Source organism: Mercenaria mercenaria, unplaced genomic scaffold, assembly GCF_021730395.1.
Source record: "Mercenaria mercenaria strain notata unplaced genomic scaffold, MADL_Memer_1 contig_4754, whole genome shotgun sequence".
Lineage (NCBI taxonomy): Eukaryota > Metazoa > Mollusca > Bivalvia > Venerida > Veneridae > Mercenaria > Mercenaria mercenaria.
Genome location: NW_026463007.1, coordinates 104 through 72,192, shown reverse-complemented (window position 1 = coordinate 72,192; position 72,089 = coordinate 104). Strand labels below are relative to the sequence as shown.

The 72,089-nt window shown below is 33.4% G+C and overlaps 3 protein-coding genes across 4 annotated transcripts; 1 reads left to right on the top strand and 2 right to left on the bottom strand.

Moving 5' to 3' along the window:
- Nucleotides 1-21,564: 21,564 nt before the first annotated feature.
- On the bottom strand, nt 21,565-50,064 carry LOC128554148 (uncharacterized; the record flags this gene model as incomplete). The annotated part of the gene is made up of 7 exons (XM_053535396.1): nt 49,924-50,064; nt 49,501-49,602; nt 44,658-45,246; nt 43,632-43,787; nt 27,654-27,839; nt 24,893-25,006; nt 21,565-21,970 (listed from the first exon to the last, which is right to left on the bottom strand). Coding segments are annotated over exons 2-7 (1,474 nt in total), but the record flags the coding sequence as incomplete, so codon positions are not given.
- Nucleotides 50,065-50,130: 66 nt separating this feature from the next.
- On the top strand, nt 50,131-62,749 carry LOC128554147 (uncharacterized). 2 transcript variants are annotated; one of them, XM_053535395.1, is made up of 4 exons: nt 50,131-50,232; nt 56,291-56,847; nt 60,789-60,962; nt 62,029-62,749. In XM_053535395.1, exons 2-4 carry the CDS (start codon nt 56,302-56,304, stop codon nt 62,347-62,349), a joined length of 1,041 nt encoding a protein of 346 aa, XP_053391370.1. In that variant the 5' UTR covers nt 50,131-50,232; nt 56,291-56,301; the 3' UTR covers nt 62,350-62,749. The 2 variants fall into 2 exon arrangements, with proteins under 2 accessions (XP_053391370.1, XP_053391369.1); XM_053535394.1 differs by lacking the exon at nt 50,131-50,232 and adding an exon at nt 50,327-50,458.
- A 6,433-nt stretch (nt 62,750-69,182) lies between these two features.
- LOC128554146 (plasminogen-like) lies at nt 69,183-71,334 on the bottom strand (the record flags this gene model as incomplete). Its single annotated transcript, XM_053535393.1, has 3 exons — nt 69,183-69,358; nt 70,567-70,758; nt 71,173-71,334. Coding segments are annotated over 3 exons (530 nt in total), but the record flags the coding sequence as incomplete, so codon positions are not given.
- Between the last annotated feature and the right edge of the window lie 755 nt (nt 71,335-72,089).

Below are 72,089 nucleotides of genomic sequence, written 5' to 3'. Positions count from 1 at the left end.
GTTAGGTTAGGGTTAGGGTTAGCATATCTTCTACATGCATGGAGGGATTTTGATGAAAGTTGGCACAATTGTTCACCATCATGAGGCAGAGTGTCATGCGCAAGAACCAGGTCCCTAGGTCTAATGTCAAGGTCACACTTAGAGGTCAAAGGATACAAGAATGAAAACTTTGTCCGGAGCATATCTTCTTCATGCATAGAGGGATTTTGATGTAACTTGGAACAATTATACACCATCATGAGACGAAGTGTCTTGTGCAGTTCCCTTCTTTAGAATTACTTCCCTTTGTTGTTACTATAAATAGCTTATATTGTAACTTTTTCATTACTAGACGTAGGGAAAAATCGAGACCGCTTTTCTGTAGTACAACATGCATGTTACATCCAATTTTGAGGTGTATTTTGACCAATCTCTACCTGGTAAGGATTTCTGTGTGGACTTACAATTTTTTTTTTTTTGTATTTTTTTTTTTTTGTATTTTTTTTTAAGATTAATTTCCCTTAGTTGTTACTATAAATAACTTATATTGTAACTTTTTTATAATTGACCGTAGGGAAAAACCAAGACCACTTTTCTGTGGTACAACATAGTTGTTACTTTCTAATTTTAGGTGTATTTCAAGGTATCTCTACCTGGTAAGGAGTTTTTTGTGGACTTAGAAAAACAAAAGAATTACAATGATTACTAAACAACCACAAAATTAAAATTACATCTGCAAATACAGGTGCTAGAGTAAAGAAATTTGCTGTGACGGGCGTATATTGTGACATTCTGGCACTCTTGTTTATTCTTATGAAAAGTGTTGAAAACCTGGTTTCGTGGCATTGCCGCGTTTCTTGTTTTATTCTTTTTGTACAAACTAAAAGCTTTGTCTCTAGCATTGATACTTTGTAGAATGTCATCATTGATCCATGGCTCTGTTCGCTGTTTAATGCGAACTTCCTTTACAGGGGCATGCATGTCCAAAACAGACATAAAAATGTTTTTGAAATTACACCATGCTTCACTAACATTATCACTGAGTATAACAGTTGACCAGTCAGATGAAAGTAACGACTGTTGAAAATCTTCTCTATTATAGTTTTTCTGAGATCTGATTTTAACATTGTTGTGTTTACCAATTGAAGAACGAGTAATTTTCCTAGTACAAAATTTGTCTGAAACAAGTATGAGGTCAATTGTTGTAGATGATAATTGTGAGATTCTGGTAGGATCCTTTATTAACTGCTTGAAATTGAAAAGCTCACAAAAAGATGATAAGTTGGTAAGAAGTGAACATTTAATACCACTAACATTTGTGCTAAAATCTCCGAAAATTAAGATTTCACGTGTAATAAAATCATCACAAGGAAGTGATTGTTTGTTCATTTTGTTTTAGATTGTTAACTTTTAGTATTTTATACAATAAATCATAAATGTTTATACCATCTTGTAACATTTTCATGAAAAATAAACAATAATAACCACACAATACACTTGTTTTGTCTTGATATTGTATGTTGTTACACTTTTACTCAGGTATATATTTGAATATTTCCTTTGGTGGAGGAAGTCCGAATGGGTCAAAGTATATTTTCCCGACTTAACACACCAAATGTGTTCCAGGCCCGATAGAGTTATCTAAATTGATTATTCCACGTTCAGTTTTTTTCCGTTTTGTTTTCGGGAGATCGTTTCTACTAAATACACCCCTAAAGTTTTTAATTTTTAATTGTTTTACCCATTGTTCAATTTCAAAGTTAGAGATTGGCTTGATTATAATTTTTTTTATAATAGGAATTCGTCTGTAAGGTCTTCTTTGTGAATCTATCTGTATGCCCTGACCTTGCCCCTTACCACTTAACAAAGATGTAATCAAAGGTATCCCTAGACTAGCAGCTAACATACCTAAGAAGCCGCCATTTTGTTTCTGTTTTTGTGTTAATGTAATTACACCAGTTCCCCTTAATTTTTTTCTTTGATTAGGCGTAAGATATGGTGTTATTATATTTCTCTTATTATTAGCTACCGAAATCATTCCATTCCCAAGTAACTTACTGACACCAGTACTGGCAAGCCCAGACAAAGCACCAACGCCTAGAGGAGCTAATATTTTTGGAGCTATTTTTGCTGCCATTAGAACAATTGTTTTTCCTATTAATCCAGCCAAAGCTCCCAAGAATCCTCCATTTTGACCTTGACTGGACATTTGTTTTTTTGAAATTGTAATTTCTAATCCTTTTTTATTCCTAATAGAGTTGTTTATTTGATTAATCAGTGTTTTTGTTAAAAGTAAAGGAAAGTTTCCACGTAATTGTTCATATTTTAATCTAAAAGTACGTGAAAGTTTGTTGTTATAAGCTTTCGCTAAGTTTTTCTTTTGTCCATCTGTTAAGTTAATTTTATATCCAATATAATTTGATGTCATTATATATTTAAAATTTATTTTATTTAAACAATGACAAGTTCATTTCCAATAGTATTTTTTTCAACTGTTTCTTCATACAATACAATTGCGTAAGCACGGATATCAGCTGCTGGTGGAATATTTAATTTAGCTGTTAATGTAATATGCTTAGGATCTTCTGTTATTCCTTCCTTTTTAAATTCTAAGTTAAAATGAACAAACCCGAACAAACTTTTAAAATTTGACAAATTTAAGAGACTTCCAGTGGTTTTATTATTTTGTTTATAAGAATAATTAAGAACATCATCGTAAATTCTTGATATACTTGTATATTCCGTTTCGGGATAAAAAAAAACACAATTACCAACTTCAAGACGACAAGATTCCAATGTGCAATTATTATTTTAAATGTATCCAATAAATGTGGATTATGTTCTTGTGAATTACTTTTATCAAGTCGTTGTAAATAAACAAACACATGTTCGGGTTTTGTTACACCAGCTGTTATTCTAAAATTTATATTACTTTGTCTAGTAACTACATCTTACATAACCATTTCGTGCAAGTATTTCCACCTTGCTTTTGTATATCTTTCAGAAATTAAATTAAAAATTAAACGCGGAACCCACAAAATTAATTTAGTTACAATTACCTTACCTGGATCAGCAGCATTAGCTCTAAAAATTAATTCATCATCATTAGGTAATTGTAATGTTATTTGGATTTGGCTTGGAGGTAATATGTCTTGTTCCAAACCCTGAAAAAATGAATAATTATTTAACGGAATTTTAGCATTTACATTATTACCACCCTGGATTAATCCCTTTCGAATTTCAAAACCTTTATTATATCCAACTTTAATTTTTTCTGTAATTTTATCAGCAGCTAAATTCCCGACTTCCGTTCCAATCCTGCGGGTTCCACTTTCAAGTGCTGCTTTTCCTGCAGTTTCTGAAGCTTTTTTTTTTCCAGCAGATGCAACAGAAGATTGAATTAATTTTGTTAAAGTGTCAAAGATACCTGAAAGATACCTGCACCATGTATAATTTCTTCTCCAGTTTGAACATCAACATAAATAAATATTCCTTTATTTTTATCATAAACTTTTTTGCACATTATATATTAATTAATTTCTTTTAAAATTAGTGTCAAACTTGTTTCAACCTCGTTAAAATTAATTATTCTACCAAATACATCTGTAATATATATTCTAATTGAATTTATAACATTCTTATTAATTTCAGAATAGCCGACTCTGTTCAGTTCTTTTGTAAATGGATAAGCTCTTGTTAAATCTGCAGTACTTAAAGCATAGATAATATCACTAAAATTACCGTCAACAAGTGAATTATCAATAAGATCACAATGAATATAAATTGTATCTACAGAGTTAGTTATATTTGGTGTTGTAGCGTAATGGCCTCTAAAAGCCACATGGCACCAGTGCTATCAGACTTGTAAAACCTGTGGTAGAACTTTCACACACATACATAAGATCGAAGACACAATAGTTCGTTTCTGATGTTTATTTAATTTCAGGTAGTTCAAGAAAGTCTATTAATACAAGTAATTTTATTGTCTCAGTGTCCATCTTTCAAATAATATTTAGCTACTGTAAAATGTTAAGAACTAATTGTGTTTGAGTTGTCTTTCATGAAATCTACATATTTGGAAGGTAACCTAACGAGGCATAATAGTATTTTTGACTTACGTTGGCAGAACCACGGTTGGTGGCTCTACCGCCTCGCCTCCTCGAATGTCTAGTACATAAATCTTTTATATGCATCGGCCAGACTGTTGATTACCAAATTAAGATGTAGTTTTCCTGGTGTTATGTCTTAACCTGCCTAGAGCTACGATAACTTGTCAGTTTTATATTTCAACATTTTTAAAAGGTAAAGGGTATGAATATATTTTCTCCAAGACATTGAATAATCTAGTCTTTTAGAACAATAGTCTAGCACCCTTTTTTGAAATTACATTACAGTGTTTTAGTTCCCCATTCAGTATTTCTCAAAGCTTTTTTCTCAAATCCAAGCAATGTATGAAAATCTGTCATTCTTAAATCCAATATAAAATTATCATAAATTGAAATTAATATCTTAAAACTACTTAAATCAAATTCCAGACTTATAGGCGCAATGTTTGATTTATCAAATTCAAAATCACCATTGCTTATTAATGTTTCCCTGATATAATTATTAATGTCTGTATAACTGTAAGAACCATTTTGAAATATAATATCTTTCCAATCCTTACCATTATTATAACGAATTCTTTTATTATCATATTCATCACTAATATTATGCCAAGAGTAAGTCATAGTGTTACTACTATCCAAACCACCAACATACGTTTTATTTTTATCTAAAATTAAAGAACGACTAAATCTAACTGTAAAATCGCTTGGAGTATTTTTAGTGTGGTTTTTAACTGCTTCAGAACTTAATACTATTTTTTGTTCCATTTATATATTCAAGAAAAATATTTTTTATATAATATTTCATGTTGTTCTGGTAGCAATTTATTTATTTTTAATAGTTCATCAATTATGCTAATACCTTCATTTTTAAGTTCTTCATTATTATTTCCGGAATTAATTGAACCACAAATAAGTTCTAAGTTATTAACCAGTTCTTCTGGATTACATGGACAAACGCCATAACCTTGTCCTCTAATTACTTTTTTAAATTTCATAGATCTTTTATTGATAGGTAGTCCTTATTTTTCTGTTAACTCTTTAAATATTTTCCTAGAAATTATTGATTGTTTTTTATTACTATATCTTTTATTAATCAGATCAATCAAATCATCATCTACGTTAACGTTAATAACTTCTTTTCCAGTTATTTTATCTTTAGCAATTAATTTATTTTGACCATAAAGTTTATTTAAGTTAATAATTAAATTACCATATTGACCATTTGGTAAAACTTTATATGGATTATGATGTTTTATTCCTTTTCCTTTTTTCTTATACTTTTTTGATTTAATAATATCATCGAGTGAAGCCCGTCCGCTTAGCTCAGTAGGTAGAGCGTTGGTCTACGGATCGCGGGGTCGTGAGTTCGGTCCTCGGGCGGGGGCGTATGTTCTCCGTGACTATTTGATAAACGACATTGTGTCTGAAATCATTAGTCCCCCACCTCTGATAATTCATGTGGGGAAGTTGGCAGCTACTTGCGGAGAACAGGTTTGTACTGGTACAGAATCCAGGAACACTGGTTAGGTTAACTGCCCGCCGTTACATGACTAAAATACAGTTGAAAAACGGCGTTAAACCCAAAACAAACAAACAAATCATCGAGTGAACCTTTATAACTCGCCATATTTGTTGCTTCACCTCTTAAATCTTCTATTTCTTTCTCTTCGGCTTTTGTCTTATTTGTCTTATTTTCTTTTCCAGTAGCTTTACCGCTTAGTTTTCTTCTATCTTCTTCTACTTCTGCTTTAATGTCTTCTATATCTTTTTCAGTTATTTTTCCGCTATGAAATAAATTAGAAATTTCTTGCGGCGTGCGATATTTTTTTTTATCTAATAAACACCTTTATTTGGGTCCAATTCATATACCTCTTCTAATTCTTCAGGAAATTCTTTAGCTTCTAGTTTTTTAATTTCTTCTTTAGATAGGAATCTAATAGATCCGTCTTCATTTTATATTGGTATATAGTTTTCTTCTAATTCACTAATTTCTTCTTTTGACAATTTACTAATCTCTTCTTTTGTCATTATTATCTCTGGTGGTAACGGTTTTTCGGTTATGCTCTTTTTTTCTCTTTCATAACCTTCCTGTACTTTATCAATTTCTTCTTCAGTAGGTTCTTTGCTTATTTCCCTGTATTTTTGATATTCCCTCGCTAGTTCTTCAGGAGACCATGTAATTGGTTGCGGCCCTTGGAATAACTGTGGTAAACCTTGATATGTTTGTATGTCTTTTATTTCATCTCCGAATGATTCTAATTGTTTTTCAATTCCAGGTAATGCTTTTAACTGTCTTGATAATTTTTCTTTTTGACTTTCTATTCCTTCTGTAATTGGTTTATAATCTGTTGGCAGCCTTTTTTATTTTTTCTCTCATTATTTCATCTCTAAGAGGTCTTACCTTTTGTCCGACTAAGTTTTTTCTTTTTCTTTTTTCATTAAGTTTTGATTGCATTTATATAATAATGTAAGATAATGTTAGATAATGTAAGATCATGTAAGATCATGTAATATTATTATATAATGGAAATTCCAAATTATGATACAAAAAGTATGCCAAGCGCAAGTTTAAGCAATTTTATCCTTTTATGCTAGAAGAATGTTTTAGAATGTTAATATGTGGATCTTCTGGATCAGGAAAAACAAATACACTAATGCATGTGCTTCGTAAACCTCTTATATATTATGATAAATTATACCTATATGCTAAAAACCTAGAACAATCTAAATATCAAGATTTCAAAATGAAAATACAAAATACTTTATTCAAGGACGTCACAAAAACTGTTCTGTAAACCCAATGATGCAGTTTCAAAACGGTTTGTGTTTAAAAAAGTTCAAAGTGTAATAGAAGACTATAAACTTGAAGATATTAAAAGTATAAAACAGACATTAGAAGAAGAAATAAAGAATATTGAAGAATTAAAAAAAAGATTTTAAAAACAATTCATTATTAATAGTTCAATTACAAGGTAAACTTGAAGAAGAAGTGAAAGCTATGGTTGATTCTATGAAAGAACTTGAAGAAAAATCTGATTTGACAGATATTCAGATGAAAGAAGTATTACGGGTTAATTTTGAAATGTTATTCAATCAAGTTCAGGAATTAAAAGACAGTATTATTAAACATGAAGAACTAAAAGACAAGATTACTGAAACCGAGAAAAAGTTACAAAATATTTATCAGTTAGAAACCAGGACAGAAGTAAATAAACTTAACAATGACTTTACAAAAAAGCATCAAGATTTGTTAGACACAGTTTCAAATAAATTTGCAGAATATAAATCTGAACTGGAAAAGGCAGCTTCACAAAGAGCTGATTACCATGATACAACATTAACTAACCTTAGATAAGAGCTTAATTCTAAAATAGAAAATTTTAAGAAACAACTTCGGATCTTGATTAGTACTGTCGACACACGTCACAATTTAAAGTACGCGGAATTAAGTACACTTACACAAATATTACAAAAAGATATAGTGCAACTTAATGATAAAATTAAAGAAATTGAAAATAATCTGGACTTTGTAGTTGAAAAATTAGTTAAACAAGGAGAATCAATTACTGCTAATGTTAAAACAATTAACATAATTAATGACCGGCTAGATGCATATGATAATCAAGACCTTGTTTTTGAAAAAAGAATAGACAATATATATAATGAAATTAAAAGCTCTGATCAAATACAACAAAACGATTTGATGATTTAGCTGAAGTAATTCTTAAACATGAAAATAAATATAAAGCAATAGAAGAAGAACTAGAAAAAGTAAGACGTGAAGTATTTCTTTTTGAACATTACAACAACAAACAACTACATGTAACGGTTGTTTCTTCAGATGTATATAATATTGAAGATAAACAGTTACAACAAAAAGTGACAAATACTCGAGATATTTTTACATTATTTGGAATACGAGTTAATAAGATTATTGATTATAAAAGTTCAATTAAAAAAGAAAGGGGCAGATTTGAAATTCAACAAGATGGGGATTATATAACTGAAATAAATATTATCATTGAATACTCTAGTACAAGTTTTGATTTTATTTTTAGCTGGCGGGATGATCATACAAATGGAATAGAATATATAACACCTGAGGTTAAAAACACAACAATGGTTTTTAAGAAAAAAATTGAAATTAATTTAAAACAAGAGGGTCATGATGACCCTGGATCGCTCACCTGAGAAATATGAGCTACATGTTTCAAATGTCAAACGGATGATTTTTAGAAATTTTTTTGAAAGATTTTCCGATGTACAATCAAGTAACCCCTGGGGCGGGGCTAATTTTACCCCGGGGGTCATGATTTCAACAAAGTTTTAAGAAGTCTACTAGGCATTGTTACATATCAAATATCTAAGATCTAGGCCTTCTGGTTTATTTTTAGCAAATTTATGAAGTTTTCCCTATGTACAATCAAGTAACCCCTGGGGCTGAGTCAGTTTGACCCTGGGGGGTCAAATTTGAACAAATTTTGTAGAGGTCCACTAGGCAATGCTACATGTCAAATATCTAAGCTCTAGGCCTTCTGGTTTATTTTTAGAAAAATTTTGAAGATTTTTCTATGTACAATCAAGTAACCCAATGGGGGTGTCAATTTGACCCTGGGGGTCATGATTTGAACAAATTTTGTAGAGGTCTACTAGGCAATGCTACAAGTGAAATATCTAAGCTCTAGGCTTTCTGGTTTATTTTAAGAAAATTTTGAAGATTTTCCTATGTAAAATCAAGTGAACCCATGGGGCGGGGTCAATTTTACCCCGGGGGTCATGATTTGAACAAATTTTGTAGAGGTCCACTAGGCAATGCTAACTGTCAAATATCTAAGCTCTAGGCCTTCTGGTTTATCTTAAGAAAAATTTTGAAGATTTTTCTATGTACAATCAAGTAACCCCATGGGGCGGGGTCAATTTGACCCTGGGGGTCATGATTTGAAATTTAATTGTAGAGGTCCACTAGGCAATGCTACATGTCAAATATCTGAGCTCTAGGCCTTCTGGTTTATTTTTAGATTTTTTTTGAAGATTTTCCTATGTAAAATCAAGTGACCCCTGGTGTGGGGTCAATTTGACCCTGGTGGTCATGATTTGAACAATTTTGTAGAGGTCCACTAGGCAATGCTACATGTCAAATATCTAAGCTCTAGGCCTTCTGGTTTATTTTTTAAAAAAATTGAAGATTTTCCTATAGAAATCTATGCAAAATCAAGTGACCCTGGGGCGGGGTCAGTTTTGACCCTGGGGTCATGATTTGAACAACTTTAGTAGAGGTCCACTAGGCAATGCTACATGTCAAATATCTAAGCTCTAGGGCTTCTAAGAAGAAGATGTTTTAATATTTTCCTATGTAAAATCAATTGACCTCTGGGGCGGGGTCAGTTTTGACCCCGGGGTCATGATTTGAACAAACTTGGTAGAGGTCCACTAAGCAATCCTTCACACCAAATATCTAAGCTCTAGGGCTTCTGGTTTTTGAGAAGAAGATTTTTAAAGATTTTCCTTCCGGTTGCCATGGAAACCAGAGTTCAGTATGGAATTCAATTCTTTGAATAATTTTTAAAGAGGACCATCCCTGGAACATCCCTGTGAAATTTCATCAAAATTGACCTGGTGGTTTAGGAGGATATGTTGTTTAAAGGAAAGTGTGGACGGACGCCGGACGGACGGACGGACGCCGGACGGTGAGCGATCACAATAGCTCACCACGAGCACTTTGTGCTCAGGTGAGCTAAAAAGGAACATGGTTTACCATTTTACCGCTAAATCCAGTCATACTGTTACTACCTGGATTTAGTGATAAATTTACTATAGAACCAGAAAGTTATGCCAGATTCTGTCTAGTTAGTTAATTACTGTGTTTTTTATATAATGGGAATATTCAATAATATAAATGAAAAAGTAAGTAAAATAGAAAGACAAATAATAAGAAAAACTCCTTTGTTCTTAACATCTGCAACAGAAGATACCGATAGTGGATTATTTCAATGGAAAGTTGGTAATGCTAGTCCTGGTTTAGTTCAAAATGGTAATAATGTAACAATTAAACAAAATTGCATCTTAATTATTCTAATAGATGCAATTAAAATAAATAAAGGAGAAGTTAAATTAGAATTAAAAAACAAAGAAAATAAAACTCTTTAAAGCTACAATGCAAAAAATAACAGAAACAAGAGCTGTCTCCATAGGATGACACATGCCCCCGATGGCACTTTGAATGAATAGTTATGGCCGATGTTAGAGTTTAGGACCTTTGACCTACGGAGCTGGGTCTTGCGCGCGACACGTCGTCTAACTGTGTCACACATTCATGCGTAGTTATTTTAAAATCCATGCATGAATGACAATGATATGGACCGGACACGCCCATCAATGCACTATCATGACAAATGACCTTTAATGTCTAAGTGTGACCTTGACCTTTGAGCTATGGACCTGGGTCTTGCGTGTGACACGTCGTCTTACTGTGGTACACATTCATGCCAAGTTATTTGAAAATCCATCCATCAATGACAAAGATATGGACCGGACACGCCCATCAATGCACTATCCTTTAACGTCTAAGTGTGACCTTGACCTTTGAGCTACGGACCTGGGTCTTGCGCGCGACACGTCGTCTTACTGTGGTTCACATTCATGCCAAGTTATTTGAAAATCCATCCATCGATGACAAAGATATGGACCGGACACGCCCATCAATGCACTATCTTTTAACGTCTAAGTGTGACCTTGACCTTTGAGCTACGGACCTGGGTCTTGCGCGCGACACATCGTATTACTGTGGTACACATTCATGCCAAGTTATTTGAAAATCCATCCATCGATGACAAAGATATGGACCGGACACGCCCATCAATGCACTATCCTTTAACGTCTAAGTGTGACCTTGACCTTTGAGCTACGGACCTGGGTCTTGCGCGCGACACGTCGTATTACTGTGGTACACATTCATGCCAAGTTATTTGAAAATCAATCCATCGATGACAAAGATATGGACCGGACACGCCCATCAATGCACTATCCTTTAATGTCTAAGTGTGACCTTGACCTTTGAGCTACGGGCCTGGGTCTTGCGCGCGACACGTCGTCTTACTGTGGTACACATTCATGCCAAGTTATTTGAAAATCCATCCATCGATGACAAAGATATGGACCGGACACGAAAATTGCGGACAGACTGACAGACCGACAGACAGACTGACAGACCGACAGACCGACAGAAACTATATGCCTCCCTTCGGGGGCATAAAAATGAATCAATCTCAATTAATTATGCTGATCAATTTAAAACGGGTGGTGCGATTTTTATAGATGGTTTAAACGTTAAGAATATTCAATTAACAATTTATGGTTCTAGAACATAACCTAACAATTTATGATTCTAGGACATAACCTAACAATTTATGGTTTTATGTCCGTAAGCTAATGTATTGATACCATTAGGTTTAATATATCTTTTATCGTCATAACATGATAAAGATGTTTTATTAATAACATAACTAGAAAGATTGTGTTTATCTGAACGAATAACTTCAATTTAATTTATTCCGGTCATTTTTAACATTGCACCCCAAGCTAAACCAGGACTACTAAAGTAATGACAAGGGTCAAGTTTATAATATTCCAAACACAGCCTTCTAAAATTTTCGAATGTATCAGCTAAAAGTAATACGTCAGTTTTTAAATATAAATCATGATATTCTCCCATTGTTTTAATTTCAAATTTATTCCAAACATTTTTAGCATGTTCATATTCATCGTCAGATATATGTGTTTCGTTTAAAATTGAATAAAACTCTTCTTTAGGAGGTAACTTCTCTTCTTTGAATTTTTCAAATGAATCCATGTAATCATATGGATAAATACCTTTTGTTTTTAATAATTCAAGTGCAACCGAATGTTCCAGCTTCGCAACTTTACTTTTACTAAATTCTTGAGATGTGTACTTAAATTCTAGAATACTTTTTACTAAGTTATCCAATGATTGAGACATAAATTGAAAACTATCTATAAAAACCAAATCACTTACCATGAATGCCATGTATCTTTCCATATTGTTAGGAATAAAATTAATTTCTTTTTTGAATTTTCCTATTTGTTGCATAATAAAATGACAATCATAACCTCTTAAATTATGAAAAATAACAGGAATTTTGTGTGTTAGTCTAAAATTAATATTACAGTCTTGATGAGCACTTCCTCTAAATTTTCCTGTTATATAACAATGGTCTCTTACTCTAGTTTCATTTTCCTTATATTCTTTTTCACAGATATGGCAAAATGTTTGTTTTTTAAATTCGGCTTCATCTTTTTAGACATTCTCAAATCTTTGTTAAAGTTTTCACTAAATATTTCCTTACAATATTCTTCTTCCTCGAGCATTTTTTCTATAAACTTATAAACTGCATTAGGGCCTCTTTAGGTTAGTGTTGGTTTAGTATATTTATCGTCATAACAACAAACAACTTTATAACCATAACCGCAATCTATATGTTTTTGATATGGTTCAGTAAATGAAGATTTAGACGAAGGTAAAGCAGTTGATATTTTTCTAGTTATTGACTCAAAATCAGCATAAATTACAAAAGGTACTTCTAATTGATTGTGATAATTTTTAAAATAAATCTTACTTCCCTCTTTTGGCATTTTTACAGCTTGAACCCCTTTAATTGCTAAACAATTTGGAATATGTTCATTTAATATTCATTCTTGAGAGAAACATTGTAAACATGATTTACAAAAATGTTTTTTATGTTGATATTTTTTTCTAAACATTAATCTATTAAAATCTTTAATCCAAACATAATGTGTTTTGTTTTATTATTACTTATTAATAACATGTCACAGTGTTCTTCATATTGATATTTTGATACGTACAATGGATAAACATTATTATCTTCATAACCAAATATATTAAATTTAATTTTATTCTGAGTTTCTATTTTAGGTATTTGATTTAATGTTACAGGAAATTTTATTCCTTTATAATTAACTTTTTCTATATGTTTTTTTATATTTTGAAACTTTTTGAGGATCTTTTTTAACAGGAAATTTGTAAGCCAAATGGCACCATCTAAAACATTCATTATCATGCTCATTCTTTATATTTATTAATCCTTTCATTGGATGTTGTAACGGTTTTGGTAATTCTAAACTAGAGCTATCACTAAAGGTGATGAATGTACCCCCCGCATGGCACTGACACAGTACATTGCAATTTGACGCACACAAGATTGCATAATTATGTGGACTGTATGTATATAGACTGTATGTATACAGTATAGTAACAAAAAACAAAGTCCCATAACTATGCAGAATATTTATCTAAAAGAATGTAACATGCACCATGCACAACTAGGGTTGGTACTGATCACTTGTGTGAAGTTTCATTAAATTGTGTGCAAGGGTTTGGTAGATTAGGCACGCACAAGATTGCATATGCAGACTGTATGTACATAGAATGTTAACAAGAAACAAAGTCCCATAACTCTGCAATTTTTGTCGCTGAAAGAACCTAACATGCCCCATGCACAAATACTGTCGGTACTGATCACTTCTGTGAAGTTTCATTAAATTGTGTCAAGGGGATGAGGAGATGGTGCGCACAATTGAAAAGGAAATAAATATTTGGAAGGTTCTTGGGAAGCAAGTTCAAATAGGTTATATGAATTATAGCTTGGATCCATAACATTTTGTCATTCATGAATTGGTTCTGGAATTATATTAAAATTAGGATTATATTCTTTAATAATATCTAAAAACGTACTTTTTCCTGATGCAACATTACCTTCAACTGATATAATTTTTCTCATTTTATATATAATATACTTATAGAATATTTTTTCTTTTATATCCGTTAAGATTAAATTCCTTCATATACGTTTCAAGAGGCATTAAATAGTTTTTTTTCTTTCTGCATTTCTAACAATATTGTAAAAATATCTTGAATAACTTTATTTGAATCTTCTTTATTTACTTTTCCGATTCTTGCTTTTGTTATTAGTTGTTTTATTTTGTGATGATGTAACTTTAAAATAGTTTTTTTGTCTCCAATTTTTTAGTTTATTAATAAATATAGTAATTATTGATGGAACAGCGCCAGCAACTGCTACACATATAGGAATAGCTAGAACAAGTGCTAAAGCAGCTGAACAACCAAAAATACCTGCTGTTATTTGTAATCCTTTATTTACTCTTCCACAAAACTTATAACTTTTTCTATAAGCAGCAGCAAGTTTAGTCAAGTGAATAATTAATTGATCTATTGTTTCTATTTTAGGAAACCCGTGATTTCCGAAGACTTTGTCTTCATTAGAAATTAGATTTTTATTACTCATTTATATAATATATTTTTTAAATTTAAATTTCTTCCAGTTCACTAAATGGTAGCCAACAATTAAGTTTTTCATTATAATCTTTCCATTTTACTAAAGCTTGTTTTTTTCTTATAGTCTCGTCTAATAACTTTTTCTATTCTAAAAACCTCTTGTTTAGTAGGTAAAAGTTCTTGCTTATAAAATGAACCCTGAATTATTTCATTATTTAAATCTTAATAGTATATGTTCTGGGCTTTGTATTATAAATTCCATAAATTATGAATATTTCCTCTGTCCAGTTTGGTGTATATCCTTTTTCAAAATGTCGTTTAAGTTTGCTTAAGCGAACTCGATCACCAATTTTAAACTTTGGTTTACTCTTTGATATCTTTAAATTACCGTATAAATTAAAGTAAACAGTACCTTTATTTAAGTTTTTACTGGCTTCAGTCGGTGTCATTTTTATACTAGAATGTTTTGTTTTGTTATATTTATCAACCATTTCCTGCAAATTATCTAAATAAGTGTAAGTATTATTTGCTGTAAACTATTTCCACATTATTCTTTTTAAACTTCTATTAAATCTTTCGATTACTACAGCTTTTCCTTCATTAAATGTATGATACATGTTAATCTTATTTTTATTCAAAAATGATTCAAACTTTTTGTTATAAAATTCTTTTCCTTCATCTACCCATAAATTTGTGGGTGTTCTACCTTCTGAAACTATTTTATTAAATGCTTCAGTAACAGATTCTCCGGTTTTATTCTTTAATGGAATAACCAAGGCATATTTACTGAATATATCAATAACGGTTAACAAGTACTTCATACCTTTACTATATTTTGAAAAAGCTTGCATATCAACTAAATAAGCAGACCAAGTATCATCAATATCATTAACTATCACTCTTCGTTTAATAAATTTTAGTTTAATTGGTTTATGTAATTCTTCTGCTAATTCATCGCTCCATGTTATTTCGGGGGTCTTTTAGAGTAAATACTCTACCCTCTTTTCCCGTTGTTTTGATTTTCATTTTTGTTCGAGACCAAGTTTGTATTTCGTTTTAATTGCAGGTTTTACAACTAAATGTTTTGCAATCTTTTCTCCAAATGTTTTTGATTTAGTGTTATTTAAGTTGGAAAGCATTTGCTCGTCACATGTACCTTTTTTACACCGCTGCCGTAGCAAAAGTCATGGTCCATACATACTGCGTCTAGTTCATTAACAGGGGGTCCATTATCTAAAGGATTTCCTGGCCCACAATAGTTATATCCTGGGACTGTTAAACCTTTCTTAGGTAACAAGCAAATTCGATGAATTGGTATCCCCCGCCGAATGGGTCTGTGGTGAGGAATGGCAAAAAATATATCCGGCAAAAAGTTAAGGACGTTAATAAGAAGCAAATAATTTCATTAGTCAAAATCAATTAAACAGAAAACAAATGTTTAATTAAAGAGTACATAATAAATGTATGATACTTTGATCCTGACTAAAGAATTTATTTTGAATGGGATATGCTTACTGTAATAAGCTTAACTTTTAAAATTAAATGCAGTTAATTGAAATGCGAGGTGGGGGAATGGTACAACTTGCATGTTGATAAGTATTCAAGGAAGGTTTGAAAAAAATCTAAAATAAGGCATGAAAAAAAAATAATTTTTTTTAGGGGGAGAGGGGGGTTGGGAGGGGGAGGGGGTGTGACCAAGGCAAGTTGGTGACCAGGTGTGGGTGAACAACTTCACATGTTAATAATAAATGTTCAGGAAAAGAAATGAAAGAAATTTAATGAAATTCTGCCAAACAGTAAGTTTGTTATGTACAAATATGTGGATTTTTAGACAATTAAAGGGCAATAAAGGGCCCCATAACCTCATAGTGGTGAACATGTACATGATGTTTGTTTGTAAAAGATCTAAAATAAGGATTTTTTTTTTTTGGGGGGGGGGGGGGGGGGTTGGGAGGGGGAGGGGGTGTGATCAAGGTAAGGGGGATGGCCAGGTGTGGGTACACAACTTCACATGCTTACAACAAATGTTCGGTAACGAAACGGTATTTATGTGACACCCCCATTGTTCTCTCTATTGTTCTAACAGTCACATAAAAAGAAAAAAGTCACATAAACAGAACGGAATGAATGACATCAAAGAGAAAGTACCGTTATGCAGTCACTTAACCATCATTTCGCGGGCACGGACGGACGGACAACGCCAAAACTATATCCCTCCGACTTTCGTCGGGGGATAATAAAGGTAACATTAATTTATGAATATCTAAATTACCCCCTGTACTTTTAACAAACTTTGATTTGATTCTTCCACAAGATGAACAGGTAGTTAGTATCATTTTTTCCCGTTTTTTTGCTGTAACATAACGAGGTTTTATATTATCAGTAAATTTTCTTTCTTTCAAACAATATATTTTATTCTGTAAACTCATCTATATCATATGTATTTAAAACTTTTTATTTTCACTGGATTCAAAACCTGTGGGTTTTTTTATTGTGTAAGTGAATCTTGTTCCCAGAGATTTACGTTCACCAAACCGGGGGTTTTTTGAATTGGTCAAACCGGATGTTTTATTAATTGGTCAGCATTGGTCAAAATGGGGTCAATTTGGGGCTCAAAACGCCAAAAACGCTATATATATAACTACTCTTGTCCAAACAAACCATAAAATGCATGTGGATTTTGTGGCGATGGACTTTTAGCTCACCTGAGCCAAAGGCTCACGGTGAGCTTTTGCGACCGCTCAACGTGCCGTGTGAGTCGTCCGTCTGTCAACAATTTCTAAAAAAATCTTCTAATCCACTGAGCAGAATTGCACCAAACGTCATAGGAATGATCATTGGGTGGCCTCCTTTCAAAATTGTTCAAAGAATTGAATTCCATACAGAACTCTGGTTACCATGGCAACCAAAAAGAAAAACTTGAAAATCTTCTTGTCCAAAACCACAGGTCATAGGGCTTTGATATTTGTCATGTAGCATCATCTATTGGTCCTCTATCAAGATTGTTCAAAGTATTCCCCTAGGATTTAATATGGCCCCGCCCTCGGGGTCACATGATTTACATGGACTTATATTGGGAAATTTTGAAAATCTTCTTGTCCAAAACCACAAGGCGTAGAGCCTTGATGTCTGGTATGTGACATCATCTAACGGTCCTCTATATAAATTGTTCAAATTATGCCCCTGGGATGAAAAGAAGCCTCCCCCCGGGGGCCCCAAGTTTTGCATAGACATATAGGGGAAAAATTAAAATAATATTATTTGAAAACACAAGACCTAGGCCTTTGATATTTGGTATGTAGCATTGCCTTGTGGTCCTCTACCAAAATTGTTCAAATTATGCCCCTTGGCCGAAAAGAGACCCTACCCGGGGGTCAAAAGTTTTGCATAGACTTATGTAGGAAAAGAAATCTTCTCGTCTGAAACCACAAGACCTTTGATATTTGGTATGTAGCATTGCCTAGTGGTTCTCTACCAAGAATTGTGCCCCTGGGGTGAAAAGAGGCCCTGCTGTTGAACAACATTTAATCACTGATCATATCACTTAAGTTTCTGATTAATTTGAAAGTTTGTACAGATGACCAGCAAATTAAACTTCCAACCATGTGGATTCCAAAACTACACAAACAATCTTATAAAGCTCGTTTCATCAAGTTCTTGTACCTCTACTAATATATGTAAGTTATTAACACCATGCCCTATTACTGCTGCAAAAGCTCACGTAAAAAGTTATTGTGACAAAGTATACGAAAACTCTGGTAAAACCTATTTTGGTCTGTAAACATTTCTGGCGAAATTCTGGTTAAATTTAGAATTAATAATCACTAGGTGTCTTCAGTCAGTACATATGATTTTTCTACTTTGTATACAATTTCCCAGAACTTAATAAATGAAAAACTAATTAACTGCCCTTATTCAAAAATCTTTTGCAAGGGAAAATGCAATTTTTCTCGCTTGCAATTTCGATAAAGCATTTTTACCAGTTGCATTGTAAAATACTATATTACCTGTGACGAAGTTTGTACAGCCCTTCCTTTTCATTGAACAATACTTCAGGTTTGAGAATGCAGTTTTCAGATAAGTAATTGGTATTCCCATGGGAACAAATTGTGCACCCCTTGACGCAGATTTATTTTTATATTGTTATAAAAGAGATTTTATGCTGGGCCTTTCTCAGGATACACAGACATACATTATAAATGCATTTAATAAAACATTAAGCTATTTAGACGATACCGGTATACTTAATACGGATAATCCGTTCTCAATTGGTGGGTACTATTTATCCGAGGGAGCTGCAGTTAAATAAAACTAACAACTCGGACACTGCTGTTTCATTTCTAGATTTACATCTCTCGATTTACGACAATTATATACATATCAAAATTTATGACAAGAGTAGTCATGCCAAGGGACAGCAATTATTGTATTCTTTATGTCTCGCCGACTTTAAATAAATCTTATGTTGCCTTACAACATTAGTACTCAGTTGCTCAAATCGTTTATCGACGCATAAGCTTACCAGTTTCAAGGTCATATTTTTGCATCCTGAATGATCACGTTTACCAAAGAAGAATAAAATACACAGAATGGCAACTGGCTGTAATCTCGCGTGATCTCGTGTCAGAGCGTAAATCAGCGTTATCTTAGTAAAAACAAACATCGGCGAGCATGGAGTTACAATTTATACCTTTAAAACTACAGAACTTTAAACTACTACTAAGATACATGTAAGCTTCTAAAACAACATAAGTTTAATGTAAAACAGTCTTAAGACACAAAGTACACGTTTCTTGCCATCAAAAGAAGCGTGGACATACGGTGATGATTAATTTATCGATGAATAATTGCTTTCGCATACAAAATGGCGCGTGGAGGATGCGTCACTTCCGGTAAACGAGTTCTCATTCAGTTGTCACGGGATGTTGGCGAGATTTGTTCTATATGGTCAGAGACCACCAATTCAAAAAAGTACAGGGAACTTACTGGGAATGAGGTAACTGTATATCTGGGAATAAGGTAACGTCTGTGCGTTCTGATTGGTCAGTCATGTAAACAAACCCAGGAAGTGATTATTTTTTAAAAATTGATATATTTTCACTGCATTTACAGTATTTTATTATACATTTTGACAAAATTTGCTACATTTTATGTGTATTGAAAAAAAGTTTTATCAGACGAATTTCTCCCACCATGTCAATGATGTAAACAGGGGGTCATCTCATTCACATGAAAATTACTTAAATAAAGTATCACTATTCATATGTTTTTCGTCCGATATTTTGGTAGAACTAAGGTAGTTCTTGAAAAACTTGTAATTAGATATACATGTTTCGATGTATGGAAGGCCGTACACGCCATAATGTTACAATGTAAGTCTATGGGAAAACAATTGGTGGTCACTTACCATATGCCTTTTAAGTTGCCGATCTATTTTTTTGTATAGCTCTTTGCGTTTGCTTAGTATTTTTGTGTTATCAAAGAGTATTTCTGTATCTATTCATGTCAAAATATAACACACATTTCTATTGAGCATCAGAGGGACTAGCGCTCTACCACTGAGCTAACCGGACCGATAACTGTAGCGTGTTATTTTTGGTAAAACATGCACTTGGATCATTTTCTGTTGCATATTTTATTTCTTCTCATGAACAGACTCGATCCAACCGAGTCTGCTATTATTCTACTTGGTTGCAGTCTTTTCTTCCAAATGATCTTTTTAAATTCGGCAAACGGCAAATAGAATATGGCAATTGGCAAATGACATATTGGCAAATAGCATGTAACAATTGGCAAATGGCATGTGGCAAATTGCTACTTGTATTGACAATTGGCATTTGTCATGTGGAAATTGCCAATTGGCAAATGGCATGTCGGTCAAGGAATTCCATAGTTCTGCACTTTTACAATGTCATTTTGATTATTCTTGTTCGTCCTGGTATGAAAGTCTGAATAAAGGTTAAAAACACAAATTACAGGTGATGCAAACAAAATTATTAAATTCATAAAGTGCTATTCTCCTAGGGATTCAGTTACTTGGCAAGATTATGTGCACCTAAATATGTTAAATGTAGAAAATAGAGTGAAGCAACTACGACTCCATCATATGCATAGTGTTTTATGGCAGTTGTCTTTCATACTTGAATGATGATTTTGTTAAAAGTTCCAGATGCACTCAGAAGAATTTTATGTTATCTAGTACTAATAATAACACTAGTAAACAGACATTTTGTTATACCGGATGTAATGAATGGAATTTTCTTCCTGAATACATAAAAAAAAATGTTAAGAATATTAAAACTTTCAAAAGGTTAGTTAAGAAATTTTTCTTGGACAAACAAACTTCAGAAAGTAAAAGTGATTTTGTATATTACTGATCTGTATGTGATATATGTATCTGTGATAAGTTTAACACAAATGTTATTATGTTGATAACAAAATAATGTATTGATTGTGATAAATTTTATGTAATGTGTTGTGTCAAAATCTGGGTATTTCGTATTTTATTTTTCCTTTATTACACTGTTTCTTTTAGTAGATTAGCATGGACCCCATTGGAAATAAGCTTTTAGCTTAATGGGTTATCCACAGGTCTCTAGCTTTCTCTAAAGTATAACACCTGGCTTAGAATTCTCAGTTTTATTAAAAGTATGCATCTTATCCTAGTCGTAAATACAGATTTGTTTTATAATCATGTAAAGAAATTGTTTTTATATGCTGTGATATTATATTTATTGCCTTGTGTTGTGTTTTATGCTATTGATCTTATATGTCAATAAATAAATAAATAGATAAATAAATAAAATTTAATATAAACTTTACATCATAAACATCACCCTATCACATAAGTAAGAAAAATGATTTACGCATAGTGAATTACCACATCGGTTTTAATCATTCTTGTGCTTCTTAAGCATAATTAATGGATTGCTGATCACTAATTTGTTCAAGCTGTATATATTTTGAAGAATGTAATTTAATATTCTTGCTTCTTTTTACTTCGTGAGAAAGCTTATTGATAAACTACATTTCTTCATGTAGATAATCACAATTTTGCAAGCCTCTACATTTTGTCTGAATCCGAAACCTGATCCTGAGTAAATGTATATTCATAGCAGTCAAAAATGAGTAAATATAAACACTTACCAGCACCAACAAGATATTTTATTATCTTTGTCTCGTCGTTCTGCATTATTTCAGTCAGTGGAAGTAAATATGTAGCCAAAGAAAAGTCTTCCAGTTTTTCAGCTTCTTCCACAAGGAGGGCAGCTTGCGAATGTAGCGTGACAATGGCATCACTTTCGGGACTGTATACATATTCTGCATCACGAACTATTTTAATGCGGAATATATATGTTGCACCAGGATTCAAGTTCGCCAAAACAGCTGTTGTACTTGTATGTTTTTCTGGGTGTATACTCCATTCGCAATCGGTCTCTTCTTTGTAGTGTATTTGATAGTAATCAGTGTCCCTTAAATCCGACGACTGGTCCCATGTCAACGTTACGGACTCCATCTCCACTTCTGTTGCCTCAGGTTTACCTGAACAACCCTGAAAGTGTAAGTTCAAAATTGTACATAGGGTCGTTACAACTTTAACGTAATATGTCTGTGGTTTTGCAGGTGAGTTTATTAGTTTACAGTCGTCAAAATATACAAAACAGCAACGTTTTTACATGTACAATCAAATACAAAAGATTAGTCGGTATAAAACACAAAACATGTTGTTGAATAATTTTTCCCATATCACGTGAATTTTTAAATGTTGCTACAACACCACAAATACCGAGTATAGTAGGAAACGCAATTATTTATTTGCAGCACAATATTTCTATTCACACAAAATATCACATATAAAGCTTGTCAAAGTCATTCAAACAGCAATCCACAACATCAAAAATTCTCAGAATACCAGATCAGAACATCAGTTTTCTCAAAGAATACGTACCCTAACAATTGCTCCAGAGGGTAGAGTGTAAACATTTTAAATGATTTGTGCAAAACAAGTAAGCATATTACTCTATGGCATATTATGTAGAAATACATAGAGGATATTTGTTTGTTTTGGGTGAATATGGAATATATCTCACTGAGAAGTGAGAAAATTTCAAATATTTTCACGAGCGCGTAGCGCGAGTGAAAATGTGGACATCTTCTCACTTAGAGGTGAGATATATTCCATATTCACGAAAAAACAAACCAATTTTCTTTTTATTTTTTTGCTCAATTACGTTGAGATGTGCATTTTGCAACAATTTTTAATCTCAGCGCGGGAAACAGACGCGCGTAAACAGACATGACGTCAGACGTGTTGTGACGTTAGAAAGACGCACACAACATAAAGTTCCATTTTATTTTATTTTTTGCTGCATAACGTTATGAAATTCTCATTAAGTAAATTGATTTGAATCCGGAAATATACTATAAAAAACAAAGAGCGACTATAACTGTCATCCTGTTTTAAGCAAATAATTTGAATTCATACACAATGTATGAGGGGGCGGAGCTATATCTCTCACAGTGTGAAAATATAAATTTCATATTTTCACACTGTGGGTGATGAGATATAAAAATATTTAACCGACAGAATACAGTATTTCATTAGTTAGCATAAAATAAAACTACAACTTCACGATTTTAATAATGATAAAGGCAGAATTAAATATATATCAAAGTAATATTTGTATTCGAGTGTATGAAAATATACCAGTTATAGTGTTATTATTAATAACTGGTATATTTTCATACACTCGAAAGTTTCATACACTCGAATACAAATCTTACTTTGAATAAAGAATCTATAATGAAACAACACATGAATCAAAAATATCAACTTTCTACTAAGTATGCAAAGGGCTAAACATAGACCAACTCCCAATAGAACCTAAGTAATCTATGTATAATATTTATAAACAATCTACAACAGATTACTATGGCACTACATTCATGAAATCTGATAGCTTATCTTAATTTTTGAAGAAACCGCAATGCTGGATGCTTGGAATTACAAATAGAACAAAGACCTCAAATGACCTGCGCGAAATAATCCTGCGCGAGTCCTTTCCAAATTTGCTTTAGCGAACAAAACAATATCTTGCACGACCATTCCCGCGCGACCTTTCCATATTTGCTTTTCTATATTTAGCATACAAAACAGTATCCTGCGCGATCCTTCCCTATTTGTGTGTCTTATTATTAGCATAGGAAAATAGCCTTTTTCTTCTCAAAAAACAACAAGTATAATTTTCGATCAACTATTAGCTATTTCCATTTCCTAAAAAGAGCTTTAACAAATTTTAGCTAAAACGTAACTCTATACATAGAGTTTTTAAATTTAGAAAAATATAAGTTAACAAAATAACAAACTATGTTTTTCGAAGATCTATTTAGATGGGAAAAAGTCTCAGACCAAACTTTACTGGTTAAAAACTCTCAGGTTTGTAGAGAATATCAGAATAGTAACAACATGTGAATTGGATAGTTGACTCACTGTATCAAATTTTTATTTTCAACTTCATTACATTATATTTGGTTGTGTTTCCTTAAAGGTGGCACGGGACCGTAAATTTAAAAAAAATCCACATATATGCGTTGATACCTGAGCGAGAAAAATCAAGAAAAGATAAAATTGAGAAATGTCAGCAGGTCGAAGAGCAGATGTACTGCAAATTCTTAGCACTTCATCAGCTGATTCAATTGTTTTTACGATAAAAAAGATTAAAACTTCAGTTTTAGGACGCTAAATTTTGTGATAAAAATGGCCAAAAAAATGCATACCATGTGCGACCTGTCCCGTATTTTCTGCATAAAAAGACCTAAAAGATATGTATATTTTCAAAGCATGTAACCTGACGAAAATATTTGTGGTAAGAAAAGTGTCCCATAATCGTTTACCTTTTTTCCAATGCAAAATTGATTTTAAGACATTGTTTGGAATTTCCCATCTGAATCTCGATGGGTGGATGATCGTTTCCGTTTCATCCGACTTCTGTTACCTCTGGTAAGATTTTAGACCCTACCGTCTACACGGAGCAAGGAAAACTGATTCAAGTATACATTTATTTTACACAACAATCACTCGTCTGCTGGAATACATCACAAAAAAGAAAACAGTTGAATGTATAGGCTACCAATTTCATTCGAAGAAAAGGTACCCGGGCCACAATACGAAACTGATCCCTGTCACATAAATGTACCCTTTTAAGTTCTTCTGTCACTGCGCAAGCACACTGACCCACAATCTGATCAAAATCTTTGTGAAAATTTTGAACTGCCTTAAAAGGTTTCAGTAATGTTAAATATTCTGGGCCATTCAGATCAGGTTTTTGAAAACTCGAACCCAGCTCCATAACAAACTTCAGTTTCGATTGTAAAGAAGATAGTGTATCATCTTGGCAAATAAATTATTCTTTAAAGCACTTATATGTGATACACGTGTTCGATATATTATCGCTTATTATTATATTATATTCACCTGTTTTTTCAGCAGTTCAGTTTCTCTCTGCAGACGCATCACTTCGCTTTTGAGACTTTCATTTTCAGACTTTAATGTGGTCACTTCATCTGACTCTTCTTCTGATATCAGTTCCTTTTCATAATAACATTGCAATGATTGTTTTATTACTTCAAATTTACATCAACACCATATCAACATTCAGTTTCTACTGTAAACTCTCTTCAGGATGTTTTTAAGACTGCCCTTCGTTTAACATCGTTAACTATAAATAGACTTGTTACACAGACGTTTCTTAATAATTTCAATTTTTATTTGTAATAATTTACAATGATGACATATACTAGTTGATGCGTATTTAACTACGTGCCTTTATGCATGTACACAGGTTCTAAAAATTTAAACTGTGGTCTATGCTTCTAAGGGATCGTGTTACATATTTAATTAGCTATCGCGGCAAGTCTTTACGAAATACGTGGCGGCTGTAACATGTTATTTTTATGGTCCCTTGAGATCATGGATTCCAATTCCGATGATATTTTAGCAGAATTCCGTTTAAGTCGATGCTAGGGGGTATGAGGGATGATGCACATTTCATTACCTCTGTTAATTTTTTCGGTCGCATTATTTGCTTCTAACGTTTTATCAACAGTTTCGGCAAAACGAAATAATTTTCAGTTAGGGTGTTTGATATTAAGAGAGCATGAAGTTACAATATTTCAATCAGGAAACGGACTTGTGCGTTCCTAATTATTACAACTCTAATAAAGTCACATCTATGCGAAATAGTAAGCGGAGTACCTGTACGGACATTAAACGATATTGCCGAAGCAATTGATGCTTCTATAAAGAAATTACTTAAGAAATAATAAGTTCCCAAGTGTGGTTTATCGTAGAATAACCCGTGTTTTGAGTTCTTATGCGTAAAAATATAACACGAAGGCCGTAGGCCTGAGTGATATATAGTTTCGCATAAGAACGAAAAACTCGGGTTAATCTACGATAAATCACACTTGGGAACTTGTTATTTCGATTCTAACACGACATACTAGTTTCAACAGCGTTGAAAAATTGTAACTACTTTTTACGACCGTGCTACGCACCTGGATCGGATGACGTCGTTTACTGCAGAATAAAGATAGATTTTGCTCAAAATGTATGTAGGTTATTCGGTGGTCGTGTTAGAATTAATCGTTTGACATTGCTTACTGAAATACAATGTATATTCTTACAAACGCACTATTTGTCTAGAAGTACCGGTCTCATAGTCATGAATCTTCGTAGTTAAACCTTAAGACAAATATTACATTCAATTCAGTACATCTTGTGGCCAGTATGATATGTGCACAGGTTAGTTACTTTATGAAAAAAAGCTGTGTGTATGGAGGTTGGGGATGTGGCAGTGTGGTAGGATGGTGACGGGATACTGAAGTACAAAAAATAATGAATAGAGGATGGATGAGGGAGTAATATGCCTTTGCACTCTGAATGTCGTCTCATCGCAACCTTCCCATTTTGCAACTTTCAAGTCAAAACCTTTAAGAAGTTTTGATACGGACATGAAATATGACGTATTTATCTTGGTCCTTAATTTGTGACTTTACCCTTTGACCTATTGATTCTGTTTATGCGCTCGGCACATCGTCTCACTGTCACCTACCTATGCGTTTGAAGTCAATACTTTGAATGGTTCTAAGCTATGTTTCAGTTATGATATATGACGGACTGACAGGCTGACAAACGCACCTGCCATCATTTACTATTTATGATGAAAGCAACAGCGAACAGGGAACTCGAATGGAAATTATGGGGATGTTTTTAAACTTCTTTTATGTTTTAAACAAGGCCAATATCAAAGTTCCTTCATTTTGTTCTTAATCCCTGTCGGAATTGGACAAGTATCTATCTCCTGGTTGGTACATCAACATTCCACTTTTTCCTTATGGACTAGATATATCACGTAGCCATATACTACTTCGAATGACTTGGCTCTTTCACATGCTAGAGTATGATATCGTCAAAATAGACACCATGATCGATGAGATCGAACACCTTTTTTACGGTCTGAAAGAACCCATTTTAAATATGTCCTGCGATCACGGAATGACAAGACAAATACTTTTTTGACAAAATAACAATTAAAATTCAGCGTGGCTAATTGATGGGACATGTGAAATTTCAGCCCACAGATAGACAGTAGAGACTCTTATGTACTATATAAACAGATCTTTGCAACAATGCTGGGCATGATAAAGCATATGGAAAGTGAGCTTCTATGCCACCAGGCCGAGGCAAAACAATTCTTGTTAAAGAAAAAAAAAGTTTTCTTTTCGGGAATAAAGTATGATACTACATCTATTTACACCAGGTACTGACCCCCATACACAACGACACAACTTGTTGCTAGGAAACAATGCTCGATAATACGCTATCGCAACAGGTGAACTAAAGTTATTCAAATCAATTGCAAGTATATGGTGGCATCCCTGACCGATACTACCTCTGTACTTTATTTGTTTGTCTTATATCACATAGCGACCGGCACGCTGACGCACTCATTATTTGACTTGATTGTCCCAGCTCAGGTAATTTACTTCCAACTGTTACGATAAGATTGAACGATCACTTTTAAAAATAGTATGTCCAGATTTCCCTTTTTTCACTACTAGTGAATTTTGTAATATTTCAGGTAGATTGGAAAATACAAAATTTAATATTTAGTGAAAATAACCTATTTTGTTACGAAGATATCCAGAAAAAAGAATTGGAATTCAGTATATACCTCAACAAGCTCTAGCAGATTCTTTGTGTCCTTCATCAATGTATCTAAACAGATATTCTCTGCGTCAGCAATTTTACCAATGGATATGTCAAAGGAAAGTGCGGTTACCTTCATTTCTAAGGTCATTTTTACCAAATCCATATATTCTGTCCCCTTGTATTCACAGCATAGGTCTGTGTTTACGAGCTAAACAAAAAAAAAATATACAGATGATATTCAACTGAGCCATTTACATTGCTATTCTGCTACGGAGTGATTCTGTTACTTGTCATAGAGAAAAGTGTTAAATTATCAAGCTGTTCTTTAGTTCATATACCATCCATTTACTTGATTGTATCACTTCGACATCTTCTGGAATATCCTATAATGACAATCACAGAGACTTGTAATTATTTCGGTAAAGAGCAACATGAGTGGTTATCTAAATATTATAACTTTTATATATATATATGTGTGCTACAATCAAAAAAGTAAGTATCATAGAAAATGTGCCGACACATTTTTTTCCATCATTTGATACTCATATTTATAACTTTTGAACATTTAAAAAAACAACAACAATAAACGATGACCATCTTATTAATATTTTCCAAATGGCACATTTCATATCTCGTTCCTTATGTTTGCTGGCATTGACAATATTTGTATTAGGTATCACCTAGCTTTAAATAAGAAAACTTAATTGAGTATATAAGTTAAGCTTTATAAATTATATGATTTTGATATGTGTATCAAAACCTACATAATACTTGAAGCAGTCAGTACATCATATCATCTTAACTGCTAATAGTTGCAAACAGTTTTTATATTTATATCTGTTTCGATCATTTTCCGGACATTTTCTTCAGTCATTTTTTTAATCACTCCCTATCTTTTGTAAGTAAATGTAGCAGACATTTAAAAAAAAAATAAAACATAAAACACATTCATCTATGCATATAATTGAATTAACATTTGAAATCAATATGCCAGTGTGATTTTTGCATTATCGAAGTCCTTTAAAGCTACGGATATTTCGTTCGTATAAGAATTTATGTTTGTCAATTTTCACAGTTCATTTATTGAAGAGAACAATTTTAACGCAAAAATTTTCTATACCACAAATGACAGAGAATTTAAAAAAGAAAAAAAAAACACTTCCTGTCAGCCATACTGAAAAGTTGAATAAAATAATCAGAAATATTGCAAGAATCATTGTGTTTGCGTGATAATTTTTGGTGAAGATCATTTGCATGGACGTTCCTAGTTGTAGATGCGGTACAATCAGCTTTATTTAAATAGGAACACAATTGTTATGTGGTCTTTTTGGTCAGCATTCCACCGAAACAACAGAAGAGTAAGGATGAAATTGCGCAGATTGCACAATCTATGGCGGCGGTGCTTGATTAATATTTACATGCATTAGAGGCAATGATTGAGAATAGCGACTTGCAAGAAGTAAAAAGTAATATTTTGTCAATGTATTATAAATTTGGATAACAGAGAGCAATATTCAAGAAGTATTCAAGAAGGGAGAACTTTAGAATTGGTAACTTTAATCCATCTGGAGATCTTGTGAATTTTGTTATTGACTTGCTTAACCATATGATGGATCTCAAATCTGCAAGCAATAAAATATCGCACTGATGAAACTACTAAGGTTGCAGTCCCAGTCAGGAAGGATGGCCAGCTATATATTACATCTCATGATGCTGGTGATGATGAGTTTGATAATGAGTTTGATAACACACGATCTCAATCCTTATTTGATAATCCAGTATCCCAGTCTGCTTCAGCTTTAGACGCATTCATTAGATCCGATATAAGTGCATGTCATTTTACAAAGCCAAAGAGTGGTAAAAAGAAGCAGATTATTGTTCGATTCGTTCCACGAGAGTGTCAGAACTATTTATGAAAATAAGAAATATTTGAATTTCTCGCGAAATACGTTGCACCAGGAGGTTTACATCACAGATGATCTCACTCTTATGCGACTCAAATTTAAATCTGTCGTTTCACAAATTCCAGGCGCGAAGAAAGTGTTTCTCCGTAATGGAAATGATCAGTACCCGTATAAAAACTCAAACTTATACTTTGTCACCCCAGACGACATATTTAAGCAGTTGTAGTTACACATCACAGAAGATATGTTGGGACGTTTGGGACTGGAATATTTATATAAGTATAGAAGGAGAATGAGTCGACTGAGACTGAGGAGAATGTTGTTGTTTGAAATGGAGAGACTTTACAGCATTCCGCTGATGTTGACACTAGTTCAGATATTAATGGTAGTGATATTTCTAGTAAAAATTTTAATTTTGCTCTTTTTGAGTATAGTTATTATTCTTTTGATAAGAAAAAATATTGAAGTTTGCTTATGTTAATATTTATGGGTTAAGTTCAAAAATTATTAATCCAGATTTTGTTTCATTTGTGAAAGAATATAATGTTGTCCATTTTGCTGAAACAAAATTGGACTCTTTTGAAAATCTATCATAAACGGTTATACTTTCGTTTGCAAAAACAAAGAAGTTTTTAAAAGTAAATCGGGTGGTGCGTGCATTTTTATAGAAAATGATTTGTTCAAACATTTTCAAGAACTCAGTATTAGTAGTGAACATTGTTTGTGGTAAAAGTTTAAGGACTCAAGTTGCAATTTTGCAATATATATATACCTCCTGAAGGTTCTCATTATGGCTCGTTAGATATTTTTGATAAAATAGAAAGCAACATTTTAGACATTGTGTCTCAATATAATGATGCATCTTTCGTTTTGTTCGGATATTTAATACTAAAACTGGTAAATTAAAATACTTTGTGGAATTTGATCGTTATATCGCTGAATCCAATCTTGATGATATTACTGACTACAATCTGTCTATTCCTAATCTGTCTAATCTTTGTATTCCATTAGAACGACATTCAGAAGAATGCAATCATGTAAATAATTATGGACACAGATTGCTTGATTTATGTAAGTCAACAGGTTTACTGATCAGAAATGGAGGTATTACTATTCTTAGTTGTCTGGGTAAATTGTTTACCAATGTGTTACATACAAGTCTTGATAATTTTCTTGAAATTCATAATTTACTAAATGAAGAACCGGCTGGTTTTCGAAAACAGTATAGCACAATTGACCATATTTTTCATTTACACTTTTGGTTGATTCTTATTTGAGTTTAAATAAGAAATTGTTTTGTGCCTTTGATGATTATAAAAAAAGCTTTTGACACTGTTAACCGATTGCATCTCTGGCAAAAGTTGTTAATGCATAATATTGATGGTAAATGTTTGAAAGTAATTTGTAATATGTATAGTAAAGCTAACTCCTGTGTTACGGTTAATAATGACTTGTCAAGTTTTTTTTCATTAGTCACACTGGAGTCCGTCACGGCGAATATTTGTCACCTGTGTTATTGTCGATATTTTTGAGTTGATTCAACTCAGTTTATATCTGCAAAATATGAAGGTTTAGTAAAAATGTCTATAGCAACTTTTGAAGACTATTTTTTTTTTGTTACAATACGCGGATGACACTGTTTTACTGGCAGAAAGTCAGACAGATTGGCAGAAAGCTTTAGAAGCTATGTTTGAATACTGTGAGTTATGCGATTTACATGTTAATGAAGCTAAAACTTAAATAGTTATATTTCGTAAGGCTAAACGTAACAAAGGGGCATTTAGATTAATGTATAATGGTAAACAGTATGTTGATGACTTTTCGAATTCGGGCATTCTTTCTAATTATGCCCCCCCCCCCCACCCCTCTTCGAAGAAGGAGTGGTATATTGTTTTACAGAGGTCGGTCGGTCGGTCTGTATGTAGACCAATCCGTTTCCGGATGATAACTCAAGAAGGCTTGGGCCTAGGATCATGAAAGTTCATAGGAAGGTTGATCATCACCTGCAGATGACCCTATTGATTTTGAGATCTGTATGTCAAAGGTCAAGGTCACAGTGACCCGGAACAGTTAAACGGTTTCCGGATGATACTTAAGATTGCTTGGGCCTAGGGTCGTGAAAGTTAATAGGGAGGTTGATCATGACCAGCAGATGACCCCTATTGATTTTGAGGTCAGTAGGTCAAAGTTCAAGGTCACAGTGACCAGGAACAGTAAAACGGTTTCTGGGCCATAACTCAAGAGCGCTTGGGTCTAGGATCATGAAAGTTCATAGGAAGGCTGATCATCACCTGCAGATAACCCCTATTGATTTTGAGATCTGTATGTCAAAGGTCAAGGTCACAGTGACCCTGAACACTTAAACGGTTTCTGGACGATAACTTGGGCCAAGGGTCATGAAAGATGATAGAGAGGTTCATCATTACCAGCAGATGAACGCTATTGATTTGAAGGTCAGTAGGTCAAAGGTCAAGGTTACAGTAATCCGGAACATTTTAACCATTTCCAGACAATAACTTGAGAACGCTTGGGCCTAGGATCATGAAACTTGATAGGGAGGTTGGTCTTGACCTGTAGATGACCCCTATTTATTTTCAGGTATGTAGGCTAAAGATCAAGGTCACATTGGCCCAGAACAGTTAAACCCTTTCTAGATGATACCTTGAGCACGCTTGGGCCTAGGATCACTAAACTTAATAGGGAGGTTGATCATGTCTCTCGTGGTTTTGAGGAGTATCTTGATATATTTCATTCAGATCTGAGTAACTCTATGTGTAAATTTAGAACTATGAACAATTTGTTGCCAAAAGAAAAAGGTAGACACTTGCATATAGAGCGCAGTCAAAGGGTCTACCACCTCTGTCCGAAGCATGTACTAGGTGATGAATTTCATTATCTTCTGGAATGTAGTAACTTCAAATCCATTAGAAAGAACAACTGATGATGTTGTTCCCATGCTCTGGATTTAACATTATGATGAAGAAATTCCATACTCCGAGCAAACTTTTACCTAGTGTAATTTTCGGCAGTGTCTCACTGCCTTCTTCAGCACTGACTGACCGGTGTTATGATAGGTCACGTGACGTCTACGGACCTCTCGTCCGATCACGTGACCTTCCTACGTCACGTGACCTAAAATAACACCGGTCAGTCAGTGCTGAAGAAGGCAGTGAGACACTGCCGAAAATTACACTAGGTAAAAGTTTGCTCTGAGTATGGAATTTCTTCATCATAACAATAGAAAGAAGTTTATTCCCAATACTTTTACTACTCGTTCTAATATTTATCAACTTGTTAAGGTACTTCCGCAAATTGAAATTAGAAATTCATGTAAAAAACAGAATCCTCAAAACAGCTTTCGAAATGCAAGGATACAAAAAATATATGATAAAAGTTGAAAAGATATATCTGTGGGTAAACTTGCGAGCATGGAAGCTACGCTGAACCCTATCTCCACAGGGCTTTGGAAGAAAATGAGTGAACATTTTTGGTGCAAAATTTTGGTATCGTAAGCAACCTAAATTGCTATAAAATACTTATTTTTAAATTAAATGCCAAAACAGTGCACACGAGCGTTACTTTTTCAAGAAAATGTCGTTAAACATTCTAATGCGCAAACCACGTGCACACTTTTTCTCAAATATTTCGCCGCCATGTTTATTTCAAGGAATTAAATATATAGAGGATATTTGTTTGTTTTGAGTGAATATGGTATATATCTCACTGAGAAGTGAGAAAATGTGAAAATTTTCTCACTTCGAGGTGAGATATATTCCATATTCACGAAAAACAAACACATTTTCTTTTTATTTTATGCTCACTTACATTGAGAAATGCATTTTGCAACTGTTTTAATCTCAGCGCGGGAAACAGACGCGCGTAAACAGACATGACGTCAGACGTGCTGTGACGTTATAAAGACGCATGCAACATAAAGTTCCATTTTGTTTTATATTTTGCTGCATAACGGTATGGAATTCTCTTTAAGTAAAATAATTTGAATCGAGAAATATATTATAAAGAACAAAGTGCGACTATGATTTTCATCCTGTTTTAAGCAAATAATTTAAAATTCATACACAATGTATGAGGGGGCGGAGCTCATATCTCTCACAGTGTGAAAATATAGATTTCATATTTTCACAGTGTGAGCGATGAGATATGAACATATTTAACTGACAGAATACAGTATTTCATTAGTTAGCATAAAATAAATGATTGTTCTTTAACCTCAGATTCCCTTACTGAACTAGAAATTGCTTTTGTAAAAAAGCGCATGTCTCCCACAATGCAAAGTCCTATAGGCAAGAAGTCAATAGGGGTCAGGAGCGAAAGTCAAAGAGACACTGATGGTTGGCTGCAATAGGGATCATCTACTTGGCATGTCCAGTCACCCCGCTAAGTTTCAACACTCGTGGCCTAGTGGTTCTCAAGTCACTGTTTAGGCTCCTTTGACCTTGACCTTTGATCAAGTGACCCCAAAATTAATAGCGGTCATCTACTTTGCATGTCCAATCTTCCTATTAAGTTTCAACATTCTAGGTCAAGTGGTTCTCAAGTTATTTTTCGGAAATGATTTTACATGACCAGGCCCCTGTGACCTTGACCTTTAATAGACTGACCCAAAAATCAACAGGGGTCATCTACTTTGCATGTTCAATCATCCTATGAAGTTTCAACATTCTTGGTCAAGTGGTTCTCAAGTTACTGATCGGAAAGTGTTTTCCATGTTCAGGTTCCTGTGACCTTGACCTTTAACAGAGTGACCCCAAAGTCGATAGAGGTCATCTACTCTGCATGTTCAATCATCCTATGAAGTTTCAACATTCTGGGTCAAGAGGTTCTCAAATTATTAATCGGAAATGGTTATCAATGTCCAGGCCCCTGTGATCTTGACCTTTAACGGAGTGACCCCAAAAACAAATAGGGGTCATTTACTCTGCAGGAACAATCATCCTATGAAGTTTCAACATTCTGGGTCGAGAGGTTCTCAAGTTATTGATCGGAAATGGTTTTCGATGTTCAGGCCCCTGTGACCTTGACCTTTAACAGAGTGACCCCAAAATCGATAGGGTTCATCTACTCTGCATGACCAATCATCCTTTTAAGTTTCAACATTCTGGGTCAAGTCGTTCTCAAGTTATTGATCGGAAATGGTTTTCCATGTTCAGGCCCCTGTGACCTTGACCTTCGACGTAGTGACCCCAAAATCAATAGGAGTCATCTACTCTGCATGACCAATCATTCCTTGAAGTTTCAACATTCTGGATTAAGTGGTTCTCGAGTTATTGATCGGAAATGGTTTTCCATATTCAGGCCCCTGTGACCTTGACCTTTGACGGAGTGACCCCAAAAACAATAAGGGTCGTCTCCTCCATAAGCCCTACCAACCTATGAAGTTTGAAGGTTCTAGGTCAAATGGTTCTTCAGTTATTGCTCGGAAATGAAGTGTGACGTACAGACGGACGGACAGACAGGGCAAAAACAATATGTCTCCCCCCCCCCCCCCCCCCCCCCTTCTGGGGGGAGACATAAATATATATGTCTCCTTATTCGTGGTTAGAGATATCCATTTAGTATAGTTTTGCACTGTCCGATCTCCTTCAACTGTTACCGATCCTTTACATTTAAAGGGAATTCCTATAGTTTTTTATGCGCATCTTTCTGCGCAGCCGACACATTCTATGGAAAACTGAACTGAAGTCAACATTTGTTGAAACATGTGACAGACAATCTTAAATATGAGGAATCTTGAATGAAATAACATTTTTGATAAGTTTTATCAGTAATCAAATGTTGATACTGGTTTATGTTGTATTGACAAGTATCATGCCTGACAGGTATCTTGCCATTTTTGTGGTTGTGTTTTCACGTCGCATTTTAATACAAAGACAGTGTTGTTAATATAATGTAAGACAACTGACTTAGTACTGATAAGACAGTATCACATTTTAGATTATTTAGTATTCAATTATAGAAAGAATTAAGAATTTTTAAAACTTTTTTTTAACTTCTAGCAGATATACATGTAATCAATTTGGTCAGGTTCGCGCCATTTTTCGCCCGAACAGGTGTTGTATTCAAGCGGTCTTAACATAAAATTTAGCCTGGTGACCCATACATTTTTAGCCATTTTATGCTCACAATACAATTATTTATACACACGAAAAAAAGGAAAAAATTCTATGAAACAGTTTTTTTTTTTCAAAATTTAAAAAGATATTCTTCACTATGCGTATTTTTCATTGAAAAAAAGTTCACAAAAGTGAATATGAAACAATTTTTATTCATTTGTACCCATTATTGTAAGGATATAGTATTACAAATATGACTATGATATCAAATAAGTATATAATGAAATCTGTAATAAGAATAAACCTTATTGTGCTGTCTTGATGTATATTTTGGTTGGTATTTATAAAAAAGCAGAAACTTATGAAAATGTTGAAAAATCGCTGGCAGTTTCAGCAACAGTGGGTGTGTTCAAAACAATTTTTCACAAAAACAAGCCTGGTTACCCATTGTTTTTATTTGTTCATTGTTTTCAGCACAAATTTTCCTATCATATATGTGAATTTAAAAAAATTCTATGAAAGGAAAAAAACTATAGGAATTCTCTTTAAAGAATAAACGCAATGTGTAATGATAGTTTTTCGCTTTACACACCTCTCTTGGACAAGAAAGCCATTTCACTTAAAATTTGTAAGCATCCGCTGGCAAAATATTAATGAAAGATCTGAACTTTTTGTAAAATAAAGTTCGATTTCAATCATTTTCAAAAATTGGAAATATTGCACATTGTGTTGAATTTATAAAAAAAATAAATCCCAAAAATAAACCATTTTAGAACTTTTCCGGGAACTATACGTTTCAGCCGAACAACGCATTTCAAGATGACACAAAACTGATTTCTCTTTGTAAACAATGTCAAAGTTCACCTGAGGGACATTGCTGAAAAAGTGAAAGTGCTTACTTGATTCAGTTTTACGTCCTGTAGAAAACAATCAACTTTCAACTTTAAATGCATATATGTTCTGTAATTATTCCAATCTCAAAAACCGTCCGATCCTTTCCATGAGAAATAAAACGAAGCAATTTTAACTATTTGTTTACACTTCAACCAACCATGTGAAATTAAAGGCATGTACTATCACGAGACTCCCGTGCATTTTGAACCTCGTGGTGAATAAACTGAATTTACTTAAAAGTATGGTGTCTCAGTTGAGCCAGGTATCTGTAAATTTTAGAGAAGATACATTGAAGAAGTGGTTATGACATTATGCATGTTTACGAATATTTCAAAGTCTACTTTATATCAACGACGATAGAAACAAGTGTGCAATCAGCAAATAGCAAGTCTAATATTTTCAGGCGTATACTGAACACTGATCCCAATGTTCGTAATTTTCAGATGAAGAACTCGTTATCCTTGGTTTCGTAGACAGTCTTAGTACTGGACCGATGCTTCCGCTGTCAGCACAGCAGTAATGCAAAGTCAGTGTCCATTTCTATGCCGGAATTGCAATACACATTTATTATCAGATTAAGTCTATGAAAGTGTGAAAAAATATCATTCTTTAAGGAAGAACCAAGATACCAAAAAGTTACCATTGAGATATTTCTGATTTTAATCATCAGGTTTTCGCGCGAAAAGTTCAACCGATTGCATTTTCTTTGTTTCGTAGTTATCTACAATTGTATACAAATTGTATTACCCCCTAACATATTTGGCTGTACACTGTTTCTGCGATTTATTCTCACTGTGTTTTTAAAAACATCCTGCATAAATTCTCATATTGTATAAAAAATCGATAGATCTACTACGCATGAAACATCTAATAAGGAATCACTATACACATCTAACTTGTCCCGGACCAGTATGCGGAAATACTGTGGCCCAGTGTTTCAAGATTGTCTAAATATATTTGCATATATCGTGATAAAGGAAATATTTCGATTGTTTATATAATTTATAAATATACAATCACGTATGTGTGAGAAAGTTACGTTAAGTAATTTCGGTAGTTACCGCAGAAAGTACCGAAAATTCCATTTCCACCAAATTTTCGGTGAGATAAGCAGCGCGTAAGTACATAAATTCCAGTAAAATACATTAAACCTTTCTTATACTTGTACAATCCTTGAAACGAATTTTGGATCGTTGCCAAATCTTGTTCACGTTAAGTCTAAGACTTGTCTTACAATTTTAGGCAGATTGGTACACCATACATAGAAAAATCATTGCCCGCACATTAAACTACTTTTATGTATGCTGAAAATAGCAACATGTACAAATGTATTTTCGTTTTAATACATGAAGTGGTCAGATTTGAAAACAGATTTTGTAACGAGTTTAGTTCTATTCAGTAAGACAATTCTCCTATGCATTAATTGAAACTTTGAACTAACTTTTGCCATTCATGAATTTTTAATAAAGTATTTGGAATGGATTTATAAATCTAACCAAACATTTGGAAAAAATACAGGTAAAATATCTGCTTTGTTTATTTCCAGATTTCAGTATTGCTTTTTATACAGATACTTTTAGTTCAGGACTTGCAAACTGAGCTGTTTTGTGCTATGGAATAGCTGCATTCGAAAGCTTTTGTTCACTATATTTTCACACTCCAAATGAAGGTCACTCTAAATTCAAGATGGCGGAAGTACCTTAACCTCATGAATAGTAAAGATAAGTTTACTTGTTAAATTAGCACTGTTTTGTAAAATTTTAATGTCAATTTTTAAATAGCTCATTCTCCAGATTCAATACTTTTTAGTATTAATGATTCGAAAAACTACTTTATTTGTAAACATGTACAAATAGTATTAAGGCCTATGCTATTTTGAAATTATGAATTAGGTGGGTGGGGTACATGATATTATTTCTGAGGAATTTCGAAGTTACTGTAAAACAAACGTTATTCCAATGTGACAATACATCAAAACCATGAAGTGCTGAACTCTTACTTTAATTAAAAAAGTAAAGTGGGAAAAGTTATCAGTATGTTCATGTCACAATTTTCGGGGTAAGTATTCTATGTCATCGTGCATAACTGCGAAAAACTATAACATACATAATAAAGCTAAATTATCCGTGTAAATGAGCTGAGAGCTATTTTTCTATCTCCGTTTATTACTTTTCTAAAAAACACATTACAATTTACCAGGTTTTGGGCAAAATTTGTCATTTTTGTGCACATGCCTTTACACATGAAAGAAGTCCGAACTATAGGTATGGTGTGCGAGAAGGGCCTGAGCGCTTACGTAGTGCTCATTTACAGGGATTGTACCTCTCAGATAAATATATATATATAACTTTATCATAAGTCCGCAAAGTGCAACAAAAGAAATAGCAGTATTAATTTTGTAATAATATTATTTATTTACAAGGTATATCTGACAAATGACATCGAGAATTCTAACTGACCATTTAGAAAGCTGCATTTTCAAGTACCTGAAATTTTCCACTTTGGATAAAAAAGATTTTTTTTTACAATAGATAATAACTGACTACAGAAGGTAATAAAATACCTTTGACCTAGAGAATGCTACAACCTACTAAACTTCAAAGTTTAAGTTTATAATTATATTGAACACGTTTGCTTTAATTTAAGGTGAAAAATAAACTAGAACTCTATGATGAAAATCGAATAGATCATTTCGGACATGTTAGACAGTGAGAAAGCAAACATATCGTACGTATTATTTAGCAAGGATGATTTGGCACTGTGAATATATACTTTTTTACACTTAACATTTAATTCCACGAGTACACACACATAATTATACATATATATTACCTTTACCTTTTATACATTAGGAATATGTTTGTTTTACGTGTAAGATTAAAGCATTAACCCCTCGTGAAAATATAATGCATGTGGCGTTCACTGTTGATATATAATTGTAATATTATATTTTGAGGTTACACTGAAACAAACCCAACCCTTTTTGCATATTCATTTATATAAAATATAAACAAACAAACAAACAAAACGGGAACAATGTTTATTTTGTATGATGAGAGTAACACCGAAACGACACAATGAACTTTTCCCAGGTTTTGTTGTGGGAAAGGCTCCAGGTGCTCCTCCAGACATTTCTTTGGGGCTCAGACTAGTACCTAGATCGAGACACTAACCTCAATTGGATGGCTTCCTTATGTGAAAAGTTTTACACCTCAAGTGAGTTTTTGATCCCACGTCGGTGATGGGCGAGGAATTCGAAGCCAGCGGCCATGGACCATCAAGTTTTCTTTTGCAAGTATAAAACATAAATATTCAATAAAATTTCGTGAACATAACTGATACTCTCAATGACATTTACCACGTCGGAAATTACAAATGGTTTGCCGAATACACCATACTTTTAATTACAAAAGTTTACACACCATGTGGGTCGGAAAGCACGAAATTTACGTTCTTGAACTAATATGTGAATCGTCATGTTTGAAATGTAAACAAAGGCATAAAAGTAACTGTTTTCGTGTTCGTGGTAAGGATCGACTTGTGATTGTCAATGTTCCCGATACGGAATATATATGAATGTATAAAACGGGCCATTTCATCTTACAGGACTAACAAGAACATATATAGTAAGCGGTTGTTTATTTATTGTATTTATGTTCTAGTAACCTTTGACACTGATTTCGAGGACAGCCCGGGTTTGTGACATATACATGTCTGTTGTTGGGCTGGAAAAAGATAGGTCCAAAATTTAAACTAAAAGCTATATTGCATAAATTGTTCGTCATTTCTGTGCATACAGTTCGATTGTTTAAAGGTTAGAATATCAGAAAATTACAGGAAATAAAACATATCTTTGAAAAAGTCCCGATCTTTCATCATTTGTTTGATGGCGCATGATTACAAATTTAATGTTAGTAGGCCGTGATGTCCTGAAGCCGTGTAAAGTGATAATTTTGATGACACGTTGGTTTATTTTGTAATTGTGAATGATCGTTAAGTGATCAGAAAGATCGGACAGTGGGATGTTATAAAAAAGTGATTCTTTATTTAGATTAGAAAGTCAATCGTACTCAACAATAAGGAAATTTAAGGTAAAATACTCCTTTTATTTCGTTCACTGATGAAAACATGGCGGACATATTTTTGTAAAAGAGCGGTGCACGTGTGATTCGTGTAACACAGTTTAACGACGTTTTCTTAGAAAACTAACGCTCAGCTCATTACACTGACATATCCTTGATTGAAGAATATTATAATTGTATATATATGAGAGACTTACGGTTCCAAATACTTACCCCGAAAATTCCTATGCATTTTCTTCTAATGCACTGTTGGGACATGTTTTTGAGTGTCATTGATACTTTATAATTTATTCGGAGATCCATTTTTTATTATTATTAGTTTCTCTTTGATCCCCGCGCATTTTTCGTGTTGTTACGACAATCCCATTTTTACATAGGATTTTTTCATTTTCAAAATAACATAGTCCTTAACATGCTTCAATTTTGGAAATAAAGTTGAACATTATGATAATTTAGAAGTTAAATATCTTTGGTTTCTGGTGTAACATCTAAAATTTTTTTGGAACCTCCGTTATTTAGTTGATTCATATGTGGTATAAAAGAGAACATTAAGTGTTTAATTCTGTATTTCCAAGCCGCTGGATTATGTTTCAATACTATTTGGGGGAATATACTCTGTCATCATTTTCGTATTAGTAGTTTTTGAGTTGTCTCCTTTCATCTTTGGGTCATTTTAGTGTGGTTGGTCCAATTCATTTTTCTTAGTCAGACATGTATTTTCATTTGTTTTATCTATATGCCATGGATTATAAATAAAACTAAAAAACCCTAAAAACAGTTTTTGCAAATCTTAATACACCGAAGTTGTGGTTTCAAACACAAATTTTGAAATATTTAAACGTGCGTGGACAGAGGGCAATATATATTTATTTATTCAGATACTTTTTGTAAAAAGTGTCTTTGTACATGTGCACAACGAAATATATTTATATGCTTCCAATTGTGCCGAGTATTTTTAAAGATACTTTTGTTATTGAACAAATGCAATACTGTGATAACTACCTTACTTACGGTGCTATTGCTTAGACGCGTCAAATATAAAACTTAAAAATAAATAAATTGTAGAAATGTAATATCTAACTTACCTTTATTTCTTTATCCCATTTTATTGAGTGCCAATAAAATCAAATTATTGAGCATTCACTGTCAGTCAATAAAGAATCTGCTAAAATGTTATACCGAGCAGCAAAAGAAACTATCGATATGTATAACTCGCGTTTTTTTAATAAAAAACTTAAATTTATAAATTTGACTTGTTCAACTTTCCCCTTCGGATTACTCCCCCCCCCCCCCCCCCCCACACACACACACGCACCCCTTTTCGCCCCTTACCATTTCCCTCCCCTCCATCAATATTTAGCATAAATTAATATGTACTTGATGGATGTTTGAAGCAACCCGTCTGAAATATTTTTCCATTACAGCCTCTTTTTGTTGTGGGCCTACTATGTAAATGCGTGGCTCTAGGGCTGTGTTTTGGTGCTCTGTGCTTCCAAGAAATCTGCCCTTACCTATTATCTTCTGTTTTTGTCATATCACTTACACTTGAAGAACTTCACGTGGTAAATTTTAAAAAATAATCAACCGTAAAGTCAGTAGTCCCACAATAGCCGTTTTGCTCGAAATTCACGGGCGTTTGTAACATACGATTTTCTTTGTGAAATTTTATTGTCACTGCAAACATTGATGATTGAATCACTCGAAAAACAGCATAAAGTTAAAAAAAATACTGTTGGTTGCATAACACGACTGAATCAAATGCAGCACGAGCGCGCAATTGGAATGTTACAATGCAACAGATGCGCAGAAGATATAGTCAGTGCAAAACGGCTATTGTGAGACTACTGAGTTTACTGTTCATCGATTTTTTTTTCAAATCAACACGTGAATTTCTTCAAGTGTAATGTGGTTTGAAAAAAAAGCATGTCAAATTTATAAATTTAAGTTATTTAAAAAAAAATACCCCACTTGTACATCTGGATAGTTTCTGCTGCTGTTCAGTATATAATGGCAAGGATTTCTTTACTAAGGGAGAATGACTTTACTGGTTGGGAACCATTTTCCGGACACATTTTCATATTTTGGTTCCATTATTCCCTAAAAGAATATTTGACATAAATGAAGCCCACACTGCACAAACTTCAGCTCCTTCCGCAACCGATGCTGTAATCAGCATCTCGTTGTGACGTAAAATATAGGTTCCATGGGGTCTCAAATGGGGTCACTAAAAGAAGTTATTTTCCCTGTGAGGTAAACCACTAGCCGGACAAATATTTTGACGCTGTTTTGCTGTTAATTTGATACCGAAATAAGTAATTAAACTACTTTTACACATTTCTTTATCATTCATCTCTTCAAAAATGCACTCGAAACATAACCCGACGTTCAACAACAGCTACGAAAGCAAACCGATGTTGACTATAAAAACTCGAATTTCGTCTAACACGAATTCTTGATAATTCCAACAGATATAGAATAAAATTAGTGCAAAAATCGACAGCCCTGCATTTTATATAACTATTACCGTGAACTAAAAGTAGCACATGTTATCAACAGACAAATTTAATTATTTCTATCCCATTTGATACCTCGGCAAGTGTGAACTACTGCGCATGCGCAGTGCTATTTCCATGCCCAGTTTAGACAGAAAGTTGTTTTGTAAACACAGGTGAGTTATCATCATAAAACCTAACATTATACACTCTTGTAATAAAGTGATTTGTTGTAGACATGAAGAACAACTATCTAAATGATTTCGATGAAACACTTACATGAATAACATGAATGTGTCCGGAAACTGGTCCTGTCTGGAAACTATTTCCAACCAGTAGGGTCTCTACTAACTAATGTACCGATAACCAACTCAGTAAACTTTCTAAATCTGCCTAAATATTCAAAAGTGTTTCGGTTCGTTTAAACGATCAGGAGATGTCATCAAATTTAAATGAACTAAATGTCTAGAAATTAAAAATTTGGTTTGCACAATTAAACAGAACTTTAAATGGAGAAGCGACTATACAGCATTATAGCGTATTTGATATCTTACTTGCTGTAAATCTGCTATTGCATCTGAGCACTGGTAAAAATTGGAATCTTCAAAGTTTTTGAGCAGGTTCAAAAAGCACTGTAACGATGCTTCTGTATCTTCTTTTGATGCTTTGTTGTTGGACGACTGCAACCAGGCATTTCTACTAAGGCATATCTGAAAGTAATATGCTTGTTAAATAAATTTACTTATTCATTCAAAAATTAAACAGAAAAAAAATAATATTAACAAATGACTCCAGAAGGACGTTTATAAAACTAACGGCTGGTTCAACAAAGACTTGCTTAAAAGTTAATAGTTGACACTGTAAGGACAAGAAATTATTATTGTACTATTGTGTTATTACTATATATAATTGCAAAGGGCCATACTTTTTTCGTCCTCAACCCATCTAAATAAAACTACTGTTTTATTGAAATCGTTATTACCATGTCTGAGATATTACTCTGGACGGTCAGAAAATATAATAAAACACGATATATTGCTATATATTTAGTCACAGTGATGAGCCATTCTCGTCGAAACTAGTTTGTGACTATTTTATTAAAATTTAAGAAAATCAAAGCGAGCATGTGGAGTCATTTTATAATTTTATGAAAATATAAAAGGAGCTTAAGTCTTATCTTACATATACAATCTAACCGAAACTTGCAGGGTGACATTTCCTTATAGCATTAACTTTTCTTCTATGTTTTGTTTTAATTATTCCACACCATGTCAAAGACAAGATTAACGGACAGAAAGACGGACGGACAACACCAAAACTGTATCCTTTCGCCTACGGCAGAGGCTAATAAAAGCCGTTACCTTTACAGCATTAAAGAAGATATCAAACAGGAAATTTAAGCTGTACAAGTTGCATACACACCGGCGTTTATATGACTGAAAAATTGTTAAAAAAGACGTTAAACCCGAACACACACACACACATACACACACACACTTAAAATATTAATCATATGAATTATAATTCATTAATACTTCTCATTACATAATTGGAAAGTATATGGTAAATAGAATACTTACATCTTTATAAACCTTTTGCGAACCACTGAAGGAAAACAATGTACATCTTTCAAGCAGTTCAACTACATTAACCATATCAAGGTCTTCCAGGCTGTTCCTAGACACAACATTTTCAGTTGGAGCGTACAGTTTTGCAAAAGGCCAATAACCGATTAGAGAATCGGTAGAAAATATGTTTTGTGAATTCAGTACTGCTTCTGTTTTCGTCTTTTCGATAGGTTTGTCTTCGCAAGCTTCATGCCTCTTATATATTACGTCCTCTGTTGTTTGAAAGTAGTTGGTTTCTGGAGGTTCCGGAGAGAAATTGCGGAGTTCAAGAAGCCGAGTAAGTAATGATTCACAAACATTATGACCACATCTCAATGTCTTTATTTCAGCTTTGAAATTTATTTTACTTTTTTCCAAACATGTCATAAATATTTCAATGTGTTCTACCTCTTCTTCCTTCAATTCGGAGATATATATTTTCCATTTTCTTTCGATGACATTGCATAATGTTTTTCTCGTTATATTTTGAGCAATTATGCCTTTAACCCAGTTTTGGAAATCGGGCTGTACTACTTCGTTCATGAAATTCTGCCCTTTATCTCTGCAACAGAGTATTTAATATTCACTTTGTAAAATGTTGAGGACTGAGTGCGAAACTTTTGTATCATATTCTTGACTCATATACAGTTACAGCAGTTTCGCGCTCAACTGTCGATGTATCAGTTATCAGCAATTTATGTATAAAGTAATATTTTATCTGATATCTTGCCAACTCATTAACAGAAAAAGAACTTGGACCACTATCTCGAAGGTACATCAAGTCCCCCGATGTTCGTAAAGGGTTCGTAAGGTATTCGTAGCAAATATTTCCTCTATCTCGAAAGCCTCGTTATTTACGACACTTCGTAAATGTTTTCGTAAGATGTGGCTGAAAAATCTACCCCTTAGCGTGCTCGTAACGTATAAAAACTTATATTTCTCGCCCTATCTGAAGATGAATCTGTTTGTTTCTTATTGTACCACGCTGAAACTAACGGAAATATATTTATTGAAGTTGTATATCATCCGACCGTGTCAACGAACATTAATTTATTTCGTATAGATGGATAAATTTAATGCCTTTAATCTGTTTTTATAGATGAAAACGCACGGGTTTTGTGCCCCTACAACAGACCGGAGGGGGCATATGATTTGGTATTGTGAGTCCTGTCGTTCGTCCGTCCGTGGGTCTGTCCATCGGAATTTTGTGACGCGCCTAGCTCAAAAAGTATTTGATACGAATATATGAAATCTTGCATGAGTCTTTATCATTATATGAGCTTGCGCACCTTCTATTTTTCGTCTCGTTTTGCCCCATATTTCCAGAGTTATGGCCCCTAAAATAGTCAAAAATGCACAGTTTCACCTTGTGACACTCCTCGCTCAAAAAGTGTTTCATATAAATTGATGAAACCTTGCATGAGTCTTTATCATGATATGAAATTGCGCACCTCCTATTTTTCGTCTGTCTTCGCCCCCTGTTTTCAGAGTTGTGCACATTTTCACCTTGTGACGTGCCTATTTCAAAAAGTTTTTCATATAAATTGATGAAAACTTGGCTTTTACAACAGTTACTGATATATCCACTGGCGGATTCTATTCATCAAATGGTGTTGGAAAAAAACGCAAACCTTATCAATTTTCGAGCAGTACGAAACACGTTGCGTTTATATCACAAATATACATGTAGTTGAAATTTCCTAGAATTACTGGAATCTTAGACATCTAGCCCATGAACTGTAATAACTGTTGAGACTGAATTATGTTTCCGTCACTGTTTTCTGAACCGACCAATAATGAAAGGAATTGCATTGTGCAAGACTATATATGTATAGTTACAAAGAACCACTTCTGTCCGATTTTTGACAGTAAATATTTCACAATTAGAGTCGCCTCCTGAGAAAGTAACAAGATTAAAAAACAGGTTGAAACGTCTATATACATTAAAGATATACAGTGGATATTATATGAGTGTCTTTTCATATTGAATTTATTAAAAGAGTGGAATAAAATGATAAAATTCGAGGCTCTGCCGAGCATTTTATCAATTTTATTCAAAGAGTCAAATAAAATCAATGTGGAATGTTACAACTGAAATATTCTTTTTATCACAGATTAGCATGGAAGTAATGGTGCTTCACGGTGGTGAATATGTACCAAGTAACATCAAAATCCATTCATGCATAAAGAAGAAACGCTCCGGTCAAAATCATTCTTGAATTTGACCTTTGACTGTAAGTGTGACCTAGACCTTAGGCTTAGGGACCTGTTTCTTGCGCATGATACGGTAAACATTTTTGCCAAGTAACATCAAAATCCCTCCATGCATGAAGAAGAAATGCTCCGGACAAAGTTTGTTGACGCCGCCCGCCAGGGGCGTCCCTATAATACGTTCAGTCTGTCAGACGGACGTATAAAAATGTTCATTTCTATAAAAATGATATAAAATGATATCATATAAAACGTTTACTTTATGCTCTCTGGTGAAATACTGAAAACAATCAGTGTGATATTTCACAATATCACTAACAGTGCCGAGCTTTTTTTTCAGGAAAAATATCTCCCTTGAAATATATTCTTCTTAAAAAATGGTCGTGTTGTGTAGTTTATTTTGAGATATTACGCTGGTATATTCGTAAGTTAACACGGCTGTAGAGTGAGGCTTTGAACACCACTGTTGCCACTGTGTCCCAATATTTTTTGTTTCGTCTCCTTTTATCTGATTGTGTACATTGTTTATGTATTTTTATGTATATATATATACCACTACTGGGTTTCGTTTTCATGAACACTTTAAGGTATTTGAATTATTAATTTTCGTAATAAACTTTGTTATTGTAACAGTAGTAATTATTTTGTAACCTGATAAATGATTGTTCAGATAATCATTGACAATAGCACAATGAACAAAGACAAACTATATCAATGCCACGTTCTTTGCACATTCTTTGTTTGTTCTTCGCATAAGCAAATTTACAATATCTAAAATCTACTTATGTCTACAGGAAAGAGAAATTAAGACTATTCAAACATACGATTGTTTTGTACTTAATAAATCATATGCTTGGTCATTCTATTATGTTATTTCACGGATCTACAGTTTATTTATCATTTTTAAGTTACTTAGTCTACACCTTTTTTCGAATATTATAAAAGGGTCGTTGTCACCACCGTTTGAGTTCAAAACCTCGCGTGGGTATGGAATTCATTCACGCAATGACGTCATCTAGCTGCTTACTGTTAGCGTTTTTTACTGTTTTCATAATTTTCTGCTTTATTTTTTCCTACGCAAAAGTAAATCACTTGATACATTAAAAACAAAATCTTAAGACACGATATTTCAGAGATTTCGCGGCATTGTTTTATTTTTTTTTTTTTTTTTTTGATAACTGTTTACATGCAAAAACAGCAAGTGATAGTTCTTAAATTTTTGTAAAAGGTTTTACAATTCAACATTTATATTTCCAATGTTTGTTTAATAAACGCATTTGTTGGTGAGGCTCTATGAGTAGGGTAGTGTGTAGTATTTCTTTATTGAATAGTATATATGATGGCACCATAAACCGGAGAGTTTGAACCTCTACATGCGGCTCGTCTGGGCGTACCAGATACTTTAAGCACTGGTATTGGCAAAAGGCGTAAAATGATCTCAAGGGGAGGGGTGCGGTCGTGACTGTTTGTTACAGTAAGGCTGTTATCATTATTTTTGTCATTATTAATATTGTTATAATAACTATTATTATTATTATTATCATTATTATTATTATTATTATGTACAACACCATTGAATATATCATTGTATAAAAATAGGCGTTTAATCAAATTATTCAGTTTCATTTTCACACGCAGGCACGCGCGCGCACGCACACACACGTAAAAATTATTACTGCTGCTAAAAGAATGCGTTTATACGTGCACCCCAGATCAATAGAACTTTAATAAATATCTATATTGAAGTTCTAGAGACAAACTTTGCATTTTATAAGGTCATTAGTCAAAGTGAGGGGATAAAAATGAATTGCACATGTTTGCATTTTCAGTCAAAGCGGAATCTAATGTCCACCCTTTAGAGCACTTTCAGAATTATTTATTTTGACAATGAGAACCTTTATCTTGGTGTATAAATGTAGGATATAAGTAATTACGTTCCAAACCTTTGATTAGAATTTATAATCTTTCGTAAATTTCAAGATTTATTTTTCATTATTTATATTATACGTTTTGGGGAAATCAATTTTCAAACTAATTTTGGTAACATAATGTGTTTTTAATGCTACCCATTCAAAACCAGTTACTGAAGGAGCTCCAATCCTGTTGCAAGGGCCCATTTTAGCTAATGTCTTGTTGGTATATTAACATACTTGTTGCGATTTAAACTCCTTTTGGGTCCTTTCAGTTTTAAATAGTATGTAATAATATATTATCTCTCTTTATTAAAAAAAATCTCAGATATATTTAAATGTATACAAAATGTAAAGCGTATGTTTTAAAACGCCCATGTTTGTTAATATTTTGCAACAATGTTTACCACAATTTACTCTTACGTTACTTCATATCTGAAATATTGTTTATTATTTTACGGGATAAACATTGAAAGCGCTCACCCGTATAGTTAGAAATCAATGGGAGCGTTATTTTTTCCTTTATACATGTGATTTTTGTAAGATTTCGAAACAATCTAATGCTTGGCATTTATACAAAGGTAACTTATACGCTCATAAACTAATTAAACATAACGATGTCAATTTGCAGCAGAGCATTTTTACAAGCACACAACTATGTAAGCAAATGAAGACTGGAAAATCCATGTACTTACGCAGTGTTCATATTCTCTGACATACTTGATCAGCAGTGTGGGACACGGAGGAGAAAATCTTACATGGCTACGTATACCTCGTACTGCCACCATTAGAGCTCTCTATGTATATATGAATATAAGTTGTTCAGTTTAATTAATTAACGACCATATTAAACACCTAACAACAGTAACTATATTTCGTCTTTTAAAAAAGGAAGCAAGGTTGACGAAAATAGATGATGAATTTCCGGAAGAGAAGTAATTCATGACCCGATAGATACATGCATATGTTTTGTAAATAGATTCGTCCAAAAGTATCTTATTGAAAAGATAAAGAAATTTTCTTGAATGAAAACAATACCGCGTTAAATTATGCATAAATCCTAACTACATTTGTCATCAATAGAGTCGTTAAGGTGAATATCATGAACATTAATTTACCTTTCAGTTTTAATGGGCTGCTTTTTTCATTTCTAGTTATTCCAGATTTAAAGTGATCCAAAATAAACACATACAATAATAAATCTTTTGCGCAGTATGTTAATTTTGTTTAGATATTATAACTAGATCTATATTATCGATTTTGCCATTATCCAAGATATTGTCCAATAGCTTTTTACTTTGTAAGACCAACCAAAAGCATGTTTACAAAATTTGATATCATGTTTGTTTGAAATGTTCACGAAAGAAAAATACAGTAATGGCGGATTAACTTTGTAATTAATATAATTATACATTTTTGCTTAGAAGGTAAAGCGTTCATAATAGTTTTACTGGTATGCCAACTGAGCTATTATTAAAACGACTGTCACCATTGAAATTATATATATATATATATATATATATATATATATATAAGGAGAACGTCTAAACAATCTTACTCGTGGGTGGTAAAAGTGCAATCCAATTCCCGTTGGGAATACACTTAAAATGGTTGCGTGTGCTGGTGTTGCGCATGACGATATATAATATCAAGGTAGGTGGGCTTTTGTTTTTGTTGATAATTACACATTTACGAATGTTTTCGAACAAAAAGCAAAATGTTATTCGACACAAAAATGAATAAAGAACATATGTGTAAAATATCTGCTTTGTAATTTATGATTCGGCACTGTAATCACGAAAACTATGCTGGTATGAACAGTCAAAAAGTATGAAATTATGAAAAAAAATGCCTTTTCCTAACACATGTGCCCACTTTCTGGAAATTTGACGCTTCTGATGATCAAACACGTGCAATACAGTCACGAATAATGTATATATCATAGGTTTAAAGAAATCGAAATTTTACGGTATTGAAAAGTTATTGAAGTGCTTGTTGCACGATTATTTCGTGCTAATTTCAGTTTTTATATAGCTGAGTTGAATAGTCAGTTAAGTCATTCGAGGTTGTCTGCATTGCTTAACACAACATACTCAAGGGGTCGAACGTATTTGGGTTTGTTGAAATTTTAAGCGAGAGCAAAAGGTATGTTAACACAAAATGGCCGAAATATGTGAAAGTGAAAGTAGGTTATTACACATTTTACCTTTTTTATCTTTATTTTGCTAATTTAAAGAATAAACACGTTATTACACATTTTACCTTTTTTATCTTTATTTTGCTAATTTAAAGAATAAACTCGTCTGTACATCGTGTGGCGTCTACATTGGACAGTATGTAACAAGTTAAAACAACGAGCGATGAAGCGTGTTAAAAAGTTATTGAATGCATAAGTCGTTGTGTTTGTAAAAAACGCGTGGACATGCCATCTGAAATCATGAAATACTACCGTTAAATGACACATAAGGATTATAATTTAGTGAAGAAATGCTGCAAACATGCTATATTACAAAATAAATCGCAAAAGTCTGACACTCACGTGTGGATTATATCAAGAAAACGCATACACAAAGTGTAAGTACGTTCTTTAGTTACAAAACAAATGTACGCATAAAATGTGGTTTGTTGAGGCAGATAAAGTGTGAATGAGTTGTAGGAATGATAAGCAAATAATTTCCAATTCATCACATTTCTGTTAATATCGTTTACCGTTTGCAAAAACTGATGCAGAATTTATACAAAGCAAACTAACACCCGTACTTTTTCGTCCCTCTGTGATCCATGCGGAGGAGATATTTACTGTTACATGCAGAGGAAAGGAAGTACAGAATCGAGGAACACTAGCTAGGTTATCAGCCCTCGAAACTGTTGCTTATATTTATATACTTATATACCAATCGGACTGCATTCAATTCGTATGTGATTTTAAGGCCTGAATCGTTTTGTTATGAAAAAGGTTTAAAATAGTAGACACTCTAAAAGTCATCATAATCACGAGAATCTGCAGAGCATTTTATCAGGTTTACTAAAGGAATTTAATAAACTCAATGCGGAAAGTCACAAATGTATAATTCTATTTATCACATGTTAGTTTTTTCCTGCCGAAAAAGTAAACAAGATACACTGTTTAGCTATGTAAAACAAGTCAATTTCGACCAATGTTTCATAAACTTTAAACGATGTCGACGTGAAAGGTTTATTTCATTAGTGAATTATCGTTTTTATGCCCCCTCTTCAAAGAAGGAGGGGTTTATTGTTTTGTAGACATATGGGAAAATTAGACCCATTGATTTTTCACACGAGTGAAAATATTTCATATAGCGCAAAGAAGGAGCACTTCACTTTATTCAAATTTATGGGAAAAGTATTATAGGTATTTTAGCTTTGCAAACGATGTGATAATATTCAATGCATTGTCTTTCTTATGAATATTTTATTTATAAAATCGATTAAATAGAAAATGGTCTTTTTTGCGTATACTTTATGTCTGTCTATCTACAATTAGATATATAGTAAAATATGGATAATTTGCTGAAATTTCTTCTGCTTAACAAAGAATAAATAGAATCTTATTTACCCTTGAAGACCATTGCAAACGACTTAGCAATCTATATTCATTTAGCTATTGTTTCATATTAACTTCAGTGTTCTAGGTGAAAGAAGAAAATGGTCTTTTTTAAGCATTTCGCAGATGAGTATAAGTTTTTTTATCGTTATCGGAAAGACTCGAATATTCTCTTATATTTCCGTCAATTCTTACGGAATTTAAGCTCCTTAATGGTAAAGACTGATTTCTTCTCACCAACTAAACTGCACACGTGTACGGATTTATAAATCAGTGGACGCTCCATAACGTGATTTTGTTTACAGCCATGCAATAGTCAATTTTAAAGAGCTTGAGGAATCCGTAGTATGCTTTTCCGTAACTGTCAACTTCTCCACATGAATCAGACGTGGAGAAAAATGATTTCAGACACGAAGTCTTTTATCAAAGCGGAAATCATTAAGTTCACGCGAGAATCAAATTCACCATTTGTAACTGACAATGATACAACACGGGTATTTCATTATCTCCGATTACGTTCAAATTATGGTCCAATATAAGGCAATTATATCTATTGAAATAATACAGTTTAAAGTACTTAAGTAGTTTGCAGTCAAATAACCCCATTCCCATTTTTTTTATCCCCATAAGCTGGAGCTGAATCAAACAAATTTTAATACAACAGGTTTATCATTAGTGTCAGATGTCCTCAAATAAGGCAAATGAGGTCCGAAACTAGCATTTTTGTTGATTTCATACTATTTTACGTTTTGTATCTCTTGAGTTTTTGTGATTATATGGCTGAATCATAAATTACAAACCAGATATTTCACATGTTTCAAACAGCATTTTGCGTTTCTCGAGAACATTTATGATTGTGTCATACCGAGCATATATAACTTCATCTACCTCAGGTTCGCCACGCGCAGTCCATTTTAAGCGTATTCTCAGCGCGTTTACCACCCGTGTCACTGATAACCGTGTATGTATATGTATTTGCCTATATATACGTCAATCAATTATCAGAAATAACTACCTTATTTTTGTGTTGTAGAAATCCTACTTGACTCTTCATTACTGTGGGGCTATATTAGGCAACACGATAAATGGTTGGATGACAAGTAAAGTATATGTTTGATGTCGATAAAAGTCTAGGTTTTGTACTTCTTGTAATTGTTGTGTTGGCTGCAGATTACCCTATTTAGTTCGATACATTACTTAGAAGAAATAAATGACGGTCATAAATAAGATCTTAACCTCACCATATTTGTGGTCTTTAAAAAAAGAGCTAACCCATGTTAACTTAAACGTGTTTAGATAAAGATATGCACATTCGTAAGTAGTTCAACATATTTTGTTTACTTTTTCAAAGACATCTGCGAAGGATATATGACCTAATTAGATACCCCAACATTTGCATTATCACACAAGAACGAAAAGTCTTTATTCTTTAAGAATTTTGTTTTTATCTAGATATGAACTGTGTCATATTGTCTCACTTCTGTAGACAATTCTGTTGTTTATGTCTCGGTCGAGAGCGTACCAGTTTTGGAACAAAGAAGTTTGAGATGCAGCATTTATTGACGTGTTCGTACAAAAACTTTAGCCCCTCATAAAATGATAGGAAATAGATTTAAACACAGATCGGAAATGACAAAAACATTGGTGAAAAACATCAATGCTGTGTAGGTGCACGATAAGTAATTATCTTTTAGCGATTTAAATCACGAAATTTATGCCGATAACCGTTTATATTTCATTTTTCGCTTCTTCTTGAACTTGGCTGGATACTTAAATATTAAACATTTTATTTAACCAGAACATTTTTCAATACCAGTACCATTTATTTGTACTGTCTGGCCACCATTTCTTGGCTGAATGTTCCTTAAGTAATGCTGCTGAATGTTAACCATATTCAAAAACAAATACAAATGTCGAACAGGGAAAGCCACGTACCAAAAACATAGCCTACTCAATCCAAACCCGCTGCATGCAGACGTGCACACACACACACGAACGCACGCACGCAAAGAGCCAACACACGATGACATAACGAACAAACAAAGGAACACAGTGGGGCACCGCCTTGGAACGGTCAGTGTTAAAAACACCACTGCGGAGCTTAAACTGGTTTATGGTGCGCACCCAACCTCACTCTTCAAACCATGTCAGAGAATTACTCCAGGTGGACAGAAAATGGGGAATAAATTATGTCATATAAGTACAAAGGGTCCTAACTCTGTTTGAAAATTGCAGTGCCGCGTTTCCCTACATAATTTAGATTTTTTACATAGTGTTACTGAAATTCATTACACTGTGAGTCCCGACCACCGGCACCAGACCAAAAAGAAAATGCCTCTGTACATGTTATGACCTACCCCTAGGTATTTTATAAGAACCTTGGTCATGAACAGGAACTTTACTAACCCGTTTCAATCGCACATTTCATACCTAAAACACATATTTCGGTAAATGTACACTATGGATATTAAACAAGTGGTAATTTATCTTCCATTGTGTGCCGGTCACATTTCTTCAATTGTACAAAAACGGTTTATAGTTTTTTTAACGTTACACAAAAAACTTGCTTGAACTTTCCTGGTGAGGTAACGGTCTAGATTAAAAAAAAAAACATTCTAATTGGCTGATGTGAAAATGTATGTCAGTCGTCATTTTACTACATGTATAGCAAGCCTCATTACCGCCCAATGCGTAGGTGTTCTCCGGACGAATATTTCTATCCGATTCGTAAACACATGACAGATATTATTATTCTGTTTTTGTGTGTTTACATTTCGCCTAACATATGCAATTACCGTGACCTCTAGACCGGATTTTCATTACGGAAGTTCAAGCAATTTTTTTTTGTGTTACATTGACGAAAGCATAAAATATGTGGAGCATCTCTGCATTATGGAATATTAAGACAATGTGACTGGTGCTCGATGGAAGATAAATTATTCAATATACTAGGTACCCACCAAATTGCGCGGTTAAGGTGAGAAATATAAAACTGAAATGGGTTAGTGCACTTTCCTGTTCATGACCATGGTTCTTACAGAATACCTTGGTATATAGGGTATAACATGTACAGATGAATTTTCTTTCTGGTCTGGTGCCAGTGCTCCTGACTGACAGAAAGTGGACATTTTGTGTATAATATACTATTATATAAATACAAATTACCAGAAATCTTGTCTTCCTCAAGCAATCCAACTGAAACTTGCAGGGTCGCATGTTTTATACCTGTTTGTATTCTTTTATGTTTTCTTGAAATCCTGTAAGCCAATTCTTAGAAATGACTCCCGACGGACAAATAATCAAATTAAAACCCTATTTATAATCGCAAAGGGTATAAAATTTTGTCTTCCTCAACAAATTTGAATGAAACATCCAGGGCCACATTGCCATTTGTCAGTTAACATTTCTACCATATTTTATTAAAATCATTCCAACCAAATCTAAAACATGACCTCGGATGGGTAAAAAATAAAACAAAACACGAAACATGCATTATAATTATATACATGTACAAAGGGCCATAAAGTTTGTCTTACTGAGGCAATCTGACCGAATCTTGCAGAGTTGCATTTTCCTACAGCAGTTAACATTTCTACGATATTTTATTAAAATACTTTAGACCATGTCAGACTTTGGACTGACGGACGGACGTACGTACACTTTTGTGATAGGTGGTCATTCTTATATTTGAAAAAACATGATTTAAGGAACAATGGATTTCTGTTTCCTAGGCTACACCTCCTATGGATACCACCCAAGGTAACAATCGTTAGCTCGGACGGACTACGCTCAAACTATGTCCCTCCTCCATTGGCTTTGGATAACAACCCTGAAACCCTGAAAGTGTGTTACCACGGCCTTTTCATGACAATCAGTATTGAAAAAAGGCAACATGCAAAATATACTGTTATCTATTACAGATTGACTGACAATGGAAAATGTGAAAGACAAGGTAAAAAATGAGAAGTATAGGAACTGGGTGAAGAGTACGCTGGGTATTGAACAGACGGGCAGAGCTTTATATGAATATGTGGAAAATAAATTTTCTGATTATACTCATAGTAAATCAACACTAGCCGGTGTTTCTTTCCTGGACCATACAGAGCTCTTTCATATCCGAAATGGAGGTTGTTTTCTTTCAAACCTGAGTAATAACGTTAAACAACTGAAATCCCCAAATGGAAAGGGTACTAGTAAATCGAAATGGCAATGGACTGGTAGTTGCCAAACATGTAAAACATCATTTGAGAAGATCTTATTACTGTACGAAAACCCATGTCGCAAAGATATTTGCTGGGAGAATAGCCATAAATCAGTACATTCCATTACACTCGAGTGGGCTATTGCAAAGATGTTTATGCCTCCAGGAAATGGCAGTAAAAATACCGGACCAAAAACAACAGAGCCACTAGCTTTATTCCAACTGATACGGGCTTGCAAACTTTTCAAGATAGACTCCGTCGGTCAGTTAGAAAAGGTATTGTAATTTGGTCCGTAATTAGTGTATTATATATTGAAGGATGTTAAACGCCTTAATATTTCATTATATATTTGCATATTATATAGATTTTATACATGCTTTTTATCAAGTGGATACCTGATATCCACCAAAGAATGAGTTGTTAAATGAATCATAAAATGTACCAATTTTATGAATTTATAGAGTGCGAGTACTATATACGGATCTTTTAACTTTAAGTACAATGTGACTGGAAGAAATAATATTTTCAAATTGCTCCAAAAATTGAGAAAGAATTAGTTATACCCATACACTCAGCAGCGATCATCTCCCATTGAAAAAAAAAACGTGAATATGCAGATGAAATTATTTTTCTTTTGCATTAAACACCATCGCTTAAACTAAAACACTCTAAACATGTTACAGTAGCTAACACAGTAAGTCTGCTACAAAAAAGATGGATGCCGTCGTATAAAATGAAAAGTTTCGGGCAACGTTAATTAACATTAAGAGTTTTGAATTATTTTAAGTATAATTGTAAGATAAGCAAAATTTCAGCCATAGAACTAGTTAATATAATGTGTACATCTAAATTTGGAAATGAAAAAGTCTGCATGTATGAAAATACGAGAATTTATTCAACCACTCCCCCTCTACATACATACTAAATGTACCTTTAATTACTATTTATTCTAACTGTAGCTATTAAAGTCTCATAAATGAATTAGAAATCCATTGTGCTTAGGAAGATATCAACCAAACTGTGAATAAATACATGTACGTTGTAGTTTAATTAAAAATGTTATATTTTTTCACACACGAAAGAATTCAAAACGTGTTCTTCTGTAATGTGATGATTTCAGACGAGTTTTGTCCAGCATAATTTCTAAGTACTGACAGCTCCGAAAATGGGACTTGAATATCACAATCAATCTTGGGTGAGTCTTGTACAATGCTTTCTTCTTTTTAAGAAAAGCTGGAGATAAGACCATTTGAATAAATAAACGTTTGTTTTAACAAAGCCATCATAACGGCTTGCCAAAAATAGATATTGCAATAACATATTAGATCTTAATAAATAAGTAGGAGAATTGATGTTTAAATGCACTTTCTTTCTTTATTGTGTATACAAGTTTGGTTAAACAACTTGACATACTGATGGACAAAAGTTGAATATATAACAAAATTGAAGTACCAAGGATCCCGTAACCTATTATGGTACCAAGAATGGTGTCTTCAGTATCATGTGAAATTGTTAAGATCAGAAACAGTTTTACTACACATATTGTGCGTGCGTGCGTGTGTGTGTGTTCGGGTTTAACGTCTTTTTCAACAATTTTTCAGTTGTATAAACGACGGTGTCTACTTGTAGCAGTGAGCACAATGCCCAACTTTATAATGCTGCCTCACTGGAATATCACGCCGTAGAAACGTGTCTATGACTCTAGCTGAACATTAATGAGTCTTACCTAGGTACTTAACTCTATTCTCTTAATTTCCCAAACTTAAGTCCTCTTTGATTTGTAATCATTTATCATTATTTTCGTCCAGGTAAACTTTTTCTAAATTTCGTATGGATGTAAAAGTTCTAATGACTGAATATCCTGTTGTTTGTCTAATGATCTGGACACCATTAAAGCTAAAATTGCAATGGATATATCTTCATACTTTGAAAGAACCTTAATTTTGAACCAACTTTTCAATTATAAACACATTGAATTAGGTGTTGCATTCGATAGCTCAGGAATGTAAAAGTTATAAATTTATGACAATCTAAAACATCTAGTACACTAAATAGGGTACCTAGCGGTTAAGGTAGTTGATCTGAACTCATTTGACCATAGAGTCCCTGGGTCCGAGCCCTGCTTAGGACATCACGTGAGCAATACAGTCGGCATGCGGAAGGTCAGTGGTTCTACCAGGTGGTTAAACATGACTGACATGAATATGTCCTTAACTGTGTCGATGTGATATGCAAGTTAACATAATAAAGTCTTTGAAAACTCGGCCTTAAAGATCTTTTTTGTTTGTTTTTATCTCAAACCCCAAACATTAGGAATATGGCGAGGGCAGTAAAGAAGGGTTTCAACCTCATAGAGCTGACAGAAAAGTTATTCAAAAGAAAACTTCCTTTAGGCACTCAGTCATTCATTGCCCTGAGACTGCCGCCTTTGAACAAATGTATAATACAACAAAATGCACAATAAAAACAGTGTTTCTTATCATTATGTCCCTGTATTTCTTATTCATTTTACTGAAGTTAATTATTTTGAATAAAAATGGGTGTAACAAACTGCAGTTGATTTATTTAGCCTCCTAAACATGGAGCAAAAAGTACAGTATAAATGTTCATTCAAAGATAGGTAGATATATCTTTCTCATTGTGTTATTATCTCCCATTTTATCAAACGCAGAAACAATAAACACTGCTAATAACACATACAGTTTACCTTGACTTATTTTATTTAACAATCAAATGCAATAAATCCACAGATAAATTAATAATGTTGATGCCAAGAAGCAAAATCTGATTTTATCTTTTACCTCCCTTACTTTGTTTTTATCACTTTATAGGTATGCTTTAAATGGTAATTTTTACCTCATAAAATAATCGGTATGGCTGATTTAGACATATTTTGTTTTTAATAATGTACTTTGTTCATATCATATTTTATGAAGAAGTAGCAAATCGTGCTTAATTTGTACAATTGCAAGAAAATCTCCTTTTCAGCACAAACAACATAACTCTATTTCAAAGACACAAAATAAAATTTAAAAAAAAATCACAAACTAATGGTCTATTGATTACAAGCATTTATGGTAAGTGTGTCAAAGATTAAGGTCAATATGGTCATAGAGTGAGATTTAGTGCGTGCGCAACATACATAGACTAACACTCACAAGTGGTGCTTCTACCACTGACCATTCCAAGGTGATGTCCTATTGTGTATTTCGTTGGATTTGTTGCTAAACTGGTATCTAATCAACAGCTGTAGAACGCTCTGATCTATAGTTGTCAAATTAATAGTGGTAAGCACACGACACTTTTTTAAGTGGTCATTAGGTCAGATGCCTATGTCGTATTGGAAATGAAAAGTACGTTCCCAGTTACCTCCGATGGGCCACAATTGCGATCATATGTGCTTTACAAATATGCTGGTTACCTAAAACGGCTAGATCTTTATTCCTAGATAGTACAGTAAATAAAACATATAAAAAGATATTTTGGAAGCTTATAAAGCAATTAAGCAAAACAATAACAGACTTGGTTTCATTGAATCTGATATTGAGAGTTGATGAAATGTGAAACAACACCCACAAAGACCCCTCGGCACCGGTTTAAGCGGAATACTTATTGTAATATAATTACTGTAGCATTCTTATTGTTACAGATATATGCTGTTACCGTTTATTTGAGTGCAGGCCTTGCAAACTTTATTAAGTTTTTATCTCATTTGACACACAATTGATGGAGTGTGAGTACAGTCTTCTGTCTCGTTGAAATTGGTAGAAAATCTTATAATATCCCTGTTAGAAAATTGATCTTAGCTGTTCTGAAAAAAAAAATATCAAAAATTCCTTGACTTCATTTTATGACTTAAACCGAATCGGACATCTTTAACAATTACAGAGGCTTGAAACTTGATGTATAAAAAAGGCACAAAATTTTGGCGATTATTTTTTACATGAAAACGTTTCAGAATTATTAATGCGATGGTAGTACACAGGTGACTTGAATGTTTTATGCTATTGCGTGCGTAATTAAAAACAAATACGTAGGCATTGAATAACTACTAGTAACACGTATTATAATATCTATGTCACATCTTTGTACTGTTACACTTACTATTTATAACGTGCGTACATCTGAGCCATTACGTGCGCAAGTAAAAGATAAATACGTTATCATATCTTTTTTCAATTTCATATGACTTAAAAATGATTAATTGTATTTTTAGTTGACAGAAGCGAGAAATAATCTGTTTCACTCATCAGATAATCATGTTGACGAGAAAGATATGAAGGATTATTTCCAGTACATGGATGAGCTCCTAAAGAACGTAACAGAAGACAAGGATGTTGATCAGGGAACCAGAGACAGAGTTGCTAAATGCAATGAAAAGATAGAGAAGGTATTAAAACAGGAACATTTACGAGTGTATCTAATTTAAAAAAAAAAACTTCTCTCAACTTTTGCTAGATACTTTGATATCATGAACTGTAGCTCTGAATTTTGAATGGTCTATGCAAATTTTTATAAGATTGTCCGATGGTGTGTCATTATGGCTAGAAAGCACACCACAGACGTATATTATTCTCCTGATACGTTACAAATATTAACATTGCCACGAGTTGTACATGTTTGGTACCTTTGTACTCTGCAATTAATAACTTCGCTTACTTATATGGTGATGTTTTGACTACTAACGAGTAAAATATAGAGAAACTATTTTTAAATCCTATTCATGGATGTACTGGGAGTTTCTTTCGCCTTCGTGCAGACAACACAGTGTGAATTATTGAGTAGTGATACCTCGCATATTATCTCATCATTATGCTCAGCTAGAAAATATATGTTGTTAATTTAAACTGCTTCTTCTAATAAATTGTTTATAGGGAAAGTGTGATATTGTCTGGCCATATATTATTTCCCCTTTTCAACGATACTGACCTTTCCAACGCGGCTTTCCTACTTCCACTTTGCATTTTGCCCCTTCCGTTCCATATGTAATGGCTGATGTTTTGTTGCTCAGCCATTTTTGTATCTATTACTTGTTTCATAACCATATTGTATGCTTCATTGTGGAGTTTTGTCAGTCCGACACAATTTCGATAGGATGCTTCGTCTGATGTCCTCAATGCTTCAAGTCATTCTAATTTTGCTTTTCTTTTAGAACATAAGGAATGAGTCTCAGGTGATCACGTTTCTGCTGAAACACACTTTATTATGTATTTCATACCAAGAAGACAATTATACGCTGCCGTACTTCTTTCGAATTTAAGATTGCAAGTTTGATGATAATAATGTTGGATTTCTCTGTTATTTTGAGGCAGAGATATCACCTTGAAAGTTATTTGTCTTCCACCGTTTTGATATTTATTCAGCACAAAGTCAAGATCAAAGTCCGTTTTTTTTACAGTAATAACTTTTACAAGCTTTTTGTTCTAATACAAAATAGTGTTATTGATATTTTACAGCTGAAACACAGCGAAATGACGATGGCTCTATTTGATGATGCTCTCAAACTCAAACGCAAAGCCATTTTTGATGACTTTGAAAAGAGTTTGTCAGAGAACGACCCAGATGCTTTGAAAGAGTTATTGGAATTAGCAGTAAAAACAGTAGCAGAAATTCAGGAGTTAAAAAAGTATGCTGATGAAGTGAAAAATATAGATTCATACAAAAAGGAAATTGACGAACTTAGGTTAGAAATTTCAAAAGGTGATGCTTATTGTTCGGTACTAATAATCATTCTTACAATTATTGTGGCCTCTTTATTCAGAATTTATTTTTCATAAAAAAAAAACGAAGCTTATACTAAATTTGGTTTAATCGTACCTTATTTCGTTTTGAACATACATACAAACATACATACATAAAATCTCGAATTTCAAATTTGATTTTAGCTATCACATTTGTTTCCAGTCTATGTTTTCATAGAATTTCTTACAGATTTGACAAACCCTTTAAGTGACATGTAGGAATGGTACAAAGTAGTCCTGTCATTCGTTTCAGTATTGTTACTACTTCTAGTCCTTTGAGATCATGGAATGTTAATGTGTAATAATTAAGATTTCTCTGGGATGTTTCACATTCCATTTATCCAATCAAACTGGAAGTCTATATGTTCTATGTTTCAAAAAGATATTCTAACTTCATTATAGTTGCATTAATTGCATACAATATATCTAAAAAAGATTGTCGAAGAATTTAGTCTTGTTTAATCGACATAAACAACATATTTTGGAACGTTTCAAGGTAGATTTCACCCTTTCGTACCACAATACTACCTTAGTTATGAGAAGTTATCTGCCTGCAGTATTTAATTAAAACACCACAGCCATGCTGCTATGATTTCTCAAATTGCTTAGTTTCGTTTTCTCATATTTCTAGAGTTTTTTTCGTGAATTTTATACAGAACAGGGTCGCTATATCTTTTTTTAAGTCTGAAATAACAGAGGTTGCGATTTCATAACTGAAAGGGTACGTGTAGGATTTCAAAAAAGACAACGATCCAATAGGAGCAGCACAGCCTCTCCAAAATAAAACTGTCCAGTAGTGTATATTCGAGACATCTTCACAAAAATACGCAGACGAAATGAAATAGACAGTGACAACTAGGACAAAATAAACATCCAGTAAAGACAGTTGTAGAATGGTCAGTGGCTAAAGACCACGGGGCGGTGAGTTGGGGGCTCCAAGCGGTAAATGGCACGTAAAATATCACAGCATCACTGTAAATACATAGCATGTTTTAAAATTACAAGACGATGTAAATAAAACACAACAGACACTAATGGCACATAATGTCAAACACAAAAAGGGGCGTGTAGAAATATATAACCATTATTCTAAAAAGCCTCTGACTAGTCCAAACACTCGGAACTATTTTCCAGAATTAAGCCGTACACGTTCAATATGTATTCGTTAAAGTTAACTTGCACAGAAGTACTGGAAATATCACAATTATCCCCAGAGTATTTTCTTGATATGATCTGTCACTTTTGTTGTTTAATAACAGAAATTTTCACAACTATTTTAAAGTATTTTCTTGATATGATCCGTCACTTTTGTAGATTTAAGTTCAAAAAATGTCACAATTATTTTTTGCTATGTCTTAAAAAGTTGTATTTTTGAATGTTTAACTCACAGTCTCTCAAAATCCACTGGTCACATTTTAACCTTTAGCCTACATGTGACAACTGATCCTGACTTTGCCACCAGTGCAGACCACGATCAGACTGCACATCCGTAAAGGCTGATCATGGTCTGCACTGTTCGCTATTCAGACAGTAAATTTTCAGTGAAACCCCTTCGAATAATAAATGGTATTGCCCAAACTGAATGATAGACTATGCCGTTTTAGAAATTTAGCAGGGTAAAGGTTAATCATCTGTATATTGGCGGCCATCTCGTAATCACGGTAATGTGTGTATTTTTCATAACTCTCATAATTTAAATGTCTCTAAAATATACATTATGTACTTTTTATATAACGTAGTGAGAGTCCAAATTGTACGAAAGTTTCATTCGGCGAATTTATATATGCTTAAAGGGAGATAAATCTCTTGTTATTTTACAAATTGAGTATAATATGCTATTTCCCTCTGGCATTGTCTTGACATAAAAAGGAAAACAGCAAGCAATATTGAATAAAGCGATAAAATGGTTCTTGTAATCGTACATTACAAAATTATTCAATAAACAGTGAGTTTCACATGATTACATATTGTGATAACGAAAGGGCAATTTCATTTTTGTTTCTCCAAAAAAATTTATGAGGACTCTTTGTTTTGTCTGCGTCGTGTATATCTCAAAAAGCGTTTAACCCGGATTAATCCAACCTCACAGGTTTGTCATTTAGCATGTGAAGTTGCGCAAGTGTGTTATAATTGGGATTTCACTTAGCAAGACCCTGGCCCTTGACTTGGGCAAAAGCATGTATAAAATGGCATAGAAATCAATGTCGCTTATATTTTAAAACGTATCTGACAAAAGGTCATGATATAGAAAGGAATATTATTCAGCATGCGAAAGTTGGAATGTCCGTCTGACCAATCAGACCAGACTTACCACCCTTAAAGGGAATTCCTATAGTTTTTTATGCGCATCTTTCTGCGCAGCCGACACTTTCTATGGAAAACTGAACTGAAGTCAATATTTGTTGAAACATGTTACAGACAATCTTAAATATGAGGAATTTTGAATGAAATAACATTTTTGACAAGTTATATCAGTAATCAAATGTTGATACTGGTTTATGTTGTATTGACAAGTATCATGCCTGACAGGTATCTTGCTATTTTTGTGGTTGTGTTTTCACATCGCATTTTAGTACAAGGACAGTGTTGTTCATATAATGTAAGACAATTGACTTAGTACTGATAAGACAATATCACCTTTCAGATTATTTAGTATTCAATTATAGAAAGAATTAAGAATTTTTAAAACTTTTTTTTAACTTTTAGCAGACATACATGTAATCAGTTTGGCCAGGTTCGCGCCATTTCCGTCCGAACAGGTGTTGTATTCTAGCGGTCTTAACATAAAATTTAGCCTGGTGACCCATACATTTTTAGCCATTTTTATGCTCACAATATAATTATCTATACACAAGAAGAAAAAGAAAAAATTCTATGAAAGAGTTTTTTCAAAATTAAAAAAAAATATTCTTCACTATGGGTATTTTTCATTGAAAAAGTTCACAAAAGTAAATATGAAACAATATTTTTTTTTCATTTGTACCCATTATCGTAAGGATAGAGTATTACAAATATGACTATGATATCGAATAAGTATATAATAAAATCTGTAAAAAGAAAAAACCGTATTGTGCTGCCTGGATGTATATTTTGGTTAGTATTTATAAAAAAGCAGAAAATTATGAAAATGTTCAAAAATCGCTGGCAGTTTCAGCAACAGTGGGTGTGTTCAAAACAATTTTTCACAAAAACAAGCCTGGTGACCTATTGTTTTTATTTGTTCATTGTTTTCAGCACAAATTTTCTTATCATATATGTGAATTTAAAAAAATTCTATGAAAGGAAAAAAACTATAGGAATTCTCTTTAATTTAGTCAGTAATATGCATAAAATGCATACAGGTTTATATTGCCTGAATCTCAAAAAGTACTTGCCTTAAAGTAAAAAAAAAAAAAACATTATAGGATTGTTATACAGCGTGTGACGTTTTGCGCCCGGTGTTCAACATAAGATGTTGGAAATATTCTAAAAATATTTCTACTAGAGTCAAGAAACTATGTAAAGAGACAGGAATTGGAGACACCTGTGTACAAACACACATCTTGTTTTTTTTTATAATTTGCAAAAAGTGAGAGAAATATCGTGATACATGTACATTCACATTGTGCCTTCTTTCTGTATTATATCAGCTGCTAGTGTAGTACATAAAATGCTTTATCATTTTTTTTAATTACGTTTGAATTGAAGGCATAGATTATAGAAAATACCGAGAAGTACCATTAGAGTATTATATAGATATATTTGTTTGCGCTACGAAACTATTGTATATTTTATGATGTACCTTTGCTCAATGGTGATAATCAGAGGAAAATTCGATGATCAGAGGTCAGTTCGTGGAAGAATGATTTGAATCACCTTTTTGTTACCGCTTTGGGTTCAAAAAGTTTCAAGAGACATAAAATTCTTCCATGTAAATAAGCGATCCAGCTGACGTACGGAATCTCGTTGGTTCCGCTCAGTCAGTTGTCTTTCTCCATCTGTAGAAACGTGCAGAGGGGCTCCTAGGGACATTTTTTACCATTTACAACTGCAAAATTGCCAAATTTCTTCATAAAAATATTATATAATGCAATTCTTCATTTAGAAGTGTCCGTAAGAAAAACTAGTTTATTTGACTGCAAGATCGAACTTAAAACACGGTGGCATAGCATATACATACATACATGTATTTAAAAAACGATAATTTATATAAGCAAAGTGCCATCGGTAAAGTAAAGCTTCTTTTCCTCACAAGACTTTTACCAGATTTTTTCACAATCCATATATTATCAAAATAAAACATCTATCAATTCTCGGGTGTTTGAATTTTCAAGTAGTGTTTTTACATATGCGCGAGTTGAATACAGGGGCATTCGAGCAAGAAAATGCAAATCGTCCTCTAGAATATTACATAGCCTATATTTCCGTGCATACTTCCATTCAGAAAATAATGTTACAGCCCCCCCCACCCCCGCGACCCTTTGACATTCGTCCCATCCATTAATCTAATAAACGTATTATTCTTTTTAGGTACAGTGTGTTCTTTTTCTTAGTGTGTGTGTATGTGCGTGCGTGCGTGCGTGCGTGTGTGCGTATGTGTGTGTTTCATTTGTTTATTTCTCTTAAAATATGTAATATATTTAGTTTATGCAATAAGTATAATAGATTTACTTTGAGTTGTAAGTATGTCATGCTATAGTTTTTACAGGAAAGAGATTACAAAAGTATTTTGAATTTCCGTCCAGTTTTGAAGTTGTAATTAAAATTATATGCAATAAATAAACTAAAAAAAAAAATAAAAATGGTATGTGTTTTAAAAAGTTACAAATTTACTTATAAAAAACAGATTTGCTACCCAATCATTTTTTACACTAAACAAACAATAACACCATATGAGCCGTGCCATGGGAAAACCAACATAGTGGGTGTGCGACCAGCATGGATCCAGACCAGCCTGCGCATCCGCGCAGTCTGGTCAGGCTCCATGCTGTTCGCTTTTAAAGCCTATTGGAATTGGAGAAACTGTTAGCGAACAGCATAAATCCTGACCAGACTGCGCGGATGCGCAGACTGGTCTGGATCCATGCTGGTGGCACACCCACTATGTTGGTTTTCCCATGGCACGGCTCATATTACAATAAAAAGGCTCTGCCGAGTCATTACACAAGAATATATCTCAAAAATAAACACTATTCTGTACCCTTAAAATTATGTCTAGCTGTATGAAAGAAAATATAATTCAGTTTTATTATATTTATACGGTGGCACACAGGTGAAATAAATGATATGATATTAATGCATGCGCACGTAAGAACTAATACGCGCGCACGTATTTAATAGTATGAAAACATCTGCGCACGTACTCTTATAAAAAAAACGAAAGAAAAAAAATACATCTGCGTACGTATCAAGCAATACGTGTGCACACGTAATAAGTTCTACATACGCAGATGTGTTTTTTTTTATGCCAAAACGTGCGCAGATATTTTTAAACTAATATGTGCTCATGTATTATTAGTTACACTGCTTGTTGGTGACAGGATACGGGATATACGCTGTCGAGGAAATCCATATCAGGCGAGAGCGTAGCTCGAGCCTGATATGGATTTTCGAGACAGGGTATATCCCGTATCCTGTCACCAACAAGCAGTGTAACGATTTTATCTTGCCGACTACCTTTTACATTCTCTCTGTACTGATTGACACAGATTTTATATTATGATAAAGCTACTTACAGTGCAGACTGGAATCCTGAAATCTTCCCTGGTTTTCATGCTTTGATTATAGTTGATTAACACCAGCCATAAAATGAAAAATGAACTGTATTTTGACAGAATCACAAAAAACAGAAGCTCATTTATACAGGTTATGAACTGGTTTTGAAAAACTTTTACGTTCCATCCTTTCGAAAATCATCAGATAATTTAGACGATGTCAGAAATGTCTTTTAAAACTTCCGCTTTAGTCCCGTTTCCTGTTAATTCCTTTATCTTGCAGGTAGATTAAATGATTCTGCAACAAACTGCTGTCTTACAAACATGACAAATGCGTTAATTCCTTTGCTTTTCGTTGATTTCACTAAAACAACATCAACTTGTCAACGGTCAAGGTCAATCGCACAATAACAGAATGACGTCATATGGCTATAAACACGCACAGCGGGTTGATAACTGTGGTAACAGAACACTAAAATTTTGTAGCAAGAGACATTTTCTACCAGAAATGTCATAATCAGACACGATAATACTACAAAGGCGAAGCGGCGGCCATTTTGTTTTCAATTATTCATATCTGTAATGTACTAGCAGGATATGGAATATATCCTGTCTCCACGTGACGTCTGTTGACCAATAGAAATGCAAGAAACTTGTAGGAGGCTAGATAAAAGCTAATACGTGCGCATGCAATAAATTATATTTGCACAGGTCTTTGTGTACTAATACGTGCGCACAATAGGTTATAAGTGTGCGGATTCTTTTAAACTAATACATACGTAATGATTAATACGTGCGCACGAAATAAGTAATATGTGCTATTACGTGAGAACATATTACTTAATACGTGCGCAGTTGTTTTTAAATTAGTATGTGCGCATGTCCCCTACAGTGCATATATGAGAAGACACGTTTTCACAAAAAAACAAATCTACCTTACTTGGTGTAAGTCTATCTAAATTCGCGATTTTTTCATCCATTTCTGTGCAAAATTTCAAGCTCAATGATTAAACTTAACACCATTACATTATTGGGTGTACATATCTGATTGTTGCAAATGTGCGTGCCACTTTTCACAGGAAAATCACAAATCGTCAAAAAAACAGTTGTCAATGTTTTTATTTTTTTGACATATCGATTTGTTGTCATGTAAACATAATGCGATTACTGAAATTGCTAAAACTGGAAAATTGCAACGTTTGAGATGACAAATGCTACAACAGCTGCAACACATATGGAAAAACACATTTCCGTCTTCGTCCCTAATATCTGACCAGAGTCACAAGGTGGTATTCCACAAACTCCCCATGGTGTGTCAGGATCTGTCGTTAAGCACCAAGGCTGAACTGAAACTACAACAAAACAAAAATAAGATAGAAAAAAATCTAGACCTGTTAATGGTAGAATCGTCATTTTTAAACAATTTCATTTCATTCACTTAAAGGACATTAATGGTAAAAGCTCTATTCAGTTATTTAAATATATCCAATATGATTTTTCACTGAACTAGCTCATTTATAGATACTGTTTTTTAATTTAAACGTATCTAGTAACCTCATCAAAAGAATTTAACTGGACTAAATTTAATTAAATGAGCTTTTAGAGCTAGGCTCACAGACTAAAAGTTTCGGTTTTTGGTTGCGGGTTTACCCCGCTACCAAAGTTACAAGTGTAATTCTGACAATCATATAGCATCTTTATTTTATTCCAAATCACTTCCAAAGGATGTTCATGCGCTACACAAAATAGTCCCATTCAAGAACATTGCGGATGAATTATCAATGATCAAGCAGTTCTGATTCAACTTGTATCCATTCACACTGACCATTTAAATTATATAAGATCAATCAATGATAATGTTTTTCAACCCATGGTTACATCACAAGCTAGGTCAGGCAGAGATCATCTTAGATATGAGGCACATTTGTATTTGTTTCTCATTCTGTATATTTATAGATTGGCATTTAAACAGAAAATAAATCTACCAAAACCCGCAACCACCAGACATCTCAAGGCTTTGATTAGTAATAGTACACATCTATATTGTGCTTATAAATTTGGATTTATAATAGATCTTTACAGTCGCAACTGAATGTCTTAACTCGTGAAATTTATAGTTTGTATATATGAAGAGCCGCAATTGAATATCTCAGCTATAGTGACAACCATTTCCTTGAACCCTTCGAGTATTTTTTGTGAGAATACATATTCATACTACATTTGCCTGTTTTTTAGTATTTTAATCCAAACACACAGTACTGTTAATATACAAAAACGTGTTTAGGGTTTATTTTAAACTATCGTAGATCATAATTTGTAGGTGTTGGTCATATTCTAGAGTACGAAACATGTGTTTAGTATATCCTTAAATAGTTAATAGCCATATTAGTAAGTGTTCTGTGTCGTCTTGCTCCTTTATTTTGCAACTGTGAAAAACGAAATTTAGAAATCCTGTTTTCATCGGATTTTTACCTGCAAAATATGAATTACATTTTCTTGAAAAAAATATGTAAAAATTTGGTAAAAAATACATATATTTTGTTTTTATTACCACTTTTACCTTGATTCAGTTGTATCAGCACAGGAGTCCGGCAGAAATTTTGTGCCTCAGAGACACTGTCGTCCATAGGGAAACTCTGCGACGTATTATATATGTGCGCATGAGGGAATTGTGTGTCCCATCTTTGACACGTGCGACCAGAAAGTGTGCGGCTCCATGTACCACTGTACAGCTTAGATTCTGTGTAACAGTCTGTTTAAATAATAATGAATTGTATTTTTTTTTGACAAATTAATTACTAATGCTAAGGCAGTTTGCACTTTTTCTCGTTTATTCTTTACTTATATCTTGCATATAGCTGCAAGAAAACTTTTAGGAACAATTGTGAGATTTCAACGGCATTTTCAAATCAAGTGAATGAATAATTTTAAAACGAGACTGCTGAGGATACATTTAAGGTCATATTTGAATTCACATCATTAAGAAAAAAAGTTTTTTTCCATATAAGCTGAAAAATCGCAATAAAATAACTAATGTATTATCATTAATTTTTCTTAACGTTCTCATTTCGTTTCTCACCCTTGACAGAATACAATCTTTTTTTTGAAAACATTTTTTTTAAATGGTGACAACTGCAAAAGCTACGTACTGGCGTTTGCATTTTACCTTTTCTCTGACAGCACGTGCATCCCTCACAACCAGGAATAGCTGTCTCAGACTGGTTAACAATGAATCGGTTATTTTTTGATTCGCAAATGTCTTTACTTCTATCGTTTTGTGGGCGTTCTTCTGTCTCGTTAGACTTATCAAAACAATCATAATCCTCGGCTTGAAACACAAAATATAGTAAATCTTTCTCTATTTTTATATAAAATTTCCACTGCAGAGTTTAAATAACTTCCATGAAACAAGAACAATAAAATGAAAACTAGAAATTGCATTTCGTATGAATGCAATACGCTTTACAGAATTCTGAGTTACTTAAAAGTCTGGTTTGGGTTTTGAAATATCATTAATGCAAAAATATAGACATTATGAAACAGAAACTGGTCTAGGGTAAACTTTTTCTTTAAAAAAATCCTCTTTTCACATAAATGTACTGTTTATATGTAATAGACAAATAAAAAAAAAACAGATGACAAAAATCTGGTCACATTATCGTTTACATTATATATGAAACTGTGTCATAGATTTTTTTTTCATTTGTATAATTATGTAAAGTATAATTGTGTGAAAAGGGTTGAAAAGCAAACAAAAAAACGAAACAATAAAATCCAATAAAAAACAACAACAAAAACAACTGCTACACCACTGCCTGTGGTTTTAAGGAGCATGTTCTTGGCACATGGCCAATTTTATTGAATACTATTCCTTTGATTGCTCTTTATGGAGATCAAAACATCCTAATAAAGTTTCAAAAATATATGATATAGTTCGGCGTGTTGCAAAACTTTAGTTTGATTAGTCATAAACTAAAATGCTAAAAGTAAACATGAGTATGATTTTGGTAACACAAAAAGAAACTGAATTCTGAAAAACATCTTTATAACCTTTGAACATATTATTTCTTGAATATTTCCAAT

Coding starts and splice junctions, on each gene's coding strand:
- LOC128554147 (XM_053535395.1), top strand. CDS start 56,302: ATGGAAAATGTGAAAGACAAGGTAAAAAATGAGAAGTATAGGAACTGG. Junction 56,848..60,788: donor CCGTCGGTCAGTTAGAAAAG/GTATTGTAATTT, acceptor TTGTATTTTTAG/TTGACAGAAGCGAGAAATAA. Junction 60,963..62,028: donor GCAATGAAAAGATAGAGAAG/GTATTAAAACAG, acceptor GATATTTTACAG/CTGAAACACAGCGAAATGAC.